We start from the raw sequence: 50,497 nt of genomic DNA, 5'->3' as shown, positions 1-50,497 counted from the left end.
AGCCGGAGCCGTGTCTGCCCCCCGGGATCTCTTTTCCAGCTCGTTTGTGTGGATCACCGCTGAGCTGCTGTCCCCGATGCCGAGCCCCGAGCGCCGGGCTGGGGACACACCGGGCTGGGTGGGACAGACAGAGGGGCCATTCTTCCATGTCCTGTACAGTAAATCAGCTCCACAGAAGGCACGGGCGTGCAGCTGAGGAGAGGAGCAGCTCTGGAGCCCTGGGGGCTGTGTCCCACCGAGGATGGCTCCTGCCCTCTGTCCGGGTAAGGCACTGGAGGGCAGAGAGCCTGCGGGCCCTGCAGCCCCGGAGGGACGAGTGCTCCATCCCTGCAACAGTTCCAGGCCAGGCTGGACAGGGCGTGGAGCAACCTGGGGCAGAGGAAGGCGCCGCATCCCTCCAGCAATGACACAGAACCAGCGCCGTGCCAGGAGGGAGGCTGGGGCAGGGCGGCCGTGCGAGCTCCCGGACACGGGTGAGCCTCTGCAGAGCTCCCTGACATGTGTGAGTTGTGTGAGCTCCCTGACATGTGTGAGCTGTGTGAGCTCCCGGACATGTGTGAGCTGTGTGAGCTCCCTGACCTGTGTGAGCTGTGTGAGCTCCCGGACATGTGTGAGCTGTGTGAGCTCCCTGGACATGTGTGAGCTGTGTGAGCTCCCTGACCTGTGTGAGCTGTGTGAGCTCCCTGACCTGTGTGAGCTGTGTGAGCTCCCGGACATGTGTGAGCTGTGTGAGCTCCCTGACATGTGTGAGCTGTGTGAGCTCCCGGACATGTGTGAGCTGTGTGACCTCCCGGACATGTGTGAGCTGTGTGAGCTCCCTGACATGTGTGAGCTGTGTGAGCTCCCGGACATGTGTGAGCTGTGTGACCCCCTGGACATGTGTGAGCTGTGTGAGCTCCCTGACATGTGTGAGCTGTGTGAGCTCCCGGACATGTGTGAGCCTCTGCAGAGCTCCCGGACATGTGTGAGCTGTGTGAGCTCCCAGGACATGTGTGAGCTGTGTGAGCTCCCTGACATGTGTGAGCTGTGTGAGCTCCCTGGACATGTGTGAGCCTCTGCAGAGCTCCCGGACATGTGTGAGCTGTGTGAGCTCCCGGACATGTGTGAGCTGTGTGAGCTCCCTGACATGTGTGAGCCTCTGCAGAGCTCCCTGACCTGTGTGAGCTGTGTGAGCTCCCTGACCTGTGTGAGCTGTGTGAGCTCCCTGACATGTGTGAGCTGTGTGAGCTCCGGACATGTGTGAGCTGTGTGAGCTCCCTGACATGTGTGAGCTGTGTGACCCCCCGGACACCTGTGAGCTGTGTGAGCTCCCGGACATGTGTGAGCTGTGTGACACCCCTGGACATGTGTGAGCTGTGTGAGTTCCCGGACATGTGTGAGCTGTGTGACCCCCCGGACACCTGTGAGCTGTGTGAGCTCCCGGACATGTGTGAGCTGTGTGAGCTCCCTGACATGTGTGAGCTGTGTGACACTCCTGGACATGTGTGAGCTGTGTGAGCTCCCGGACATGTGTGAGCTGTGTGAGCTCTCGGACATGTGTGAGCTGTGTGAGTTCCCAGACATGTGTGAGCTGTGTGAGCTCCCTGACATGTGTGAGCTGTGCGAGCTCCCTGACATGTGTGAGCTGTGTGAGCTCCCTGGACATATGTGAGCTGTGTGAGTTCCCTGACATGTGTGAGCTGTGTGACCTCCCGGACATGTATGACCTCCCGGACATGTGTGACCCTCCCCGCACTCGTGTGAGCCTCTGCCGGGCTCTGCTCTGCCCCCGGCTCCGCTCCGAGCGGCTCTGAGCCCTGCGGGGAGGAGCGGCCGGGCTGGGAGGGATGGGTGGGTGGGTGTCGGGGATGTGGGGTGTGTGCTGGGGATGTGGGGTGGGTGTCGGGGATGAGGGGTGCCTGCCGGGGGTGTGGGGTGATTTCTGGGGATATGGGATGATTTCTGGGGATATGGGATGATTTCTGGGGGTGTGGGGTGATTTCTGGGGATGTGGGGTGATTTCTGGGGGTGTGGGGTGATTTCTGGGGATATGGGATGATTTCTGGGGATATGGGATGATTTCTGGGGGTGTGGGGTGATTTCTGGGGATGTGAGGTGATTTCTGGGGATATGGGCTGATTTCTGGGGGTGAAGGGTGCCTGCCGGTGCAGGCTCAGGCAGCGGAGGGTGACGCGGCTGCTGCGGCCGCTCACACCAAGGTCCTGCTCTGTGCTCTGATGAGAGGTGTCGTTTGTTTCTTCTGTTTTGCAGATGAGTCACTGGGTTTCAGGAACGTCAGAAAGGGCCGCAGGAACCGAAAGGCACTTTGTTTTCAGGCAGTCGGCGGGGTGACCGTGAGCAGGAAAAGGGGAAGCGGGTTTGAGTCACCCGCTCCCCGCGCTCTCAGTGTGCCTTGCCAAGCGAGCAGATAACACCAGATCGTTTTCTCAGGAAAAGGGGAGAGCTTTCCCCCTTGCCTGCTGTGCTTTTTAAACACCGTTTTTGTTCCCCTGAACCGGAGGGGTTCACCAAGGAGCTCGGAGGGAAGGACAGACACCTAAATCCGGTGTCGCGGTGCTGCTGTGGTGTGCAGCACTTTCTGTCGCTGTCTGTCCGCCCGAGCGGCACAGCGACCGCAGGCACTCGGCACAGAGCAGCCACCAGCCCTCCTCCGGCAGCAGGACCAGATGTCTCTGACAGGCTGTTTGCCTGCCGGAGAAGCCGGGCTTTTGAGGGATGGAGGTTTGGGATGGGGATGCACTGCCACTCCAGCCGTCCAGGGCGAAGAGGGGATCCCCTGCGGTGGCACTGAACTGCTTCCCGTGTTCTCCAGCACAGACAGGAGCAGGGAATCTGGAGGCTAATCAAAGCCACGCTGAAATAACAACAGGTCAGGTAATAACGAGAGAAAAAACAACCCAGCCAGGATTTCTCAGAGTCATAAATTTCCCTGGAGCTCTGGCCACCCAGTTACAGGGATGACACCTGGCCAGGGCTCTGCCTGGCACTGTGCCTGTCCCAGCTGTGCACAGCAGGCCCTTGTGCCCTGTCCTGGACACCCTGCATGGCCTTTGCTGTGTCCCCACGGGGACCCGAGTGCTGTGTGAGGGCTCTGTCCTGCCCTCGCTCTGCCACACTTCAGCTCCTGCCGCTGCCTCCGCTCGTTTCTGTCCCTGCAGCTGGAGCCCTGCCCGGACACCACTAGCCAAGGGCAGTGCTACTTTCCCATCTCTGCCAGAAGGTGAGTTCAGGGATGCCAGGGATGCCGAGCAAGTCAGGGTGTGAGCGGGCTGAGGTCAGGTGAGTGCCCGGGGCAGGCAGGGCTGCAAGGACAAATCCTGCCAAAGCAGCAGCTGCTGCTGAGAACCGCGCGCAGGAATGGAAAAATTAAGCAGATTTCTGCAAGTGCCAAGCCTGATTCTTAACTGCCGTGTGAGCACAAGGCACCCCAAAGCCCGGGGCCGTGCTAGGAGGGATTTGTGTAACTCGCACCTAAACCACACATCACGTGGAGCCCTTCCGCCCTCGCCCTGCTCGGAGCGGGGCACCCGGCATGGCACAGCGCTCGCCCTGAGCCCCGAGCCTCGCCCCGAGCCTCGCCCCGAGCCTCGCCCCGAGCCTCCCCCGGCCCATGGCCCTGCGGCGGCTCCTGCAGCACGGCCCCGGCCCCGAGCAGGCGCTGCCCATGGACGGCAGGAGGATGCAGCAGCTGGCCGGCGCGGTGGGCACGCTGCCCCGCGGGCGCAGGCAGGTACGGGCTGGAGGGGCTGTGGCTCCTGCAGGGACCCTCGGGCTCGCCACGCTCCTGGAGGGGCCGTGGGAGGGTGACCACCCTCAGCCGGGCCGGTTTTGGGGATGGTAGAGGAGCTTTGGCAGTGCGGGAAGCGCTGGGAGTGATGCTCGGGCGGCGGCAGCAGATCCGGCCCGGCTGAGCTCCTCTGCATTTCCACCAGGGAGGGCTTCTGCTGGCTGGATGCCCCTTCAAAAGTGCATTTACCTCAGTCGGGGGGCCTGGCTGCCCTCTGCCTGCTAGGCTGGCAGGAAGAGCCCACCACTCGCCTTTTCCGCGGGTTTGGAGTGTTTCTGTGCAGCTCTGGGGCTGTCTCTGTGGCTGGGCTTTCCCCCGGAGCAGCGCAGGGCAGCACCACGGGATTCCCACAGAACGGCGATGCTGTGCCCGTAAACCGACGGCTGAGCAGCTCCAGCTCTGGACTCGTGTCTGGCCTGCACAGAAAGTGTGTGAGACGTGGTGATCTGAGAGCACAACCAGGAAAATCACCTGCAGTATCCGTGCTCTTAAGGCTTTGCTTTGTTGGGCTGCAGAGGGTCCTCAACCTTTTGGTTTGAGTGCCAGGGGGAAAGGGAGAGCCAGAGCCAGCGGTGGGAGCGCTGCTGGGGGGTGAATCCAGCCCTGGGCTGGGTGGAGCCCTCACCTGAGGGTGCTGCTGGCAGGTAAATCCAACCCTGGGCTCTGATGGAGCCCTCCCCTGAGCCCCTGGGCTCTGATGGAGCCCTCCCCTGAGCCCCTGGGCTCTGATGGAGCCCTCACCTGAGCCCCTGGGCACTGATGGAGCCCTCACCTGAGGGTGCTGCTGGCAGGTGAATCCAGTCCTGAGCTCTGATGGAGCCCTCACCTGAGCCCCTGGGCTGGGGGCAGCCCTGGGTGAGTGGAGCTGGCCCCGGTGTGGCGGTGGCCGCTGGCAGGGCACGGTGACAGTCAGGCTGTGGTGTGGCTGTGGCTGGTAAAGCTGAGCTCCATCAGGGCCGAGGTCATGCTGCAGGGACCGTCCGCAGAGCAGGGTCCCTTGCCCAGGTGTCAGCCCTCTCCTCTCCCCCCAGATGGATTATCCATGGTCCCTCTCTCCTCCCCTTCTCCACAAGATGCACGTGCATGAAGTCCCTGTTTCTGTAGGAGCCCACGCTGTGGCACCATTCCATCCTGCTGTGACATCAGCTGTATTCACTGTAAACATCTCCCTGACAATGGAATTCCTCACTCATGGTTCACTCTCATGGCAGCAATCCATGTTTTACACCGGCCTGGCCCTTCCCAGAGGGCCCTCCAGGCACAGGTGTCCCCACCTGAGGCAGGGGCCCTGGAGATGCCGTGCAGGGCTCACCGTCTGCACCCCCTGCTCTGGGGCTGCAGCTGCTCCTTTGTAAATGCCCAGAGAGTTTTAGAGGAAAGGGACAAAGGTGAGATGAGCTCTTGGCACACCAGAGATGTGATTTGTGCTTTGAGTCCACCACTGGCATCTGACGGGGGATTTCACCTGCAGGGCTTTTCCTCCTGGTCAGAAAGTTCAAGCTCTCTTTTTACCAAGGCAGGGCTGTGTTGGTGGGGGTGCTGCTGGGATGCCAGCAGCTGTTTGAATTTCTTCTCTAAACTGCTGCTTTTATCCGTGTGCCTCAGAGAACCACAAACCTACTGATGCCTTTCCTCTCCTGTTTGTGCTCACAGCTCGCCTTGACCCGATCCATCTCCTCAGGCGACTCCTCCAAGCCCCAAAGGTATGATTCTGTGATTCTGTGATTCTGTGATTCTGTGATTCTGTGATTCTGTGAGTCTGTGATTCTGTGATTCTGTGAGTCTGTGATTCTGTGATTCTGTGAGTCTGTGATTCTGTGAGTCTGTGATTCTGTGAGTCTGTGATTCTGTGATTCTGTGATTCTGGAGCCACTGATCCTGCCTTATTCTGCATGGAATGTGCGTCCTGGGAATTGTGACAGCCCAAGTGGGATCGGGGTGTGGGGCAGAGAGGGGAATGTGCAGGGGCACTTGTGACCTTTGGCTTGAGCAAGGAAAGAGGCAGCACCACCATGGGGGGGACAGTGTGGTGACATTCCACGGCGTGGTGACACCCCACGGGCACAGGGAAGGATGGCATGGTGACACCATGGCATGGTGACACCCCACGGGCACAGGGAGGGATGGCATGGTGACACCCACAGGGAGGGATGGCATGGTGACACGATGGCATGGTGACACCCCATGGCACGGTGACACCATGGCACGCTGACACCCCACGGGCACAGGGAGGGATGGCACGGTGACACCCTAGAGGCACAGGGAGGGATGGCATGGTGACACCCCATGGCACGGTGACACCCCGGCACGGTGACACCCCATGGCATGGTGACACCCCATGGCACGGTGACACCATGGCACGCTGACACCCCACGGGCACAGGGAGGGATGGCATGGTGACACCCCATGGCACGGTGACACCCCACGTGCACAGGGAGGGATGGCATGGTGACACCCCATGGCACGGTGACACCCCACGTGCACAGGGAGGGATGGCATGGTGACACCCCATGGCATGGTGACACCCCAGAGGCACAGGGAGGGATGGCATGGTGACACTATGGCATGGTGACACCCCACAGGGAGGGATGGCATGGTGACACCCCATGGCATGGTGACACCCCACGGGCACAGGGAGGGATGGCACGGTGACACCCCACAGCACGGTGACACCCTGGCACGGTGACACCCCACGGGCACAGGGAGGGAGGGCATGGTGACACCCCAGAGGCACAGAGAGGGATGGCATGGTGACACCCCATGGCATGGTGACACCCACAGGGAGGGATGGCATGGTGACAGCCCATGGCACGGTGACACCCCACGGGCACAGGGAGGGATGGCATGGTGACACCATGGCACGGTGACACTCCATGGCACGGTGACACCCCATGGGGACAGGGAGGGATGGCATGGTGACACCCCACGGCATGGTGACACTACGGCACGGTGACACCCCATGGCACGGTGACACCATGGCATGGTGACACCATGGCACGGTGACACCCCATGGCACGGTGACACCCACAGGGAGGGATGGCATGGTGACATCCCATGGCACGGTGACACCCACAGGGAGGGATGGCATGGTGACATCCCATGGCATGGTGACACTATGGCACGGTGACACCCCACGGGCACAGGGAGGGATGGCATGGTGACACCCCATGGCACGGTGACACCCCAGAGGCACAGGGAGGGATGGCATGGTGACACTCCATGGCACGGTGACACCCCATGGCACGGTGACACCATGGCACGGTGACACCCCAGAAGCACAGGGAGGGATGGCATGGTGACACCCCGGCACGGTGACACCCCATGGCACGGTGACACCCCACGGCATGGTGACACCCCACGGGCTCAGGGAGGGCTGATGGGGGGGACACCGCAGTTGTGGGTGGAATTCCCACAAGGATCAGCTCCCACATCCCCACGAATCCCTGTGCTCCTCGTGCAGGCGCCTCGTCGCTATACTGAAGGAAGACAAGGAGACGTTTGGGTTTGAAATCCAGGTAAGGCTTAAATGACAGGCTGGTTCATTAAAAACAAAGCGTGGGGCAGGGTCTGAAGTGTCACACCTCAAAGTCAGGCAAAGCAGGCCGGGGCAGAGGAAGGTGTCTGTCAGATCCTGGAAATCTGAGGAGCTTACAGCACTCACACGAGGCAGGGATGTTTCTCTGGGGGTTTTTCCACAGTGAAGGTCACAGATGAGAATTTCTGACCTTCTCACAAGTCAGAGTGTTGAATGTAGGAGAAATCCCATCCAAACCCAGGTGAGAGGCAATGACAGTGCCTTGTTACCTCCATAACTGAATGTTTTGGGGAGAACTGTGTATGAGAATACTTTCAAACGAGCGAGATCAAAAACTCTCTTAAAAATCAGCTTACACTGCCTTTTTGCTACCTCTTTTAATATGAAATGTACTTTTGAAGAAGATGTACAGTAGTGGGATATTTTTCCATAAATACCTGCTAAGCATGACTTTTGGGACAGGAGTTAAATCATGTGGGAAGAGATTCTGTTTGGTGCAGAAGTCAGTAAGACACCAAGTAGGAGACCCAGGATGTTACCAGGAGTACTGCTAGTGGGAGGTTTTGTGTTTGTGGGTTTTTGTGCAACTCCTAATCAGCAGGTCAGCTGAAATCCTGGCTAGAGCTAAAAAATGATGCCAGGAATAAAGGGATGTAGTTTGGGAGCAGAGGGATCTGCCTGCCAGCAGCAGGGCACTTTCAAAGTGCTTTCTTCTCTCTGCACACAAAGGGAAAAAGTATTTTCTGTGAAATTAGTGTATTAGGAGGAGCTTAACTTTGCCCAATTTGGGTCTGTGACTAATGAGCAGGTCAGTGCTCAGCCCGTGAACAGAGGAGAGCTTTCAGAAGGGAGGATAATTGAGTCAATTATTGGGCTTTTGTGTAAATTGTCAGGGCAGATTTTCATTATATGTGGCATTCTGATTAAAAATAATTGTTCTTGGCACGTTTTCTTCCTGAACACGCATTCAGCGTGAGCGCTTCATAGAAAGTCCGGGCTGCAGAAAGGCAGCATCTGTCAGCTCCTGGGCATGTTTAGAAGCTGTAGTTTCATCACTAGGAGATAAATTTAGGCAAAGCAGAATAAGATGATGTGAAACTGCAGGTCTGAGCTCACGCTTCACTCGTCACTCTCAGTTTAAGCTGGAATTTTACTGCGAGTCCAAGGCTGGAATCAGTGCTGGGATGTGGCCAGACGAGCTCTGAGCTTCCCCAGCCTCCATCCCTTTGCTCCACACTGGCTGAGAAACCTGGGCATGCAGTGTGATCTCTCTGTGGGTTAGAGGTGGCAGATGCAGTTTCCAGGAAGCAGGTGTGGTGTTTGCATGTCACCAGAAAACGTTTCCTGCTGTCACAGGATCCGGACAGGCTGCGGCACCGGAGTTTGCATTTTTCTAAATTCTTGTCAGCACCCACAACCACACGAGGGGTTCAGAGTAATTAGAGTTACTAAACGTTTAGTCGAATGTGTAAATCAAGAATGAAAAGCGCTTTGAGGAGTGTGGCAATGTGTGTGGGTGATGAGTTTCAGAGGCCAAAAGAGGAGAACTTTAAATCTTGTGTCTTTTCAGTTCCCGTGCAAACTGAGCTGTGTGGCAGCAGCAGCTGACTCCACACAGCATTCCCAACGATCAGGAGCCAATCCCTTGAAAAGCCCAGTCCCATCCTGTCCCCCTGGGAACATGGGACATCTTTCCAGAAAGCCATTCCCACCCATGCTGGCATATTCTTGGCTGAAGTTACAGGTTTTTAATACTGAATAACCAGCTTGCTTTAAAACGAGGTTTGGTTGGGTTTTTTCCCCCCCAAACCCAGTACAGGCACCTGTCAGGTGTCTACTGTTTTTGGCTGTACAAATTCATTTTTAATTGTTGGGTCATAGCATTTTGATCTCACTTGTGTGTAAGGTACTCTGCTTATCACAGCCTTCTCATAGAAAAAGTGCTGAATTCCAGCTGGCTTCCCTGGCTCTGGGATTGCTAACTCTGTCCCTTTGGTGTTGGCAGACGATCAGGTTCCCAAACCAGAATGATTTCTCCCTGGAAGTGTGCACGTGTGTCTGCAGGATCCAGGAGGACAGCCCAGCCCACCTCTCTGGCCTGCAGACTGGTAATTCCCGTGCTGTTCCCGGCTGGGCAGCCTGTCCCCTCCCTGCTGCTCCCTGGGGCAGGGGACAGTGTGCCCAGGCTGCTGGAGCCCACTCTGTGTCTCTGCCAGGGGACATCCTCGCCTGCATCAACGGCGTCAGCATCGAGGGCTTTGGCCACAAGCAGATCGTGGACTTGATAAAGTCCTCAGGGAACTATTTGAGGTGGGTGCCTCTCCTCCAGATGGGCTTTGGGGCCATATCCTCTGCCCCTGAACCTGCTGCCCACAGCCCTGCTCTGCCTGAGAGGCAGAAATCCCAAGGGCTGGGCTGGGAGAGCCTCAGGGTCAGCATCACCCCTTCCCCCAGGCTGGAGACCGTCAATGGAGCCTTGTTCCTGAGGAAAATGGAGCTGGAGACCAAACTGCAGGCTCTCAAGGTAAAGATTAATTAGCTGTCCCATCGCCAGATGGGGATGGCTGCTGTGGTTCACTGCAGGAGGATGTCTGTGGGACAGGGGTGACACCCCGGGCTCCCTGCTGCCGCCACCCCCAGCCCTGCTCCCTCTGATGGGATTTTTCAGAAACCAGGAATAGAGAATGAATGTGGTCACAATCCCAGCACTGTCCATGAGAGCCTAGGCTGGTCAGTTTGGGGTAGGAATGTCCACTGCACAGAGCTCCTTGGACTGGTGGGGAGGTGCCTCCTGTGGCTGTCCCCAGGTATTTTTGGTATTTTTAGTCAGCTGGTTGTGTCTTTAATCAGCTCTGCAGGGAGTTATTTTACACCAAGAGCTGCCCTGCAGCAGAGGGAAATAAACCTTGATGTGTTGGATGGCCTGGGATCTGTCAGGATTCCAGGTGCTGGATGGCCTGGGATGTGTCAGGATTCCAGGTGTTGGATGGCCTGGGAGCTGTCAGGATTCCAGGTGTTGGATGGTCTGGGATCTGTCAGGATTCCAGGTGCTGGATGTCCTGGGGGCAGATCTGTCAGGATTCCAGGTGTTGGATGTCCTGGCTCTGTCAGGATTCCAGGTGTTGGATGGCCTGGGAGCTGTCAGGATTCCAGGTGTTGGATGGCCTGGGATCTGTCAGGGTTCCAGGTGTTGGATGGCCTGAGATGTGTCAGGATTCCAGGTGTTGGATGGCCTGGGAGCTGTCAGGATTCCAGGTGTTGGATGGTCTGGGATCTGTCAGGATTCCAGGTGCTGGATGGCCTGGGATGTGTCAGGATTCCAGGTGTTGGATGGCCTGGGAGCTGTCAGGATTCCAGGTGTTGGATGGTCTGGGATCTGTCAGGATTCCAGGTGCTGGATGTCCTGGGGGCAGATCTGTCAGGATTCCAGGTGTTGGATGGCCTGGGATCTGTCAGGATTCCAGGTGCTGGATGGCCTGGGGGCAGATCTGTCAGGATTCCAGGTGTTGGATGGCCTGGGATCTGCCAGGATTCCAGGTGCTGGATGTTCTGGAATCTGTCAAGATTCCAGGTGCTGGATGGCCTGGGGGGTGTGTCAGGATTCCAGGTGTTGGATGGTCTGGAATCTGTCAGGATTCCAGGTGTTGGATGGCCTGGGATGTGTCAGGATTCCAGGTGCTGGATGGCCTGGGGGCAGATCTGTCAGGATTCCAGGTGTTGGATGGCCTGGGATCTGTCAGGATTCCAGGTGCTGGATGGCCTGGGATCTGTCAGGATTCCAGATGTTGAATCACCTGGCATCTGTCAGGATTCCAGGTGCTGGATGTTCTGGGATCTGTCAGGATTCCAGGTGTTGGATGGCCTGGGATCTGTCAGGGTTCCAGGTGCTGGATGTTCTGGGATCTGTCAAGATTCCAGGTGTTGGATGGCCTGGGGGGGATGTGTCAGGATCCCAGGTGTTGGATGTTCTGGGATCTGTCAGGATCCCAGGTGTTGGATGTTCTGGGATCTGTCAGGATTCCAGGTGTTGGATGTTCTGGGATCTGTCAGGGTTCCAGGTGCTGGATGTTCTGGGATCTGTCAGGGTTCCAGGTGCTGCTCCCAGCACAGGCAGGGACGGTGGCTGTGCCATCCCCACACCACGCTGTGATCCCGGGGAGGAGGAGGGGGTGCCTGGTGCGGGTGGGTGCCCCAGAGCTGGGCAGGCTGCAGAGGGGCGCTGGCATTGCCCCAGCTGGGTGGAGGTGGGGTCCGTGTCTCCAGTTCCAGGCTGCTCCGTTCCCAAATCGGACGTGGCCAGAGCACCCTCAGGACTCTGCAGGAAATTCCCTAAGCTCTGAAAACTGTCTGAGTGGAAGTGGGCAGACGGTGTTTCCCGCGGGTGGCCCGCACTCTGTCGCGCTGTTCTCTGTACCAGAGCCCTGTGCCTCCAGCGGTGACAGAGCTGTCCCTGTCCCTGTCCCCACAGCAGGAGCTGCACCAGCGCTGGGGAGAGCTGCGGGCGCTGCTGGCCCGGGAGCGGCTCCTGCTGCACGGTACGTGCCCCAACAGCGCTGCTGTGTCTCTGCTCCTCTCCTTTCCCTCTCCTGAAGGCGAGGGGCTGGGCTGGGAGCGCTCCTGTCCCGCGGGGATGAACCTGGCTGCTGCTGCAGCAATGCGCACCGAGGGCTCTTTGCATCCCTCCCGGGACATGATGATGCGGGTGGTGAAATGTTTTCGTTCTTACTTTGGTCTTAGCGGAAGGGGAAGAGGCTGGGCTGGGTTTTTACGGACTGCCCAGGGTGCAGGGAGCACCCAAGGAGCAGCTGCCCGTGCCAAGGCTGGCACGGTGCTCCCTGTGCCGGCTAACGCCGCTCTCTGCTCCTGCTTCCAGGGGAGGTGAACGACAACGCTGTGCTGGGCACGCTGGAGCTGGCAGAGCCCGGCTCGTGCGGTGACTGCAGCTCCCCAGGAGCCTTCGTGCCGGCCAAGCCCCGCTTCTCCAGCGAGAGCAGCTCCCGCAGCCGGCTCAGCTCCATGACCCTGGGCAGCGAGGACAGCTTCTACCAGGGCAGCGCCTTCGAGGACTCGGCTGCCGACAGCCTGAGCCGCCAGTCCAGCGTGGATGATGATTGCGTGTTCCGCAGGGACGGGGAGGGCGCTGCCGGCCGGAGCTCCCTGCGCAGGCACCGCAGCATCAGCCTGGCCAGCAGCGGCTCCATGTCCCCGCTCTGGGAGAGCAGCGGCTGCTCCAGCAGCTTCGGGACCCTCCCGCGCAAGAGCAGGAGACCCAGCGTCCGGAAACACCTTCTGAAATTCATTCCAGGCTTTCACCGGGCGGTAGAAGAGGAGGAGAGCCGGGTCTGATGTCGCAGGTGTCGCCCTGGATGTCCGCCCTGCCGCTCGCCGGTCACGTCGTGGGGACAGCGCGGTGACACCGCAGGGCGCTCCCCAGACTCAGCTCTGATGAGATCCACACGGCTCTGGGCTGTAATTGCTTTCATTTTAATCAGAGCACGCTGCGGACCTCTTCATTAACGTGAAAAATGAGTGACTCCAAAATGTGAAGAACCTTTGCAGAACTTCCTCAGCGAACTTCGCTGTTAATAACAGTTTTTAATTGAATGCGAAACTGATAGCTATTTATTTCCTGTTACCGGAGTCAGTGTCTTCCAAAGGTCTTCAATAAAATGAGTGCTTCTACTAAAACCATTGCAGAGTCCCATTGGGAAGAGGCTGGATGTATGGCTGGAGCCCCTGGGCAGGGGTCTGGAATGGCAGGTTTGGGTCCTGGCCCTGTTGTGCAGTTTGGGTCCTGGCCCTGTTGTGCAGTTTGGGTCCTGGCCCTGTTGTACAGTTTGGGTCCTGGCCCTGTTGTGCAGTTTGGGTCCTGGCCCTGTTGTACAGTTTGGGTCCTGGCCCTGTTGTACAGTTTGGGTCCTGGCCCTGTTGTACAGACTCTGATAGCCCAGCACTGGCTTGATCTGAGCAGCTGCAGCCTCTGCCAGGTGCTGATTCCATGTCCTGCCGAGCTGCCTCATTCCAGGGGATGTGGAGTGGAAAGGATCCTCCTGAGCACGCACATGGCCCCAGGCTCTTCTGCAGAGCCAGAGGTGTCTGTGAACTGGAGCAGCTCTGTGTGTCCCACAGCTCTGACCTCTCTGAGGCAAGAGAGGAAAAGGCAGAGGGCTGTCCTGCTGGCTCTGCACTGGAGGGCTGGTGACACTCGGGCACTCCCCCTGCCCACCAGTGACCTGGGGCTGCAGGAGCTGCCCTCGGTCCCTGCTCCCACATCTGCTCCCATCTCTGCAGAAGCAGAGGCTTCAGGCAGGAAGGATCATCTGAGAGCGTGTGAAGTGGGGTTTAATAACCATGGGCACAGATGTGAAGGAAAAGAGATTTTTCTCCCCCTCTCAGTACATAGAAACAGGCTGTTTGTTCAGCCTGAGCAGCCTAATGATATTTTTCAAATACAGCTGGAAGCATTTGAAGTGTAATTCAAAGACCTCGTGTGACTCACTCGCCTGTTGCCTGGGCAGCCTGAGCAGTTGTGCCCTCGGTGCTGCTGTGCCAGGGCTTCCCAGACACCAGAGGCCAAACCCAGCAGCTTCCCTGCGAGAGGAGCTCCAAACAAAAACCATCTGTCCCCAAAACTTCTCTAATCGTGAGCACTGCTAACACAGAAGAGTCAGCACGGGCCTCTGCAGCTTCTGTGGGAAGGGTTGAGTGGCTGGAAATAGAGCACAGCTCTGGGAAAGCTGGAGAGAGGTCAGGGGAGATGGAGGGAAATCAGGGGAGATGGAGAGGGGTCAGGGGAGATGGAGAGAGGTCAGGGGAGATGGAGAGGGGTCAGGGGAGATGGAGGGAGGTCAAGGGGGATGGAGGGAGGTCAGGGGAGATGGAGAGGGGTCAGGGGAGATGGAGAGAGGTCAAGGGGGATGGAGGGAGGTCAGGGGAGATGGAGAGGGGTGAGGGGAGATGGAGAGGGGTGAGGGGAGATGGAGAGAGGTCAGGGGAGATGGAGGGAGGTCAAGGGAGATGGAGAGAGGTCAGGAGGGATGGAGAGGGGTCAGGGGAGATGGAGGGAGGTCAGGGGAGATGGAGAGGGTTCAGGGGGGATGGAGAGGGTTCAGGGGGGATGGAGGGAGGTCAGGGGAGATGGAGGGAGGTCAGGGGAGATGGAGGGAGGTCAGGGGGGATGGAGGGAGGTCAGGGGGGATGGAGGGAGGTCAGGGGAGATGGAGGGAGGTCAGGGGAGATGGAGAGAGGTCAGGGGGGATGGAGGGAGGTCAGGGGAGATGGAGAGAGGTCAGGGGAGATGGAGGGAGGTCAGGGGAGATGGAGAGAGGTCAGGGGAGATGGAGGGAGGTCAGGGGAGATGGAGAGGGGTCAGGGGAGATGGAGAGGGTTCAGGGGGGATGGAGAGGGGTCAGGGGAGATGGAGAGGGGTCAGGGAGGATGGAGAGAGGTCAGGGGAGATGGAGAGGGGTCAGGGGAGATGGAGAGGGGTCAGGGGAGATGGAGAGAGGTCGGGGGGGATGGAGAGAGGTCAGGGGAGATGGAGGGAGGTCAGGGGAGATGGAGAGAGGTCAGGGGAGATGGGGAGAGGTCAGGGGAGATGGAGAGAGGTCAGGGGAGATGGAGGGAGGTCAGGGGAGATGGAGAGGGGTCAGGGGAGATGGAGAGGGGTCAGGGGAGATGGAGAGAGGTCAGGGGAGATGGAGGGAGATCAGGGGAGATGGAGAGAGGTCAGGGGAGATGGGGAGAGGTCAGGGGAGATGGAGAGGTCAGGGGAGATGGAGGGAGGTCAGGGGGGATGGAGAGAGGTGAGGGGAGATGGAGAGGGGTCAGGGGAGATGGAGGGAGGTCAAGGGAGATGGAGAGAGGTGAGGGGAGATGGAGAGGGGTCAGGGGAGATGGAGGGAGGTCAGGGGGGATGGAGGGAGGTCAGGGGAGATGGGGAACAGTCAGGGGAGATGGAGAGAGGTCAGGGGGGATGGAGAGAGGTCAGGGGAGATGGAGAGAGGTCAGGGGGGATGGAGAGAGGTCAGGGGAGATGGAGAGAGGTCAGGGGGGATGGAGAGAGGTCAGGGGGGATGGAGAGAGGTCAGGGGGGGATGGAGAGGGGTCAGGGGAGATGGAGAGGGGTCAGGGGAGAGGGGAGGGAGGTCAGGGGGGGATGGAGAGGGGTCAGGGGAGATGGAGGATAGTCAGGGGAGATGGAGGATAGTCAGGGGAGATGGAGAGAGGTCAGGGGGGATGGAGGGAGGTCAGGGGAGATGGAGGGAGGTCAGGGGGGATGGAGAGAGGTCGGGGAGATGGAGAGAGGTCGGGGGGGATGGAGGGAGGTCAGGGGAGATGGAGGGAGGTCAGGGGGGATGGAGAGAGGTCGGGGAGATGGAGGACAGCCAGGGAGGAGCTCACATGGTTTGTACATGGGGGTGATGTCCTGTCCTGTGAGCCTGCAGCTCAGCCCAGGAGCCCTGTGCTGTGCTGTGGGTCCAGCCCCAGCAGTGCCCCAGGGAGGTTCTGCTCCAACACCCCCCTGGAGTCCAAGCCCATCCCCAGCCCAGGCTGGAGCATTTCAGGTGCTGCTCTGGGCTCTGGAGATTGTCACTGGGCACCAACATTTTTGCCCATGCTTTGGTGTCTCAAAATAGAATTCTACTTTTCATTGCCGGTAGCACCAGCTGAAAGGAGAAAAAAAAATTAATAAAATCAGAGTTTGGTTCTATTTGGCCAAAATGTTGAATTAAAGACGTGTAGGAGTGTCCAAAAGCAGCCAGGGGCAGAAAAACCAGAAGTTGTTGAGTTGTGAGAGTTGTTGCAGTGCCCCAAGGGAATGGACAGCTGCAGCACTGAAAAGGGGACTCTCAGTTCTGGCAGCAAATGTGTCATTCCTTTTGGCACGAAGGGTTAATGTGCCACAGGGTGGGACAGAGGCACTGCCTGTGAGTGTGGGGAGGCTGGAGGGGCCTGAACACCCCGCAGGCCCCAGAGGCAGCAAGGGATGCTCCCCCAGCAGGGTGAGAGCACGCTCTGGGTGCTGCGAGATGACAGCGAGACACGTTCTCAGCCCCCATCGCAAACAGGATGTGGTGACAGCACCGAGCTCTCTGTGCCCCATCCTGGGCAGGAAGGGGCTCGCAGGCAGCCAAAGTGCTCAGAGGGAAAAGCAACAGCTTTTTAAAATGGCATTTCTGAGTGCAGAGAGCGCTTTGGGAGGATCCTGCTGTGCCTCCGGGAGCGGGGCAGGAGGAGCTGCGGGGACAGGACAGGGACACCAGCGCTGGGGCTCGGCTCCCTGTGCTCCGGAGCTCCGGCAGCAGAGGGGTCCCACTGAGCACAGGGGGGCTGGAGAGATCCCAACAGCCAGTGGAACCCTCGCTTATTCCCCTGGGGTTGAGGACCATGAAAAACAAGATCTGCAAACTGGAATTTTTAAAGAGTCTAATAACACAAGTTTACTGCAGAGGAAACTGCACCTGGTCCTCGATGAATGCAACTGGAGTTTAAACGGAGCATTTCAATTAATTTGATGAATGCTACAGAGCCTGACCTTGTAAGGGGATTTAACTGCTCAGCTGAGTGCTGCCCAGTGCCCAGACCCTCCCACAGGGGCTGCCGTCCTGCCCCAGGATGCTGGTGCTGTTCCTGCTGCCATCCTGCCCCAGGGATGCTGGTGCTGTTCCTGCTGCCATCCTGCCCCTCAGCCAGGGATGCTGGTGCTGTTCCTCAGTCAGGGATGCTGGTGCTGTCCCCTGGTGCCATCCTGCCCCTCATTCAGGGATGCTGGTGCTGTTCCTGCTGCCATCCTGCCCCAGGGATGCTGGTGCTGTGTCTCATCAGGGATGCTGGTGCTGTCCCCTGGTGCCATCCTGCCCCTCAGTCAGGGATGCTGGTGCTGTCCCTCAGTCAGGGATGCTGGTGCTGCCCCTCAGTCAGGGATGCTGGTGCTGTCCCCTGGTGCCATCCTGCCCCTCAGGGATGCTGGTGGTGTCCCCTGGTGCCATCCTGTCCCTCATCAGGGATGCTGGTGCTGTTCCTCAGTCAGGGATGCTGGTGCTGTCCCCTGGTGCCATCCTGCCCAGGGATGCTGGTGCTGTTCCTGGTGCCATCCTGCCCCTCATCAGGGATGCTGGTGCTGTTCCTGGTGCCATCCTGCCCCTCATTCAGGGATGCTGGAGCTGCTCCCCCTTGCAGTTCTGCTGTTCTGCCGCTCTGGTTCCTGCAGCCCCACCCAGCCCTCCCTCGCCCCGCTCTGTTCCCCGTGGCAGCCGCTGGTCACACCCCGCTCTCACGGCTCTCAGATGAGGGTCACACCCTGATTATCCAGGGCAGCTGAGTCTGCCCTGCCAGCAGAGGGGCCTCCCGCTTCACCCACAGCCAGGAGTGATCCCGCTGCCCCTGGCACGCACCAGCTGCTGTCAGTGCTGCTGCATCCAGCTGTGGCTGCGCCACATCAGACTGGACAGAATAAAGCTTTTCCATTTTTAAAAGCTTGAAGAGGCAGAAATTCACCCCCTGGGGTTAGAAGGAAAGTTTTCCTGCCCTTGAGGGGCAGTTTTGCCCACCTGTTTATAAACAGCTGCCTGCCATGGGAAGAGCCCAGAGCTGCATTTTCCTTCTGCAATCCTGGGGGGTGCTGGGGCTGCCCAAATGGTTCTGTGATTCTGTGACATCAGGAAGGAACCTTCTCCTCTCCAGGCACCAGGCCTTGCTGGGTGCTCAGCCTCTCCTCCTGAGGGCACCAACCCCTGCACGGTGTCAGCTCATGTTCAAACCTCAGCGCTCACTTTTCTTGGACAAAGCTTTCCAACAAAGGATGGATTTTATAAACCAATCACACCAAACTCATCTTAAATCAATAATGAAAACTTGTTGGTTCAGAGACACAAACTCAAGAGAAGCCTTTGGGTCCATTTCTAATCAGGGGCTGAACTCAACAAGAGGATTTCCAAACCCTAAAGCCCAGAAATGTTTGTGCAAACACAGAATGTCATTCACAGCAGGAGATTACACTGTTACGTAAGCCTGGCTTTGGGCACCGGGGTTGAGAGGAGTTCAGTTGTGGTCAGAAATGCCCCAGTGCTGCTCCAGTGTCGATGCTGCCAGCCTTGGGTCTGAGAGAATCACGGAATGTCCTGGGTGGGAAGGGACCTTAAAGCTCTCCCTGTCCCACCCCTGCCATGGCAGGAGCACCCCCCACGGTCCCAGCCTGGCCTGGGACACTGCTGGGGATCCAGGGGCAGCCACGGCCCCTCTGAGCAGTGCTGGCTGTCCAGGGCACATGGCCAGGCCTGGGTGGGCAGTGTGGGCACTGTGGGCAGTGTGGGCAGTGTGGGCACTGTGACACCACACCATGTGTGGGGCCTGTGCCCATCCCACCACTGGGGCTGCTCCCCAGAGGGCAAAATGTGCCCCAGGGCATGGTGAGGTTCATCCATGGAAGTTCATCCCTGGTGAGGTTCAACCCTGGTGAGGTTCATCCATGGAGGTTCATCCCCATCCAGGCTCATCCCCATCCAGGCTCATCCCCATCCAGACTCATCCCCATCCAGGTTTATCCCCACCCAGGCTCATCCCTGTCCAGGTTTATCCCTATCCAGGTTTATCCCCATCCAGGTTTATCCCCACCCAGGTTTATCCCCATCCAGGTTTATTCCCATACTGGTTTATCCCCATCCAGGCTCATCCCCATCCTGGTTTATCCCCATCCAGGCTCATCCCCATCCAGGTTTATCCCCATCCTGGTTTATCCCCAGCCAGGCTCATCCCCATCCAGGTTTATCCCCATCCACACTCATCCCCACTCAGGTTTATCCCCATCCAGGCTCATCCCCATCCAGGCTCATCCCCACCCAGGTTTATCCCAATCCAGGTTTGTCCCAATCCAATTTTATCCCCATCCAGGTTCATCCCAATCCAGGTTTATCCCCATCCAGGTTTATCCCCATCCAGGTTTATCCCCATCCTGGTTTATCCCAATCCAGGTTTATTCCCATCCAGGTTTATCCCCAGCCAGGCTCATCCCCATCCAGGTTTATCCCCATCCACACTCATCCCCACTCAGGTTTATCCCCATCCAGACTCATCCCCATTCAGGTTCATCCCCACCCAGGTTTATCCCAATCCAGGCTCATCCCCATCCAGACTCATCCCCATCCAGGCTCATCCCCATCCAGGTTTATCCCCAGCCAGGCTCATCCCCATCCAGGTTTATCCCCATCCACACTCATCCCCACTCAGGTTTATCCCCATCCAGGCTCATCCCCATCCAGGTTTATCCCCATCCAGGTTTATCCCCATCCAGACTCATCCCCATCCAGGTTTATCCCCATCCAGACTCATCCCCATCCAGGTTTATCCCAATCCAGGTTTATCCCCATCCAGGTTTATCCCCATCCAGGTTTATCCCCATCCAGGTTTATCTCAATCCAGGCTCATCCCCATCCAGTTTTATCCCCATCCATTTATCCCCATCCAGGTTTATCCCCATCCTGGTTTATCCCCATCCAGGCTCATCCCCATCCAGGCTCATCCCCATCCAGGCTCATCCCCATCCAGGTTTATCCCCATCCAGGTTTATCCCCATCCAGGTTTATCCCCATCCAGGTTTATCCCCATCCACACTCATCCCCATCCATTTTTCCCCATCCAGGCTCATCCCAGCCCGTTCCTGCGAGGTTCCCGGCGATCCCGGTGGGGAATGTTAAGCGGGTCAGGTGCCGGCGCTGGGGAAGGTGGTCACCCTCCGGGGATTAGGGGTCGGAACAATGGCTGTGCCTGTGACCGGCGGGGACACAAAGAGCCATTGTGCCCGGAGCACAAACTCCTGCTTATTCCCGCGGCGCTGCCATGCCCGCGGCCCCGCTCTCAGGCCAGCACAAAAGCTTCCTTGCCTCAGATTGTTTGTTTATGTAAATCATAATGGTGCATTTAATTATGCAACGGGCAGAGCCCGGGCCACAAGGGAGGTGCTGATTGGGCTGGGAGCCCCGGGCACAGCCGATGCTGCTGGGCACAGGGGACGCGCCAGGGCCACTCGCGCAGGGGCGACCCCCGGGGCGGAGGGGCGAGCAGGAGCTGCCCACCCCGGGGCAGGATCGGCCCGAGGAGCTGCCCACCCCGGGGCAGGATCGGCCCGAGGAGCACGGCCCCGCTCAGGGGCACGGCTCTCAGCATGACAGAGCCAGCGCCAGCAGCTGCCACCATGCCAGCCTGCAACGGGAGCCTCCAGCTCGCCGCGGCCATCGAAGAAATCCCAAAATCTGTCGGGACAGTCCCGTATGCGAATGCGGACACGAGCCCTGACGCCTCGCCTGCGAAGGAGAGTCTGGAGGAAACGACAAACTCGTTGGCAGAGGACATCACTGCGGAGAACTTTGCTGGGGAGAAGCGGTGCCAAGGTATCGTACGGGGCTGCCTGTCTAAGTGTTGGGAGAGAAAATTCTGGTTTGTCTGCAGCCTGATGAATGCTGTGTGTTAGCTGAAATTCCTAATCTGAGGTCGCTGTAACAGCGACTTGGAGTATTTCAGAGTCTGGGACGCGTTTGAGGGATGCAATCAAAAGCTCTTAACTAAAGAAATGAGCGATCCCAAATCTGCTCTGAAAATCTGCTGATCTGCACCCATTAAAACCTGCTTGTCATCCCTAATTGCCCCATCAGCCTGTGTCTTGTGCTTTGTGTTTCCCAAAGAAAAGCGAGAGGAGAACGCTGGGACACTCCAGCAGGGAGCAGCGGACGCCCAGGACACAGGGAGCAATGCCCGGGGATCAGGGGAAGGTAACGCAAAATGCCATCTCACGGGGGGTTTCCTGGTGTGCACCAAAGAGACAATCGATCCAGGTGTTTTGTTGTTTGTTTTTTTTTTTTTTTAATTGGGTCAGACCCTTCTATTCTCTGTGAGAGCAGTGACTCATTTCCCACCTGTGAGTCGCTGCACTGTAGAAACCACAGCTGGTATTTCCTTCCAGAGGTTTTATATCTCATTGACCATGGGGCATTCCAGCACTGTGGGGTCTTCGGCCAGGACCCCCCAACAGCCCCATGAGGTTGGGGGATTCTCTGTCTGCTGCTCCATGCTCAGAGGAGAACCTCGTGAGGTGCTCACAAAACCCAAATTCTTTTCCTGCCTGATTCACCAAGGGTTGAATCCCCCAATGCCCAAGCATCCACATAAAATTGTTCTCCTGAACTCCTGCTCCTGGGTCTTGTTCTGCTCGTTTCTGGGTGAAAATGGTGGAGATGAGCAGGAGCCGAGGCTGGAGCCTCTGTGGTGAGTGGGGCTGCAGGGGGGTCATAGCTAAAAATGAACTGAGCATATGCAGGAATTAAGATATTTGATTCACTGTGCAAACTGCAGCCACTTCTCCAGAAGGAGGAATATTCTGTGGTGTGTTACTAGAGCAGAACAGCCACATCTCTCCAAGGGGGCTCTGGGTTTATTCTTTCCTCATCTCCTACCACAGGCACCTCCTGTCCCGTTGGCTTTGGCAGTGGTGGGACAAGGGTGGCTGGACAGGGAGCTGCTGGGGATGCTCTGCCCTGAGCTTTGAAGGGGGCTCTGGACGAGCCATGGGCTGTGCCCTGCAAGCAAAGCCTGCTTCCATTAACAAAAGGAAAAATATCCGAGCATTTGTCATGGGCAAATTAATATTTCATAGCAACTGCCAAGGCTGTGAGGAGGTGAATAGCGGTGGAGGCTTTCCCACTTAGAGCTGCCATCCATATTCCAGCTGTGCTGCTTTAGGAGCACACAATAAAACCTATTAAAGGATCTCTCATGGGCCCCCTGCACCCGCCCTGCAACCACAGCACTTTATCTCAAAATTGCAGCCAGCTTTTTAGTACCCAACCAATTTAGTCTAATTAATACTCTGGACCCCACAGGCAAAACCTTGAATAAACCATTTGTTGCGACACGAAGGCATCATTAACTGCAGAGACGTGCCAAGCAGGGCAAATGGGAGATGGCCACCGCAGCCGGGGTGGCCACTGCCGAGCGATGGACACCTTCCCTTCCCTTCCCTTCCCTTCCCTTCCCTTCCCTTCCCTTCCCTTCCCTTCCCTTCCCTTCCCTTCCCTTCCCTTCCCTTCCCTTCCCTTCCCTTCCCTTCCCTTCCCTTCCCTTCCCTTCCCTTCCCTTCCCTTCCCTTCCCTTCCCTTCCCTTCCCTTCCCTTCCCTTCCCTTCCCTTCCCTTCCCTTCCCTTCCCTTCCCTTCCCTTCCCTTCCCTTCCCTTCCCTTCCCTTCCCTTCCCTTCCCTTCCCTTCCCTTCCCTTCCCTTCCCTTCCCTTCCCTTCCCTTCCCTTCCCTTCCCTTCCCTTCCCTTCCCTTCCCTTCCCTTCCCTTCCCTTCCCTTCCCTTCCCTTCCCCACAGAGGCACTAAAAAGGGCAGGGGATGATTTTAGGAACACAGGGAGTGTCCCCAGAGTGTCCCCAGAGTGTCCCCAGAGTGTCCCGGGCCGTCCCGGCGTTGGGGTCTGGCCTGGCCGTGCGAGGCTCCCGTGTCGTGCTGGGGATGGCGATTTTGGGGACAGGAGCTGGCGCTGTCCCTCTCTCCATTCCCCGGCGGTGAGTTTGGGGACAGGAGCTGTCGCTGTCCCTCACCCCATTCCCCGGCGGTGAGTTTGGGGACAGGAGCTTTCGCTGTCCCTCACCCCATTCCCCAGTGCTGAGTTTGGGGGCAGGAGCTGGCGCTGTCCCCCGCCCCATTCCCCGGCGGTGAATTTGGGGACAGGAGCTGTCGCTGTCTCCCGCCCCATTCCCCGGCGGTGAATTTGGGGACAGGAGCTGTCGCTGTCCCCCGCCCCATTCCCCGGTGCTGAGTTTGGGGACAGGAGCTGGCGCTGTCCCTCTCCCCATTCCCCGGTGGCGATTTTGGGGGACAGGAGCTGTCGCTGTCCCTCTCCCCATTCCCCGATGCTGAGTTTGGGGACAGGAACTGTCGCTGTCCCTCACCCCAGTCCCTGGTGGCGTTTTTGGGGACAGGAGCTGGCGCTGTCCCCCGCCCCAGCCCCGTGTCCCCGGTGTCGCGCAGGGCCGGGTGGCACAGCGGGGACGGGCACGGAGACCCTGCCGGGCGGCGCCGAGCCCCGAGGGACTGCGGAGGAGGCAGAGGAGGAGGAGGAGGAGCAGGAGGAGCAGGACACGGAAGAGGATGAAGTTCAGGTGATCGAGTTGAAGCCGGGGAACAGCGAGGGGTCCCGGCGGCAGCAGCCGGACAGCGGCCAGGAGCCACCGCTGTCCCCGGGCAGCCCCGGCTGCAACTCCCCGCTGGAGAAAGCCGGGGAGCCGCCCAGCCTGGGCAAAAAGAACGACATCTCCCGACACAGCTACTCCAGGTACAACACAATCTCCTACCGGAGGATCCGCAAAGGAAACACCAAACAGCGCATCGACGAGTTCGAGTCCATGATGCACTTATGAACTGCGGGGGAAGCTGAACCACCCAGCCCTCGGGCTTGGTTTCGCTTTGCTCCCCCAAAACGTGTTCTCTTCACACAACACAAGGTCACTGCTTTTCTTCTTTTTGTATATGATTTATAATACACCGTGAAAATTTAACATCTTGGCTTTGACAGGGGCAGAGGCATCCATAGCTCAAGGAAATAAATAATCAGTTTGCTAAATACACACCCGCTGGGTTTGAAGGTTATCCTCGTGTTTTGTCTCTCCCTTTCTCGCCGTGCTGACCCCTCGGGAAGGCTGGAGCTGGCTCCTCTGACTGCCCTGCTGGCAGTGCTGGGAGGAACTGGCAGTGGTGACACTGCCAGGGCAGGGACAGCAAGCAGGGAGGGCTGTCTGTCTGTCTGTCTGTCTGTCTGTCCTGGTGCCTGATGTGCCCCGACAGCCGCCCTCTGCCAGCACTGGCTGTCACACCCCGTGCCGAGGATGCGACCAGGGCCAGCTGTGGCCACAGTGACCTTCCTGCTGGCCTGGGGTGGCCTTGGGGCAGTGGCACCAGTGACCAGCGCCATGTCCAGAGGCACAGCCTGGTCTGGGCTACCCGAGGGCAGCAGCCCCCCTGGCACCTCCCTGAGTGCAGCTGGTGAGCCTGGCACTACCAGGGACACCTCTTGTCCCAATGCCACCAGGTCAGACTCTCCTGAGTGCCTTCTCGATTTTCATCCTAAGTTTAGATGCAGAATTTTAAATATTATTTTGTCAAAACCATTATATTTGTCTCACCTGGATATTGCCCTTCTCCATTTTGAAAGATCTTTGTGCAAGCACCATGCAGTGGTGGCAATCTTTTAAAACTGTTTTACAGCCAGACTTGTCTGGAGTCGGGACTCAGCTTTGCACTTGTCATCCCAGAAAGCATCTGGGAAAGCAGAGAACAGCTGGCAAGGGGAGGAGGCAAGAATGGAGTTATACAGGGCCTCCTGCAGCCCTAAGTGCCTTTTTAAGGATTAGTTTTATATCTCCAGCAGCACTGAATATTGCTTTGACTTTTCTTGTTCTACATAAAGGCAATTATTTATTGGCAACGTGAAAATAATACAGGGCAATTCTGCATTGTGCCGCAGACATAGCCCTCATTGTGCCATTCACACTTGTTTGTTTGCTCTGAGCTTCGCTTGTCCCAGCTGATACTGCGGGTCTGTTCCTGCGGGCAGCTGCAGGGCGGTGACACGTCCCTCGGGGGTCCCGGGGCCGGGCAGGGCTGGGGGCAGCCGGGGACAGCGGGAGGTGTCCCTGCCCCCGGCAGAGGCTGGAACCAGGGGAGCTTTAAGGTCCCTTCCGACCCAAACCCCTCTGGTTCTACAGTCCCTGTGAAATTCCGGGGGAAGGCTCCCCAAGGTTTTCAGGGTCCTGGACACGGTTTTTACCTCCCTCGCAGAGCAGCGCTTGCTGAGAACCGCAGCGACCTCTCCTGCTTCGCTGGGTAAAAAAAGGGAAAAAATGAAAGTGCTGGGATGCTCGGGGGGCTGAGACCCTTCCCACCTTCCTGACCCTCCGGGGGGGTGTGGTGTGATAGCGAGAGGGTCACAGGCGATGGATGGGTGCTGGATGGTCCCTCTGGCATCACCCTGGGCTTGGGAGGAGCCGGGCCGGGATTCCTGCTCGGAGAGCTGGGAGCTTGTCCTTGCAGGCAGATGCTGACCCGGGCATGGCAACCACAGCCCGAAAATCCCTTTTGTCCGCTCCTGCCGTGCCGGGTGCGGGCTCACGGCAGGTGAGGAAGAGCAGAGCCTTGCGGAGGGTGCTAGTGATGCCTGGAAAAAGCTGAAACCCAAGGCATGGTTTGTGACAGCTGTCACACACCTGCAGCAGCTGCGGCTGCAGCAACCAGCTCAAATACTGCCCTTCCCTGCAGCCCACGAGGGGCCAGCACAGCCAGAAATCGGGGAATTGGTGCTGGGAAGGCTCTTCCTGGGGTGATGCTGTGGGGTTCAGCCTGGCACCAGCTCGGGAGGAGCTCCTAGAGAGGGTCGGAGCTGGTCAGATTTGACACACTGAGCTCAGAGGAGCAGCTTCATCTATCAGCATTTATTCCTGGTGGCTTTAATTTTTTAAAATTTTTTAAAATTTTTTTTAACAATTTCACACCGGGGACATCAGGGACTCCTGTCCCCATGCCAGGCACGGGTTTTTTTGGTTTTTCCACCCGTGGTGCCTTGCTGCCCAGCCCTGCTGCTCCCTGCAGCCCAGCCCCAGCGTCCGTGGGCAGGAGCTGCCGGAAAAATGCTCTCGTTTCTGGAAGACTGGGCTGACTGGTGCCCTCGGAACGCTCTCAGCACCGGCAGCAGCAGGGCCAGCTCACCGCAGCAGCCCCCAGGCACGCTGCAGTCCCTGAGCAGGGATCCGGCAGCGAAGTGAGCATTTCCAGGAGCGGGCAGAGCCGGCGAGTGACAGCGCTGGCGATGGGATGTGACCGTGACATATGACTGCCCGCTGCCTGCCCGGTGACAAGTGATTGAATGTCAGCAGACAGAACCTGATGAAATCCGTGCTCCTGATACGAGCTGACTGCCCAAATGATGTCTGTGTCATTTTTCTGATGGTGACTGCGGGCTAGCCGCGCTGAAGGAGGGACAGAAAATCAGGAAGACAGCTGGAATGGGAGTCAGCTGGGAAAACCTCTTGGGCCAGTCAATATTTTGGCAGACTGAGCCTGTCAGATGCTGTCAGCTCTGATCCACCACGTCACAGGCAGTGCCATGCTCTTCTGCAAAGCCGCAGGAGAGGAGGGGGTGTGAGGCAGGGCTGGGGCTCGCTGTGCCCAGCAGTGCCAGCAGCACTCAGTGCCACGCTCAGACAGGATCCCTGGGCGTGCTGGAGCAGCCCCAGCTCAGCACAGGGCAGGGGGGCAGGAGGAGAAGTGCTGCAGGGTGCAGGGAGCAGCACCCCACAACAGGAATTCCCGATGGGAACAGGGGTAGGAGCCTGCCTGGTGTTACAGCCTGGATCTCACACAAATTTATTCTCTTACCAAACCCATCCCAGCGGTGACCGGTGGTGGATTTTGGAGATGCAGAACTTCACAGTACAAAGGTTTGGTAGCGAGTGCAGAGGGAGTTTGGTGTGCAGAGCCTGGCTGAGGGGAGCAGCAGTGCTCTGGAGAGCCCCAGAAAGCCTTGGGGACATGGCTGAGCTCCTGGCAGCCCCAGGTGGGACAGCCTGGCTGCCCTGGGATGAGGAGCTCCCAGGCTGGCCCCTGGCCCCTGGGATAAACCTCTGGTTCCCTGCTCCAGGCCTCTCCCACAGCCCCTGGGTGGGGCTGACCCCCATCCACCTTCCACCAGAAAATGTGGATTTTATTGATGTGCAGCTGATTCCTCACAGAACCCTGTCCCTCACCCATCACACAAGCCCCACAGGGAGGGATCCTGCAGCCAGATCCAGTGTGGACATGGTGTTGGTTTTTTTTTGATGCATTGGTCAACAAACTTTCAGTTTCTGTGGAGGAATTTGCAGCCCAGTTTGCTGCTTACAGACTTACTTGGAACTATTTCTGTAGCTTATGCTGCTGCTGGGGAGAACTGAGGGATGTTTGCTTACAGTAGGATGGGAACTTCAAAAAATATTTCCATTTAATAATACAGAAAACAAGTTTTTCCCAAAGTCTCCTACAGCGAGGGAAAATGATCAGATGTGCTCAGGCACAGTCACAGCAGATGTGTGCTCTGGGTGCTCTCATCCCTCGAGGTGCTGGTATCAAATCACACACTCCAGCCATCAATTGGAAATGCATTTCCCACCTTGGAGCTGCTGCCAGCCGCAGGATTGTCCTTGCCAAGCCCACAGGGCAGTCCTGGTGCAGCTGGGCTGCGCTCAGTCCGCATGGTAAGAGCCAAAGTGCCACTTCTGGTGGGGGCTGGCGGGGTCACAGGCTGTCACCCGCAGGGCTCTGTACGAGGGGTGCACGGCCAGGCACGCCGGCTGCGGGAGGTGCTGCTGCTCCGAGATCAGGTGGTCGGTCTGCAGGAGAGACAGCGGGGTTTAGCGGGGCTGGGCTTAGCGGGGCTGGGCTTAGGGGGGCTGGGCTTTGGGGGGCTGGGGTTTGGGGGGCTGGGATTTGGGGGGCTGGGATTTGGGGGGCTGGGCTTAGAGGGGCTGGGCTTAGCGGGGCTGGGATTTGGGGAGCTGGGCTTAGCGGGGCTGGGCTTAGGGGGTCGGGGCTTAGGGGGGCTGGGATTTGGGGGGCTGGGCTTTGGGGGGCTGGGCTTAGGGGGGCTGGGATTTGGGGGGCTCGGGCTTAGGGGGGTTGGGATTTGGGGGACTGGGGCTTAGGGGGGCTGGGTTTTGGGGGGCTCGGGTTTAGGGGTCTGGGCTTTGGAGGGCTGGGATTTGGGGGGCTGGTCTTAGGGGGGCTGGGATTTGGGGGGCTTGGGCTTAGTGGGGCTGGGCTTTGAGGGGCTGGGTTTAGGGGGGCTCGGGCTTAGGGGGGCTCGGGCTTAGGGGGACTGGGATTTGGGGGGCTGGGCTTAGCGGGGCTGGGCTTAGGGGAGCTGGGCTTTGGGGGGCTGGACTTTGGGGGGCTCGGGCTTAGGGGGGCTGGGCTTTGAGGGGCTGGGCTTAGGGGGGCTGGGCTTTGGGGGACTGGGCTTATGGGGGCTGGGCTTAGGGGGGCTGGGCTTAGTGGGGCTGGGCTTAGGGGGGCTTGGGCTTAGTGGGGCTGGGCTTAGGGGGGCTTGGGCTTAGATGAACTGGATTTAGGGGAGCTGGGCTTTGGGGATGTTCAGGCTGTAGGGCCCCTGCTCCAGCAGCAGCTCCACTTTCCCTCTGAGAAAGGCCAGCTCCTCACTGTGTGCCCTTCTGTGCTCGTCCCTAGCACCTGAGATATCTCTGCTGACTGGCAGGGACTTTGGTGTGGGGTCCAAGCCCGCAGCTGCTGCTGAGCCAGGCTCACCCCGCGCCTGCTGTGCCCCTGGATTGTCCCTCACTGGGGGCAGAGAGGGGCTCCCTCTGCCTGTGTGCCAGTTTCCAGTGGAGGGGGTCACTGGGGTGGGATTGGCACACAGGGCACGCACAGCAGAGACTGAGTGGTGAGTTTTAGGCTGTTGGCTGATGAACTCAGCCCAGTCACTGCACTGAACAGGTGCTGGGCAGCACACTGGGTGGTGAGAGAATGAACAGTGACCTCCATCCTTCTGCCTCTCACATCTGCCTGGATTAACCTCCAGCCCCTGAGATGCTGCAGGTGCTGCACAGGCAAGGGACACTCCTGCCCTGCAGTGACCCTCAGGAGTCGCTCACTAACACCCAGGTGAGGTGTGGAGGGACGTCTGGGCAGCAGCTGCATCTCTGTGCAGACAGGAACTGCACTTCATCACTGGACAGCACAATGCCAGATGTCAGGAGAGGGTAAAGCACTGCAACTCCTTCAGAGAGCAGCCACTGAGATCTCCTCAGACTCTGCTGCTCCACCAGTGAAAGGCACCACCAATCCATCTCACCCTCAGCTGAGAAACCAGGCTGGAGCAGGAGACAAGACCTGCCGTGCCCCATACTGCTCCCTGGGCATTTCTGCATACTTTTCACAAAGTGAAATGACAATTTTACAATTTTCAGTAAGGGGATAAAAATTTTCCTGTATTTTTCCCTAAACACCCAGGGTGAACTTGTGGCATTCTGGCACTTAACACTTCAGGCTGAAAAAAACCAAAGGGGAACAGGAAATGCTCTGTATATTGAATGTGTAATTTAACCACATTTTTTCTTTCTTAAGTGAAGGGTGTTTTTTCCTCAACAATAGACTGTGCCATTTCAGAGCATTTTGGACAACTACTTGCAGCGGGCTGACAGAGGTACAGCCATGACTCTTTGTGCAGAGCAGGCAATTAGTGTAAGTATCCATTCTTCTCCTTCCCATAAACGCTGTCTTTAAAAACCCCCGTGAGCTGAGAGGCAGTCGATAGTGACTCATCTCCCTCTAAGTGCTATTGATGGTTTCTGTGTAGAACCAGGCTGTTCTGTCGCTGCAGCAGCGCCTGGCATGTCCCAGTGTCCCCACCCGGGTGGACACAGCCCCTGGCAGCGGGAATGTGGGGCTGGGCACCCACACATCTCCAGGGACAGTGTGGGGTGTGCCAGCTGTCCCCATGGGTGCCCTCCCGGCGCTCTGACCACCCTGCAGGGCCGTGGCACCACTCACCAGTCCCGGGTGGGCAGTGGTCAGCGAGCGGTGCAGCCAGCCCAGGCTGCGGCTCCTGCCCTGGCAGCGGCGCAGGCCCACGGCTCCCAGCACGCCCGACGGGGCAAGGCAGAGCTCCCCGTGCTGGATCAGCCTCAGCCACGTGTAGTTGAACTTCTGGTGCTGTGGGGAGAGAGCAGGAACAGACACGGCCGGTCAGGCGGCATGGCCGGGCTGGGCACGGCTGATCTGGGCACACAAACCCATCCAGCCCGGGGACAGGGGAGGGGACAGGGGAGGGGACAGGAGAGGGGACAGGGGAGGGACAGGAGTGGGGACAGGAGAGGGGACAGGGGAGGGACAGGGGAGGGGACAGGAGGGGACAGGAGAGGGACAGGAGAGGGGACAGGAGAGGGGACAGGAGAGGGGACAGGGGAGGGGACAGGGGAGGGGACAGGGGAGGGGACAGGGAGGGACAGGGGAGGGGACAGGAGAGGGGACAGGAGAGGGACAGGAGAGGGACGGGAGGGGACAGGAGAGGGGACAGGAGAGGGACAGGAGAGGGACAGGAGAGGGGACAGGAGAGGGACAGGAGAGGGACAGGAGAGGGGACAGGGGAGGGACAGGAAAGGGGACAGGGGAGGGACAGGGGAGGGACAGGAGAGGGGACAGGGGAGGGGACAGGAGAGGGGACAGGGAGGGGACAGAGGAGGGGACAGGTCACCAGGGGGAGGCACAGGAGAGGGGACAGGTCACCAGGGGTCGGCACAGGAGCTCCCAGCCCCCTGGCAGTGTGACACCGGGCTGTGCAGGCTGTCCTTACCGTGCTGTTAACATCACACTCCTCAAAAGCCAGGGTGGTGCCTTCCACAGCGATGCACCCTGCCAGGGCCACGTTAACGAGCTGGGAAACAGCAAGGGAATGCGGAGTCAGCCGTGAATTCCCTGGAACGGGGAGAGGATGTGACACTGCGCTGAACCTGCGGGTCCCCAGCTCTGATTAACACCGCTCACATAACTACGGGACACAGAAAAGCGTTCCAGGCCAGGCTGGACGGGGCTCGGAACACCGTGCTCCGGTGAAAGGTGTTCCATGGCATGGATGGAATGAGCTGAGTTTGAGGGCCCCCTTCCACCTAAACCATTCGGGAATTCTGTGGTGGAGAAGAAGGGGAGTCTGACCCGATTTCTCTCACCACGCGCCAAGCAAGGGGCTTGTGGAGGCAGCACTGAATCCAAACCGATTTTAAAGCGTTCTGTGCCCGCTGCCCCCGGCGAGGGCAGGGTCCGTGCCCGGAGCGGGGCCGGTCCCTCCTCCGGCCCCGCAGCGCCGGGAACGCGAGCGGCTGCTGCGCCCTGCTGGCTGCGGAGCCGTGCTGCAGAGCCCGGTACTACAGAGCCCGGCCTTACACAGCCTGCACCTACAGACCCTGCACCTACAGAGCCCGACCCTATAGAGCTCGATCCTATAGAGCCCAGCCCTGCGGAGCCCGACTTTACAGAGCCCGGTACTACAGAGCCCGACCTTACAGAGCCCGGTCCTACAAACCCTGTACCTACAGACCCTGCACCTACAGAGCCCGGCCCTACAGAGCACGGCCTTACAGAGCCCGGCCCTACAGAGCCTAGCCTTACAGAGCCTGCACCTACAGACCCTGCACCTACAGAGCCCGGCCTTACAGAGCCTGCACCTACAGACTCCGACCCTACAGACCCTGCACCTGCAGAGCCCGGCCTTACAGAGCCTGGCCTTACAGAGCCTGCATTTTCAGACCCTGCACCTACAGAGCCCGATCCTACAGAGCTCGATCCTATAGAGCCCGACCCTACAGAGCTCGATCTTACAGAGCCCGACCCTGCAGACCCTGCACCTATAAAGCCCGACCCTACAGAGCTCGATCTTACAGAGCCCGGCCCTACAGACCCTGCACCTATAGAACCCGACCCTACAGAGCTCGATCTTACAGAGCCCGGCCCTGCAGACCCCGCACTGCACTGCGGCTCCCCAGCCAGGGCAGGGATCGCGGGCGGGATCCCCCCGGGACCCCTTGGCTGCGGGACTCTCCAACACGGAGGGATTTCTGCCCCCGAGGGCACAGCCAGCCCTGGGGCACAGCCAGCCCTGGGGCACTCCTGTCCCAGCCCTGGGACACTCCTGTCCCAGCCCAAACACCCACCTAGCTCCCTGGAGGGAAGCTCTCCCGTCTATCTGTGACCCATTTCTTTATAACAATGCCGTGGAACACAGAGCCCCATGCCGTATCTAATCCCCAAAACGCTGCCACAGCCCAGGGAGCGGGGGACAGCCACCCCCGGGGGCAGTGACACTTGGGGCACGCACCAGCCCGCTGGCTTTCACCAGGGGAGCCTCCAGGTCCGGGTACACGTTCTGCAGGTACCAGCGGAAGGTTTTGCAGCCGAGCTTCTTGCGCAGCTGGATCTGCTGGCTCAGGTCGCCCACGTCCACGCCGCCCTGCAGCAGGTGGTAGGCATGGCCGTAGAACAGCTCCTTGTACTCGTCCAGCCACACCTCCGCCACGCGGGCCAGGTTCCTCTCCACCGTCCTCACCCGGTCTTTGGGGAAGGAGTAAGGATTGTCATTCCTGAAAATGTGCCCAACCCTGGAGCACGGAACGATCTCGATCTCTCCTCCGCACATCCAGACCTGAGAAACAGGACGCTGCTGGAGACACCAGGGTGGGAGCTGGCTTTGTGCAAGCCAGGAGAGGCAGAGATTGGGTGCCCAGGGAGAGGGGGTGTCCCTGGGGAGCCCCTGCCTGGGCCCCAGCCCTCTGCCAGGTGTGTGACAGCGACCTACCTTGAATGAAAGCTCCATATTCTCCCCTCCCCAGACATCCAGTCCCGGGTCGTACATTCCCAACTCAAAAAAATACTTCTTATCGATGGAGAACAGGCCACCTGCCATGACGGGGCACCTGGGGACGGAGAGGCACAGGGGCTGTGACAGAGAGGGCGTTTGGGTGGCTTTACCTTTGACCTCACCCATGCCAGATGGGGCAGGGAAGGGAAAAGGCAGAGGGATGCTCTCCTGGGGACACACAAGCACAGGGAGAAAGGTTTGTGGGCTTTGCCTCATGGGGGGAATGCCTGAGTTCAGCTGGAAAGCACAGCAACAAGACTTGGCCACAAAAAACAACATTTGGCCTCAAAGGAGCCCGTGCTGCTAAATTATTACCAAAGGAAGGGGCTGGCTTGCAAAACTCTCACATTTGTTTCTTTTACCTTATTATATCAGTCTCCTTGATTTTATTTTTCTCGATGACCTCTTGTGGAATCTGCCTCCATCCAAAATTCATTGGCCAGGTGAAAATCCCGCGCTGGAAGTTGTCCACAGTCATGTAACTGAAGAGAGAAAAAATCAGGCTGACTAATTCTGAGACACAGTCCTGATTGAAAGGTCACCCCTAATGAGTGAAGATGAATATCTGTAGATAATTAAACCAGAATTTCAACAGATTTCATCAGGAATCCTCTTCATGTGCTGAAAGTTGTGAAAAAGCAAGATGGTGTGTGATAAACACAGGCCACATCCACAGCTAATGTTAATTCCTGGTGTACAGCAATATTCTGTGTGCCAGTGGGGAGCTGCTGGGGGCTGGTGAGGGGGTCTGGAGTAATGGATCCACTGCTTGCCATGGATTCTGTAATGGATCTAGCCTGCTATGGATCCACTGCCTGCCATGGATCCACTGCTTGTCATGGATCCTGCCTGTAATGGATCCACTGTCTGTAATGGATCCTGTAATGGATCCTGCCTGTAATGGATCCACTGTCTACCATGGATCCTGCCATGGATCCTGGTTGTAATGGATCCACTGCCTGCCATGGATCCACTGCCTGCCATGGATCCACTGCCTGTAATGAATCCTGTAATAGATCCAGCCTGTCATGGATCCACTGCCTGCCATGGATCCACTGTCTGCCATGGATCCTGTAATGGATCCACTGCCTGTAATGGATCCTGGTTGTAATGGATCCACTGTCTGTAATGGATCCTGCCATGGATCCACTGTCTGTCATGGATCCTGTAATGGATCCAGCCTGTCATGGATCCACTGCCTGTAATGGATCCTGCCATGGATCCACTGCTTGCCATGGATTCTGTAATGGATCCTGCCTGCCATGGATCCACTGTCTGCCATGGATCCTGGCTGTAATGGATCCACTGCCTGCCATGGATCCACTGCCTGTAATGGATCCTGCCATGGATCCTGGCTGTAATGGATCCACTGTCTGCCATGGATCCACTGCTTGTCATGGATCCACTGTCTGCCATGGATCCACTGTCTGTCACGGATCCTGTAATGGATCCACTGCTTGCCATGGATCCTGTAATGGATCCAGCCTGCCACGGATCCACTGCTTGTAATGGATCCTGCCATGGATCCTGCCTGCCATGGATCCTGCCTGTAATGGATCCACTGCCTGTAATGGATCCTGCCATGGATCCTGCCTGCCATGGATCCTGCCATGGATCCTGCCTGTAATGGATCCACTGCCTGTAATGGATCCTGCCATGGATCCTGCCTGCCATGGATCCTGCCATGGATCCTGCCTGTAATGGATCCACTGCCTGTAATAGATCCACTGCCTGTAATGGATCCTGCAATGGATCCACTGCTTGTCATGGATCCTGACTGTAATGGATCCTGCCATGGATCCACTACTTGCCATGGATCCACTGTCTGTCATGGATCCTGTAATGGATCCAGCCTGCCATGGATCCTGGCTGCAACGGATCCACTGCCTGTAATGGATCTACCAGTGGGTGGTTCTGGGCAGGTTTTGCTCAGGACACCAGCCTGGACTGTGGGACTGTCACGAAGGATCTTCCTCACCTCGTGCCCTTGTCTCCCTCCCGTCCCTGTCTCCCCCCACGCCCTTGTCTCACCTCATGTCCTTGTCACTGATGACCTCGATGACAGGACAGGCCACCTTGGTGCGGCGCAGGCGGACCCTGTCCAGCAGCGGCTCCAGCCAGCCCACGTTGCACTCCACGTGCGAGTCCAGGAACGTCAGGACATCCCCTGTGCACAGGTGGGGCAGGATCAGGCCTCAGACACTCCCCCCCGAGTGGCTTCCTGGGCACCCTGTGGGTTCGGGGTGCTGCTGACTGTGCCACAGCCCTCCTTGGCTCCCCAGAGCTGCCCAGCCCCAGGCAGGAGCGTTTTTCCTTCCTTGGCAGGAATGGCCATTGCGGCACTGACACTGCCCAGCTGGGGCAGGTGTGGAGCTGGGACTGGAGCTGCCATCAAAAGGACACCCTGGGTGCATTGGGAGGGACAAACACAGCGCTGGGGAGGGATGCCCAGCACCTCTGGGGTCCCCCAGGGCTGAACACAGCTCCTGTCCTACCTCTGGCGATCTCAGCTCCCGCCAGCCTGGCCCGGATCAGCCCGTGCCGCTCCCGGAGGTGCAGGACCTTCACCTTGGGGAACTGCGACATGTACGTGTCCAGCTGCTCCTTCAGGTACTCTGCAGAGGGACAGAGGGGTCTGGCTGACACACTGCCACCCTCCCAGGCTGGAGAGCCACGAGCAGATTTTCCCTGGAAGCACCTCCAGGCACGCCAGGCCCTCAGGTGTGGGGTGTGAACATCTGGGCACGGGGTGTGAACATCTGGGCACGGGAGGGGCTCCTCGTGCACTCTGGAGCCCACCTGAGAGAGGTCTTTTCCTGGAGAGCCAGCAGTGGGGAAATGTCATGGCTTGCAAGGCAGGATGTGCCCTGCAGTGTGAGCTCTGCCCCCAGCTGTTAAACATGTGGGGATATCTCCTGTTAATGGCCCAGCTGTTAAACCAGCTGGGCAGGGATCTTTATCTGTCCCACAGCCCATCCTCCCTCCAGGAGATCTCTCCTGTCCATGGCCACTGAGTCCCAGGGCATGGCTGATAAAATTCCATCATCCCATGGGGAGATGCTCCAGCCAGGGGAGGAGCCAAGCATTTCCTACCCTGATCAAATCTGAGATTTGGAACATCAGAGCAGCCTTTCCCACTGGATCCCAGAGGAAAACCAGACCCTTCCACATCATCCCTGGGCCTTGGGAGGGAAACTGCACCTTGTACAGGAGCACTGCTCCAGCTGAGCCACATCTGTCACTGCAGGAGGATGCAGCCACCATGGGATGGGACTGCTGCCAACACCCTGCCTGACGGGTGCCAGCCTGGATTCTGACTCTGATAGTGGCTTTTTTTGTTTGTTTGTTTGTTTGAATTGTATTTTTATTTTAAATTTCTTAATAAATATCTGTTATTCCCATTCCCATATCTTTGCCTGAGAGCTCCTTAATTTCAAATTATAATATTTTGGAGGGAGGGGATTTACATTGTCCATTTCAAGAAAGGCTCCTGCCTTTCTTAACAAACACCTGTCTTTCAAACCAAGAGAGGAAACTACATCATTCCTAAATTTCTAAGAGCTGAACTCAGCAGGGAGTGGAAGCATCACAAGGCAGGGGTTGGCACCAGCTGAAATGCCAATGGAAATCATGTGCAGCACAGATCCTGGCTCACCCCTGCTCCCACTGCAGCCCCCTGCCCTCTGAGCCACCCCACTCTGGGAACAGGGGGTACCTGCCTGGAGCTGCACACTGAGCGGGGAGAGATCTGACTGCACAAACCCTTCAGCCAAAAGATGAATGGGCTGGGCAGGACTCAGCTCCCTGGTGCTCCTGGAGCTCCCAGCTCCTCCTCCTTCACCCCCGTCAGCAGCCCCAGCCCCCCCTGCCCTCTGATCCCCTCAGCCCCAGTGCGGGCCAGGGATGCACTGCAATACAGGAAGGAGAAAATGTGATTTCTCTCCTGCTCAGAATTGAATTACAGGGAGCAAATCACATTTTGCCCTCAAGTTATATTAGTTTCATAAAGGCAGCAGGAGGCTCACCCACCCTTGGTGCTGCAGTCATCCACCAGAATGATCTCCTGGACGAGGCGCGGAGGGGAGCGGCTGAGGACGCTGTGCACCGAGCGCAGCAGCGCGGACCACACCTCGTCCACAAAGCACATGATGATGCTGGTGCTCGGGAGGTCGTCGTGGACCTGCTGCTCAGAGCACCTGCAACAGCAACACGGGCTCACAGGGGCCAGCCACCCTCCCCGGGGCTGCAGCTGGTGTTACTGGGACAGTGGGCTGGGAGGGGAAAATGCCCAGCGTGAAATTGGAGGGGAAACCCTGCAGTGCTGGGAGGGGAACAGAGGGGTGAGGGGGAACCCCACACCCAGCCCCATGGGACAGGATTCTGACAGGAACCTCTTCTGAAGGACATTCAGAGGAATTCCAGGGCTTCACAGCTAATCACAAGTGTTCTGGCTGAGTGAAATTCACCCTGGAATTACTCCGTGTAAGTCCCCTTCTGTCTCAGGGAGGTCAGTGGGCAGAAAACACCAAAAAGCCCATTTTGGATCCAGTCCTGCCTCACCTTGCTGGGCAGCTGGTGAGCAGGACTGGGTCATGCCCCATTTATCCCCCACCATAGAATCCTGGAAGTTTGGGTTGGGAGGGAACTTAAAGCCCATCTCCTTCCAAATGCTCCCATGGGCAGGGACACATTCCCCTAATCCAGATTGCTCAGAATCCCATTCAGCCTGGCCACAGACTTCCAGGGATGGGGAAGTCCCAGCTTCTCTGGGCACCCTGGGCCTCCCCACCCTCACAGGGAACAATTCCCTCCCAATATCCTTCCCATCCCTGCCCCCTGGCTGTGGGAAACCACTGCTCCTTGTCCTGGCACTCCAGGCTCTTGTCCAAAGTCCTTCTTCATGTCTCTTGGAGCCCCCTCATGCGCTGGAAGGGGCTCTGAGGTGTCCATGGAGCCTTTATTCCCTTCCTCTCTGAGCCCCACACTCCTAATCTGGGCTCTGCCTGGAGTGCACACAATGCTCCCACCCATCCCCTCCTCCTCAGGGCCCTCTCCTCCCTCCAGCTGCAGGGACACAGCACCCACGAGCACCAGCAGTGCCAGCAAAGCTCCAAAAGCAGCGAGCATGGTGCACAGAGAGGCTTGGACTGGCCACATGTCAGTGGTGCAGTGCAGTACTCCAGGAGGAATCACAGCAGGAACTGGACTCTAAACTGGGAGAGACTGGAATTCACACACACACACAAAAATAAAATTGTTGGCTGGCAAGAGCTGCCAACAGCCACTGGCCTGCACGGGCTCCTGGCAGAAGCAGGGTGCCCAGGGCAGCTCCGTGCCCCGTGGCAGCAGCTCCCACCCCCAGGGACGCGCCCTGTTTGGCCAAGGTGTTCCCTGTGCTGCCAGGGGGCTCCTCCTGGGCAGGTGCGTCACTCCCCGGAGCTGCTTCCTGCTCTGCAGCTCCGGGGCTTTGCTGTGCGGACCTGAGCTGGCTTTGTGCCACCGAGGCTCTGGGCCTGGGCACAGGTGGCTTCTGCAGGTGGCACCAGGAAGCAGCCCCAGCTGTGTCCCCTTTCCCTGCTCCATTCTTCCCGTGCAGGATCTCGCCTCAGCAAGCACCACCAGCATGGAGGGGATGTCTGAACTGTGCTGTGGCGTGGGGGACAGCCATGGCACAACTCCCAGCCCATGGTGGGGATGTCTGCACTGTCCTGTGACATGGGGGACAACCATGGCACAACTCCCAGCCCATGGTGGGGATGTCTGCACTGTCCTGTGGCGTGGGGGACAACCATGGCACAACTCCCAGCCCATGGAGGGGATGTCTGCACTGTGCTGTGACATGGGGACAATCATGGCACAACTCCCAGCCCATGGAGGGGATGTCTGCACTGTGCTGTGACATGGGGACAATCATGGCACAACTCCCAGCCCATGGAGGGGATGTCTGCACTGTGCTGTGACATGGGGACAACCATGGCACAACTCCCAGCCCATGGAGGGGATGTCTGCACTGTCCTGTGGCGTGGGGGACAACCATGGCACAACTCCCAGCCCAGGGTGGGGATGTCTGCACTGTGCTGTGGCGTGGGGGACAGCCATGGCACAACTCCCAGCCCAGGGTGGGGATGTCTGCACTGTGCTGTGGCGTGGGGACAACCATGGCACAACTCCCAGCCCATGGAGGGGATGTCTGCACTGTGCTGTGGCGTGGGGGACAGCCATGGCACAACTCCCAGCCCATGGTGGGGATGTCTGCACTGTGCTGTGACATGGGGACAACCATGGCACAACTCCCAGCCCATGGTGGGGATGTCTGCACTGTGCTGTGGCGTGGGGGACAGCCATGGCACAACTCCCAGCCCATGGTGGGGATGTCTGCACTGTGCTGTGACATGGGGACAGCCATGGCACAACTCCCAGCCCATGGTGGGGATGTCTGCACTGTGCTGTGACATGGGGGACAACCATGGCACAATTCCCAGCCCAGGATACCTGTCTGTGAGCATGGAACAGGGTCACTGGAGGGTCTCTGCACGGGACAGGCCTCTCACCTGCCCAGGGGCTGAGAGAAGTTTTTAGGAAGGGCTGAGTGCAAGAGGAGAACCTGGCACTCACCCTCCCTGCCCTCCCTGCAGCTGTCACAACCAGAGAGTGGCATAGGTTGAAAAAGAGCTTTAAGACCATCAAGTCCAAGCACTCACCCAGCAGTGCTGAGCCCCCTGGCACAGCAGCTCAGCATGGGGCTCCCCAGTCTCCTGTCCTGTTGGTGAGCACTGCCCTCGTTTCATGGTGACAACCATAACTGTGGGACAGTTCCCCAAACCCAAACTCCACATCCCTCCCTGCATGTGCCCCCAGAGCAGAGTCCCCCAGCCTGCCTGTGCAGTCTGTGCCTGCTGGATGGTGCCAGCCCTCAGCAGGTGTCCTGCAGGTCCCTGGCTGGTCCCTGGTTTGGTGTCTGCTCCTCGAGGGCAGGGCCATGGCAACCCGAGGTGTGAGTGTCCCTCTGGGCAGTGGGGCTCACACACCGCTGGGTGCAGGCTCCAGGCACCAACACACGAGTTCTGAGTGCTCAGAGCTGCTCCTGACACACCAGGTGCAGCGTTCTAAGGCACAGAGAGCTCTCAGCCCCTCACCCTGTGCTGGGGGTGCTGGCCCCTTCGGGCAGCCAGGCTCAGTGGGTTATGACAGCCTGCAAACTTCACCCAGTTTTGTGTTTAACGACAGGCTGCTCTGACCTGGGCAGCCAAAGGCATCTGACAGGGAGCAGGGCTGAGGTGGAGGGCTCGGTGTGCCCCCAGCCACCCTCCCAGAGCCCATTCCCAGGGGAAGCAGGGGGTTTGTGCAAGGGGAGCAGGTCTTACCCGGCAGGCCTGGTGTCTGCAATGGCTCGATCCACGGGGATCAGGTCGCTGAGGTAGACATTAAAGTTTCCTTCTTTCCATCTGCTTTTTGCTTCTTCTTGTTTATCGTCAGGGACAGCAACAGGGTTTCCAAACTGGCCGGGAGCTCGGGGGTCCCTTGGTGAGAGCGTTACATCCATGGACAGGACTCTGTGCATCCCGGGGCTGCTCCCTGCCTGCTCCTGCCCAGTGCTAGGTGCTGCAGGAGCTGCTCCTGCCTGCTCCTGCCCATCCTGCCCAGTGCCAGCCGCTCCAGGAGCTGCTCCTGCCTGCTTCTGCCCAGTGCTTGGTGCTGCAGGAGCTGCTCCTCTCTCCTTCTGCCCATCCTGCCCAGTGCCAGCCGCTCCAGGAACTGCTCCTGCCTGCTTCTCCCCATCCTGCCCAGTGCCAGCCGCTCCAGGAACTGTTCCTCTCTCCTTCTGCCCATCCTGCCCAGTGCCAGCCGCTCCAGGAGCTGCTCCTCTCTCCTTCTGCCCATCCTGCCCAATGCCAGCTGCTCCAGGAGCTGCTCCTCTCTCCTTCTGCCCATCCTGCCCAGTGCCAGCCGCTCCAGGAGCTGCTCCTCTCTCCTTCTGCCCATCCTGCCCAGTGCCAGCCGCTCCAGGAGCTGCTCCTGCCTGCTCCTGCCCAGTGCCAGCCGCTCCAGGAGCTGCTCCTCTCTCCTTCTGCCCATCCTGCCCAGTGCCAGCTGCTCCAGGAGCTGCTCCTCTCTCCTTCTGCCCATCCTGCCCAGTGCCAGCTCCTCCAGGAGCTGCTCCTCTCTCCTTCTGCCCATCCTGCCCAGTGCCAGCCGCTCCAGGAGCTGCTCCTCTCTCCTTCTGCCCATCCTGCCCAGTGCTAGGTGCTCCAGGAGCTGTTCCTCTCTCCTTCTGCCCATCCTGGCCAATGCCAGCTGCTCCAGGAGCTGCTCCTCTCTCCTTCTGCCCATCCTGCCCAGTGCCAGCTGCTCCAGGAGCTGCTCCTGGCGTCGCACCCAGTGTCCGGCTCCGGCCATCCGTGGCGGTGGCCCCAGCAGTGGCAGTGGCAGCGTGGGCAGAGTCACTGTCCTTGTCACCAAGTTCTTTGTGCCTTCCACGTCTCTTTGTGGCGTTCCCAGCGGAGTGGGGTCCAGGGCGGGGGGCTGCGGGGCTGGCGAGGTTCATCCTCTCTTTGCTAATGAGGACGAAGTGAGTTTGGGAGGAAGTTTCCTTCGTTTCCTCTGGTCCAGGCTGTGCTGCCGTCCCCGCATCCCGGGCTGCCAGGCTGGTCCGTGCCGTGCCGGGGGAGCGCTGCTCGCTCCCGTGGGCGGCGTGTCCGGGGAGCGCCGTGCCCGTCCCGCTGCGCCCGGGGGCTGCTCCCGGCGATGATCCCGGACCCCCGAGCCCGGCGGGGGCTGCTCCCGGCGATGATCCCGGACCCCCGAGCCCGGCGGGGGCTGCTCCCGGCGATGGCCCCGGGTCCCGGAGCCCGGCGGGGGCTGCTCCCGGCGATGATCCCGGACCCCCGAGCCCGACAGGGGCTGCTCCCGGCGATGGCCCCGAGCCCCCGAGCCCGGCCGGGGCTGCTCCCGGCGATGATCCCGGGCCCCCGAGCCCGGCGGGGGCTGCTCCCGGAGATGGCCCCGGACCCCCGAGCCCGGCGGGGGCTGCTCCTGGCTGTCCCGCTGCCTTCCCCGGAGCCTCGGGGCCGCGCCGGGGCCGCGCCCGCCCCATCCCCATCCCCATCCCCGGCTCCATCCCCATCCCCGGCCCCGGCCGCCGCCCCGCCGCCTCCCGCAGCAGCCGCCCGCCCGCCTCGCCGAGGGAGAGGCGGAGCGCGGCCATGTCGAGCAGCACCCAGGCCACCGAGGCGGCGAACACCAGGGCCAGGGCCCGCCCGCTGCCGCGGAACAGCCGCCGCAGCCCGCTCATCCCGGGCGGGCGGGCGCGGAGCCGCCGGAGCAGCGCAGGGGAGGCGGGGATGGGGCCGGGGATGGGCCAGGGATGGGCCGGGAATGGGGCCGGGAATGGGCCGGGAATGGGGCCGGGAATGGGCCGGGAATGGGCCGGGAATGGGGCCGGGAATGGGCCGGGAATGGGCCGGGGATGGGCCGGGACGCGGCTGCCCCCGCCCCACCCCGCGCCGGGACCCGCCCGGCCCCGGTGGGACATCCCGGGAGCAGCGGGGCTGTGCCTCGGGGGACACAACCCGGGGATGGGCCGTGTAGCTCGGGGGGGACATCCCCTGGGACCGGTGATGCGGCTGGGGGGAACATCCCGGAGATCAGAGATGTGGCTGGGGGGAACATCCCGGGAATCGGTGATGTGGCTGGGGGGATACCCCGGAGATCAGTGATGTGGCTGGGGGGATACCCCGGAGATCAGTGATGTGGCTGGAGGGAACATCCCGGGAATCAGTGATGTGGCTGGGGGGACATCCCGGGAATCAGAGATGTGGCTGGGGGGATATCCCGGGAATCAGTGATGTGACTGAGGGGAACATCCCGGGGATCAGTGATGTGGCTGGGGGGATATCCCGGGGATCAGTGATGTGGCTGGGGCGCCTCTGCCCGGGTCTGTGGGAGGGAGCGGGCCGTGTCTCGGGGGTCCCTGCGGAGCAGAGGGGCTGTGGCTCGGGGGTCCCTGCGGGGCAGAGGGGCCGTGTCTCGGGGGTCCCTGCGGAGCAGAGGGGCCGTGTCTCGGGGGTCCCTCCGGGGCAGAGGGGCCGTGTCTCGGGGGTCCCTCCGGAGCAGAGGGGCCGTGTCTCGGGGGTCCCTGCGGAGCAGAGGGGCTGTGGCTCGGGGGTCCCTGCGGGGCAGAGGGGCCGTGGCTCGGGGGTCCCTCCGGAGCAGAGGGGCCGTGTCTCGGGGGGTCCCTGCGGGGCAGAGGGGCCGTGTCTCGGGCAGCCGGGCGTGTCGCGGCTCCACGTGGCAGCTGGAGCGGCAGGCGGTGTTTGAGCCGCTGCTGAGGACGTGGGTGTGTTCCGCATCCCGCTCGATTACAGGGCACGGGAGCCACGCTGGCGAGGCACGGCAGCCTCCGGTGGGCTGAGCCGAACGCCGAGAAAGGAACCAGGAGGAGCCACCCTCCTACTCGTGTTCCTGCTCCCGCTCCGGCTCTGGACCGCAGGCTGGGACGTGGCAGGCTTTGCTGGCAGGGCTGGCTGTGCCCGCTGTCCTGGGTGTGCTGACTGTGCCACCTGTGCTGACTGTCCTGCCTGTCCAGGCTGTCCTGGCTGTGCTGGCTGTCCTGGCAGTGCCAGCTCTGCTAACTGTCCAGGCTGTCCTGCCTGTCCAGGCTGTCCTGGCAGAGCTTGCTGTCCTGGCAGAGCTGGCTGTCCAGGCTGTCCTGGCAGTGCTGGCAGTGCTGGCTGTCCAGGCTGTCCTGGCAGTGCTGGCTGTCCTGGCTGTCCAGGCTGTGCTGGCAGTGCTGGCTGTCCTGGCTGTCCCGTCTGTCCCGTCTGTCCCGTCTGTCCTGGCTGTCCCGTCTGTCCTGGCTGTCCCATCTGTCCTGGCTGTCCCGTCTGTCCTGGCGGTGCTGGTTGTCCTGCCTGTCCTGGCAGTGCTGGCTGTTCTGGCTGTCCCGGCAGTGCTGGCTGTCCTGGCATTGCTGGCAGTGCTGGCAGTTTAGGGCTGGGGCTGCCTGCCAACACCAGGTGCTCCAGCCTGGGACTGCTCGGGTGGGCTCGGGTGGGCTCGGGTGGTCTCGGGTGGGCTCAGGTGGGCTCAGGAGGGCTCGGGTGGGCTGTGCAGGGCATCCTCAGAACACCCCATGCATCCCCAGTGAGCCGGGTCTGTGTGGCTGGAGCAATGGATTGACAGTAGGTGCAGGACCCGCGGTGTTCCCTGGGCTTGGCTGGTGCTGGTGCTGGCTGTGGCTGTGACTGTGCCCTGTCACCAGCAGGCACTGGCACCTTCTGGGACCCGAGTGGCCACAGCAGAGCCCGGCCAGCAGCTGCCCTGGCAGTGACCACCTCAGGCTGCCTGCGGGGACACCTGCACAGCCACAGCCCCTGCTGACACGGCCAGGGAAGGAGCTGTGGGATCAGCTGTGAGGTGTGGGCATCAGTCCCGAGAACTCAGGGTGCAGGCTCTGAAGTGAAAGAAAAAAAAAAGCCTGAGCTGGTGTTCTACAGCTTTATTAAACTTAACTTAAACACTCTTAAAGTTCTCTGCTATTAATAAATTAGATAGCAATGCACTGTATCCCAAATCCCAAAGCAGGAGGTTTTATTAAATAAAGGGCTCCAACCCACTGCAGTTTGTATGAATACTGGAAAGAAATAAGTGGAAAAAATTACATTAATATTCATACTTCAAAAAATTAGTAATATCAAACCCCAGCCTATGGTTACATTGTGTGGTGGAAAACAAAGGTAATGGCCATTCTGTGGTTTTTCCAAGGCTTTTCTCTGCCAAGCAAACTCCTTCAGACGTGGCAGGCACTTCTGATTTCGGAGGATTTGCATGTGTGGATGGTGCTTGAGTACTCCCAGTAGGAGGGAGGGAAGGAAAAGATTGCAAAAACTCTCTAAAGGAAAAAAAATGAGCAGCAGCTTGAGAGTAAGCAAGAGATGATCTCAAATGGAACAATTCCGTTTGTTTAGAAATAAAAGTTTGACGCACACGGTCTGTGCCTCACTCACCATGCTGGCACAGCTCTTCCATTTTCATTTGTTTTTTTTTTTCCCCTGGCTGATGCTGACCCCTTGGGGCATGGTTGAGTCCCCAGTGCTGGGCCCTGCCAGCACACCCTGGGGCTGTTTTGGGGTTCAGCACCCCAGCACACCCTGGGGCTGTTTTGGGGTTCAGCACCCCAGCACACCCTGGGGCTGTTTTGGGGTTCAGCACCCCAGCACACCCTGGGGCTGTTTTGGGGTTCAGCACCCCAGCACACCCTGGGGCTGTTTTGGGGTTCAGCACCCCACCACGCCCTGGGGGTGTTTTGGGGTTCAGGACTCCAGCACACCCTGGGGCTGTTTTGGGTTCAGCACCCCAGCACACCCTGGGGCTGTTTTGGGTTCAGTGCCCCAGCACACCCTGGGGCTGTTTTGGGGTTCAGGACCCCAGCACACCCTGGGGCTGTTTCGGGGTTCAGCACCCACACGGGACACGGCAGCGCGTGCTGGGTGCCCTGGAGCTGCTGGAGCTGTGCTCTCTGCCAGGGGCCAGCCCAGCAGCCTGTCCCCCAGCCCCTGGGCATGAGCTCAGCCCTGCTGGGCAGGGACAGCCCCAGATCCCCGAGCCTCAGCCTGACGCGTTGTGACAAAGTCTGCTGTGGTCAGGCACTCCCTCTGCACGCTCTGCGCCTTGGCTCCCCTCCCTGGCAAGTACAAATGTTCCAGAGAGCTGAACAGATTCCATGACACGAGACAGCTGCTTTTGTAGGGAGGAATTAATTTAATCGAGTGCTCCATCATTAAAATAATCTGACGTGTCAGATGGAAAAGCACAGAAGCGAGCTTGCTCGAAGATGAAAACTCAACACTTTTCCAGCCAGAAGTGTCCCAGCAGATAAGGAAATGTTAATATCACTCTGGGTCTCTATATAACATTTTAGCAATGTAAATAATGTATTGCCCAAAGAGAATTCATGAGGGAATGATCTCTTGCTAAAGCCTGGCTGGTTTGGTAAATTGGTAAGTTGTATTTCTTCTGTGGAGCACAAGAGCCTCAGAATGGTTTGGGGAAGGGACCTTAAAGCTCATCCAGCTCCACAGTGTGCCATGGGCAGGGACACCTTCCCCTGCCCACTGCAGGAAACTGAAGCTGGAGCGCCCTGTCCTGCTGGGGATTGGTAGAGAAATCTCCACCAGCCAGATGGGAATGGAAATGGAAACTTTGGAAGAAGAGTTCTGCAGGAAACCCCCAAAGCTGTAGAGGGACAAAGCTGGGAAATATTGGGCAAAAATCTGAAGAGACTAAAGTTTGCATTTCTGTTTTGGAAGGTTTCTGGGTTTTTAGGCTGAGCATGTTCTCCTGGGCCGGGTGACAGCCCTGGTGTTCGATGGCACGGTGTGTGACTGAGGGCACAAACCAGAACAGGGCTGGGGGCAGATCACAGGCTGGAACAGCTGCTGTGTTTGGTTTGGCTGTGGGAGGTGCCACAATGGTGGCCCTGGTGGCCTTGGTGGCCTTGGTGGCCTTGGTGGCTCTGGTGGCCCTGCTGGCCCTGGTGGCCCTGGTGGCCCTGCTAGCCCTGGTGGCACTGCTAGCCCTGGTGGCCCTGGTGGCCTTGGTGGCCCTGCTGGCCCTGGTGGCTCTGGTGGCTCTGCTGGCCCTGGTGACCCTGGTGGCCCTGCTGGTCCTGCTGGCCCTGCTGGCCCTGGTGGCTCTGGTGGCCTTGGTGGCCCTGGTGTCCCTGGTGTCCCTGCTGGTCCTGCTGGCCCTGGTGGCCCTGGTGACCTTGGTGGCCCTGGTGGCCCTGCTGGTCCTGCTGGCCCTGGTGGCCCTGGTGGCCCTGGTGGCCCTGGTGGCCCTGCTGGTCCTGCTGGCCCTGGTGGCCCTGGTGGCCCTGGTGGCCCTGCTGGCCTTGGTGGCCCTGGTGTCCCTGCTGGCCCTGCTGGTCCTGCTGGCACTCCGTGTGCTGCGGCACAGAGCAGCCTCTGCGGAGCTGCAGGGCCGCCCTGATCTGCATAGAGGTCATGTTGTGCTAATATGTGTCTTGTAGAAGCAGACAGCATGTAAGAGAGGATGGTTAAAACCTGACCCAGCGATGTTTTTAAATCTCAAATTATGCATAACGTATGCATTAAATTAATTAGGGAATTCATTAAGAAGGGAAGAGTAAAGAAACTAGTGAGCAGTGTGCAGCATTAGTAATGTAAGCCATTTTCTATAATTGTTATATAGAATTTGTCTCATAACATTATCCTTTGATAAATTATTGCACCATAATATGATATATGTAGCTTATTAACAGTTTCATTAATTACTATTAGAGCAAAGACACTGATGTCTGGCACACATAGAACAAGTGTTGAAGCAGATGGTTGAATTAGTGAAATGCAATTGGTTGCTGAACCCTTTTACCTAATTACATCAAAACAGTTAAACTGAATTTGTCAGGCTGTCTGCTGAGCACGGGGGTGTTTGGGGCTGGGGTCGCAGGGACCCTCTGGGCTCCCTCCCCAGGAGCTCTGCACACCTGGATCTTGTGTCCCTCATCTGCATCCCAGGTCAGTGTCCTGCTCCTTTTCCTCCTCCTGGTCCCCAGGGCTGTGCAGGGGAGCAGGTCACCAGCACTTGGTTCCTTTGTCAGGGACCTTGCACATCCTCTTGGTGCTGGATTCTGCCAGGGAACATCATCCTGCTCACCCTCACTGGATGTTCAGCTTCGGGATCAGTCTCAGCCTGCTCTCAGCATCATCCCACACCAGAGCAGCACAGCCCTCCTTTCTCACCCCTCCACGGTTTTTGTGGTCTAGGTTGGAGCTGTTTTATCCACAGAGCATCCTCACCCAGGCCAGGGCAGGGCTGCACACATCTCTGCTCTCACACGGCAGGAACGCAGCAGCCCGGGGTCCCTGCGGGCAGGGGGGCACTGGGGAGGATCTGGGGGTTTGGGGGGATCTGGGGTTTGGGGGGATCTGGGGGTTTGGGGGGATGTCAGAGACTGGGAATGATCTCAGGGATTGGGGAGGATCTCGGGGTTTGGGGGAGATCTCGGGGTTTGGGGGGATCTCAGGATTTGATCTCAGGGTTTGGGGGGGATCTCAGGGACTGGGGAGGATCTTGGGGTTTGGGGGGATCTCAGGGATTGGGGAGGATCTCAGGAATTGGGGGGATCTCGGGGATTGAGGGGGATCTCAGGGATTGAGGGGATCTCAGGGATTGAGGAGGATCTCAGGGTTTGGGGGGGATCTCAGTGTTTGATCTCAGGTTTTGGGGATGATCTCAGGGTTTGGGGATGATCTCAGGGTTTGGGGATGATCTCAGGTTTTGGGGATGATTTCAGGGTTTGATCTCGTGGTTTGATCTCAGGGTTTGGGGATGGTCTCAGGGTTTGGGGATGATCTCGTGGTTTGATTTCAGGGTTTGATCTCAGGGTTTGGGGATGATCTCGTGGTTTGATTTCAGGGTTTGATCTCAGGGTTTGGGGAGGATCTCAGGGATTGGGGAGAATCTTGGGATTTGGGGATGATCTCAGGGTTTAGGAATAATCTCAGGGTTTGGGGGGATCTCAAGTTTTGGGAATGATCTCAGTGTTTGGGGATGATTTCAGGGTTTGATCTCGTGGTTTGATCTCAGGGTTTGGGGGGGATCTCGGGGTTTGGGGAGGATCTCAGGTTTTGGGGATGGTCTCAGGGTTTGATCTCGGGGTTTGGGGATGGTCTCAGGGTTTGATCTCAGGGTTTGGGGATGATCTCGTGGTTTGATCTCAGTGTTTGGGGATGATCTCAGGGTTTGATCTCAGTGTTTGGGGGTGCAGCCCGGGTGCCCCTCTTAGGAAGGGAACACCGGGGTGTTCCGTGTGTGTTGGGGACCAAAGCCATGCTCCCACTGCAGCGTGCTGCACTGGCAACCAGAGGCACCTCTGGCAGGATCCCAAACCCCCTGGCGTGCTGGGGGAGAGAGAAAATGTGGAGCCCTAAATTCAAAGCATGAGGAATCCGTGAGTGCCTCATTTCTGCCCGAGCATCAGCAGGAGTGTGGGAGCAGCGGGGGACTGTGTGGACTGAGTCACTGAGCAGCATTTCCTGTGCTTGGGACTCATTTTAATTATCCACACCCACAGTTTTGAGGAGATCTCACACCTTTGAGCTCCCCCAGCTCTGCCCTTGGGCACCAGCACAAGTGTCCATGGAGACAGAATAAAAAAAATAAAATAAATAAATAAAATAAAATAAAATAAAATAAATAAAATAAATAAAATAAATAAAATAAATAAAATAAATAAAATAAATAAAATAGATGGGGACAAACCTTCAGCAAGGCCTGTTGTGATGGGATGAGGAGAGTGGCTTTGAAATGAAGGAGAGGAGATTTTGGTTAGATGTTAGGGAGGAATTCTTGGGGCACAGAGCATCCTGAGGCACGGGTAGGTGGAACAGAAGCAGTTCTGCTCTGTGTGAGGGCAGCAGCACTAATGAAGGTGGGGGCTGAGGAGGGGGCTGCCCTTCCCTCAGCACTGCCCAGCGTGAGGCTCCCAGTGCCCAGGCTTGGCAAAAAGCTGGGAAACCCTGGCTGAGTGCAGCTGAAAAACCTCTCCAGAAATATTCCAGTACTATTTGTGATGCTTGTGCAACCGAGCAGGCACTTCTTTTTAATTTCTATTCTGCAGGAATTAAATTAATTTTAGAAATGGCACTATAACTATTTTCCTGCCTCAGGGACCATTTGTTTTAAAATCATAAAAGACTTTTATACGACACTGCACTGACATTTGATGTGAATAAATTAAGGGGATTAGTACAAAACTGCTTTCTTTCTCTGGAGCTCCCCAGCCCATCCCTGCCTGCACACACAGTGTGTGTGTGTGTCACTGGGTGTGAGCTGGAGCTGCTGTGCCCACCGAGGGATGCAGTGCAGCCCTCTGACAGCTCCAGCCTGCTGGAACAGGACACCCACCTGAGTGGGGCAAACCTCTCACAGCAGTGGGAATCATGGATCATGGATGGTTTGGGTTGGGAAGGACCTTCAATCCCCTCCAGTGCCACCCTGCCGTGGCAGGGACACTCCCACTGTCCCAGGGTGTCCCAGCCCCAGTGTCCAGCCTGGCCTTGGGCACTGCCAGGGATGCAGGAGCTGCTCTGGCTCCCTGTGCCAGGGGCTTACCACCCTCACAGGAAAAATTCCCTCCTAATATCTGATCTAAATCTGGATTCAGAGCCCGAGTGAGAAGGACTTGACTTGTTTTGCTCTTTCAGAGGAGCACTGGGTGCCCGTTGTGTTTAACTCTCCATGTGCAGTTCTGGACACTGGGGATGTCACTGGGCTGCACCTCCAGCTCCAGCTGTCCCCAGGGAGGGCATCCCACTGGATTTGCTCCTGCCCCACTGCCCCTGCTGGCTCTGGGGGAGTTAAAAGCACCCGAGCTCTGTCAGGAGATCCCTGTTTCTTTTTGTGCTCTAACCCCACCATGTGATATTTAAGCAAATTGCATTATTCCATTATTATTTTCCTCCATGGGCACATATGGTCAGAAGGGTGCAGGATGCAGGGATAGAGGAGTGCAGGGTGAAGGGGTGCAGGATGCAGGGGTGCAGAACACAGGGTTCAGATTACAGGGTTTCAGGGTTTTGGATGGAGGGGTGCAGGGAGCAGGGGTTCAGGGATACAGGATACAGGGATACAGGATGCAGGGATACAGGATGCAGGGAGAGAGGGGTGCAGAACACAGGGTTCAGGTTACGGGGTTTCAGGATTTT

General features: G+C 58.6%; 3 protein-coding genes across 3 annotated transcripts; 2 read left to right on the top strand and 1 right to left on the bottom strand.

Moving 5' to 3' along the window:
• The first annotated feature begins 3,610 nt into the window (after window positions 1-3,610).
• On the top strand, window positions 3,611-13,010 carry LOC116998805 (cytohesin 1 interacting protein). Its single transcript, XM_033064920.1, has 8 exons — window positions 3,611-3,730; window positions 5,441-5,490; window positions 7,248-7,302; window positions 9,328-9,430; window positions 9,539-9,632; window positions 9,777-9,846; window positions 11,791-11,857; window positions 12,196-13,010. Exons 1-8 carry the CDS (start codon window positions 3,611-3,613, stop codon window positions 12,666-12,668), a joined length of 1,032 nt encoding a protein of 343 aa, XP_032920811.1. The 3' UTR covers window positions 12,669-13,010.
• Window positions 13,011-20,326: 7,316 nt separating this feature from the next.
• ERMN (ermin) lies at window positions 20,327-23,940 on the top strand. The gene is made up of 4 exons (XM_033065369.2): window positions 20,327-20,395; window positions 20,429-20,710; window positions 21,002-21,088; window positions 23,345-23,940. The coding sequence occupies exons 2-4, from the start codon at window positions 20,485-20,487 to the stop codon at window positions 23,731-23,733; spliced, it is 702 nt and encodes a 233-aa protein (XP_032921260.1). The 5' UTR covers window positions 20,327-20,395; window positions 20,429-20,484; the 3' UTR covers window positions 23,734-23,940.
• A 3,379-nt stretch (window positions 23,941-27,319) lies between these two features.
• Window positions 27,320-40,433, bottom strand: GALNT5 (polypeptide N-acetylgalactosaminyltransferase 5). The gene is made up of 11 exons (XM_033065412.1): window positions 40,390-40,433; window positions 40,133-40,347; window positions 36,798-36,964; window positions 35,264-35,383; window positions 34,800-34,935; window positions 33,131-33,250; window positions 32,706-32,823; window positions 32,229-32,552; window positions 30,711-30,791; window positions 29,909-30,070; window positions 27,320-27,732 (listed from the first exon to the last, which is right to left on the bottom strand). The coding sequence occupies exons 2-11, from the start codon at window positions 40,327-40,329 to the stop codon at window positions 27,586-27,588; spliced, it is 1,572 nt and encodes a 523-aa protein (XP_032921303.1). The 5' UTR covers window positions 40,330-40,347; window positions 40,390-40,433; the 3' UTR covers window positions 27,320-27,585.
• Window positions 40,434-50,497: the final 10,064 nt, after the last annotated feature.

This window comes from Catharus ustulatus, chromosome 7, assembly GCF_009819885.2.
Source record: "Catharus ustulatus isolate bCatUst1 chromosome 7, bCatUst1.pri.v2, whole genome shotgun sequence".
In the NCBI taxonomy this organism is placed as follows: Eukaryota; Metazoa; Chordata; class Aves; order Passeriformes; family Turdidae; genus Catharus; species Catharus ustulatus.
Note: the sequence above shows the minus strand (reverse complement) of the source record. Positions and strands in the feature narration are given on the sequence as shown.

Excerpts from the sequence above, each read along its gene's own strand:
- LOC116998805 (XM_033064920.1), top strand. The coding sequence starts at position 3,611 with ATGGCCCTGCGGCGGCTCCTGCAGCACGGCCCCGGCCCCGAGCAGGCG. Across the intron at positions 5,491-7,247 it reads GACTCCTCCAAGCCCCAAAG|GCGCCTCGTCGCTATACTGA; the intron begins GTATGATTCTGT and ends CTCCTCGTGCAG. Across the intron at positions 9,633-9,776 it reads TCCTCAGGGAACTATTTGAG|GCTGGAGACCGTCAATGGAG; the intron begins GTGGGTGCCTCT and ends CCCTTCCCCCAG.
- GALNT5 (XM_033065412.1), bottom strand. The coding sequence starts at position 40,329 with ATGCACAGAGTCCTGTCCATGGATGTAACGCTCTCACCAAGGGACCCC. Across the intron at positions 36,965-40,132 it reads GCAGACACCAGGCCTGCCGG|GTGCTCTGAGCAGCAGGTCC; the intron begins GTAAGACCTGCT and ends TTGCTGTTGCAG. Across the intron at positions 30,792-32,228 it reads TGGTGAAAGCCAGCGGGCTG|CTCGTTAACGTGGCCCTGGC; the intron begins GTGCGTGCCCCA and ends GCTGTTTCCCAG.
- ERMN (XM_033065369.2), top strand. The coding sequence starts at position 20,485 with ATGACAGAGCCAGCGCCAGCAGCTGCCACCATGCCAGCCTGCAACGGG. Across the intron at positions 20,711-21,001 it reads TGGGGAGAAGCGGTGCCAAG|AAAAGCGAGAGGAGAACGCT; the intron begins GTATCGTACGGG and ends TGTTTCCCAAAG. Across the intron at positions 21,089-23,344 it reads TGCCCGGGGATCAGGGGAAG|GGCCGGGTGGCACAGCGGGG; the intron begins GTAACGCAAAAT and ends GGTGTCGCGCAG.